This window comes from Nicotiana sylvestris, chromosome 3 (assembly GCF_000393655.2).
Source record: "Nicotiana sylvestris chromosome 3, ASM39365v2, whole genome shotgun sequence".
In the NCBI taxonomy this organism is placed as follows: Eukaryota; Viridiplantae; Streptophyta; class Magnoliopsida; order Solanales; family Solanaceae; genus Nicotiana; species Nicotiana sylvestris.
The window spans coordinates 17,058,141-17,130,229 of record NC_091059.1 but is presented as its reverse complement, the minus strand read 5'-3'; the positions used below and the strand labels follow the sequence as shown (position 1 = coordinate 17,130,229).

At 38.2% G+C, this 72,089-nt stretch overlaps 2 protein-coding genes and 1 long non-coding RNA gene across 4 annotated transcripts in view; 1 reads left to right on the top strand and 2 right to left on the bottom strand.

The window, feature by feature from the left end:
• Nucleotides 1-28,344: 28,344 nt before the first annotated feature.
• On the bottom strand, nucleotides 28,345-32,051 carry LOC104212286 (uncharacterized). Of its 2 annotated transcripts, none has more exons than XR_707320.2 (4): nucleotides 31,727-32,051; nucleotides 31,247-31,314; nucleotides 29,410-29,700; nucleotides 28,345-28,784 (listed from the first exon to the last, which is right to left on the bottom strand). It is a non-coding gene; the product is annotated as an uncharacterized lncRNA (long non-coding RNA). The 2 variants fall into 2 exon arrangements; XR_707319.2 differs by having other exon boundaries at nucleotides 28,345-28,575; nucleotides 31,727-32,047.
• Nucleotides 32,052-39,314: 7,263 nt separating this feature from the next.
• LOC138887092 (uncharacterized) lies at nucleotides 39,315-40,211 on the top strand. The gene is made up of 2 exons (XM_070168807.1): nucleotides 39,315-39,857; nucleotides 39,996-40,211. The coding sequence occupies exons 1-2, from the start codon at nucleotides 39,315-39,317 to the stop codon at nucleotides 40,209-40,211; spliced, it is 759 nt and encodes a 252-aa protein (XP_070024908.1).
• A 30,502-nt stretch (nucleotides 40,212-70,713) lies between these two features.
• LOC104212285 (carboxyl-terminal-processing peptidase 3, chloroplastic) overlaps nucleotides 70,714-72,089 on the bottom strand; it is a 9,381-nt gene continuing 8,005 nt past the window's right edge. Inside the window, exons 9-12 of the mRNA XM_070170678.1 lie at nucleotides 71,922-72,012; nucleotides 71,665-71,810; nucleotides 71,427-71,534; nucleotides 70,714-71,140 (exon numbers count right to left, since the gene is read on the bottom strand). Of these exons, the coding sequence (XP_070026779.1) occupies nucleotides 70,889-71,140; nucleotides 71,427-71,534; nucleotides 71,665-71,810; nucleotides 71,922-72,012 (597 nt within the window). The 3' untranslated portion in view covers nucleotides 70,714-70,888. The remainder of the gene's footprint in view (nucleotides 71,141-71,426; nucleotides 71,535-71,664; nucleotides 71,811-71,921; nucleotides 72,013-72,089) is intronic.

Genomic DNA, 72,089 nt, shown 5'->3' with positions numbered 1-72,089 from the left:
AGTCCCCGAGTCAGGCATCAACTCAAGCTTATTTGACCTTCGAGAGGCCGAAATTTAGGCTAGCAATAGTGGCTCTTACACTTTTGGTCTATGCGACCTTTTAGTGTGGGCTGGTGACAATGGCTCTTATGCCTTGGGCCGATGCAGTCTTTTAGTGTATGTGGGCTGGCAATAATGGATCTTACGCTTTTGCCCTTATGCATATTTGGTTAACTGTTTTGGCCCTGAGGCTCATTAGGCTGGCAACAATGGCTCTTATGCGTTCGGTCGGTGCGACCATTTATGTGGGTTTTATTTTTCCCTCGATAAGGACTTTTGAAATAGTGTTTGCCTAACTCTTCGACGAATTAATAAAAAACCTCGATTGTAAGTCGTTATATGGTGATGATCGAGTACCTCGGGAGGTTTTTGGCTCGGAGGATGAGTATCTCAAAGCCGATATTTAGGAGCTGACATGGTCGAAGCTCTTTTACCTGTATCGAGGGTATCCTGTTTAACCGGTTCTTTTCTAAGTAGATTCGAAGTAATTAAAGGCATGTGATTTGGTAGCGATGGTCGGGTGTCCCTGAGTCGCGTTATTCGGCTGGTACAGCCGTGTGACCGGAGTCACTTGTGTCCGGCCGGAGCCTTTGAGTCCTGAGTGAGATAGTTTCAGCGTCTATATCGAGGGTATGCCGTTTTAGGGGTCTTACAAGTTCGATATATAGCCAAAACTTTGATATCGGGTTTATGCCTTTAGCAAGGTCTTACAAGTTTTTCATGCCTTTGAGGTTTTACAGTTTTGGATACTTGGTACAAGTATTGTTCATGCCTTGCTTGAGGTCTTACAAATGTTGTCACTTGGTACAAGTGTGGTTCATGCCTTGCTTGAGGTCTTACAGATATAGTTGATGCCTTATGTAGGTCTTACGAGATCGAGTCTTCCCGGTCGGGGTCTTACGGCCTCGGTTGTTTTAATGAATGGCGACTGCGACAGTCCCCGAGTCATCGAGGATACCTTGGCTCGAAAGTCATTACTTGTAAATTTCGTATTGTCTCATTGAGGGCTTACAATTTTGGAGATCCCGGCCTTGAGGTTGTGCATTTTTTGATATTTTGATGCCACTCCCGGAATGTTCGGAGCACTTTCAGTCTTGGAGATGTTTCGTGATTTTCATGTTGCCTCATTGAGGGCTTATGAGCTTGGAGTTCCGAATCGGAGGTCATTCATGTGTTAAGTTGTTGACGCCAGTCCTCGAGTATTCGGGACGTTTTTGGCAGAGAAGTCATTTTTGCGGAGGTGCCGAGCTTCTTTTGGAGTGTGAGATGCTTTGATAAAAGATATTCTTCAATTATTTGGTATAAGTGTACATGTTTTCGCTGTCAGGGGTCCGACGATACGGACACGGCTCGTTCGATCGTTTGGCCCGGTACTTCATTTTCCCATTGGGACCCCATTTGGCATTCCTTAGCTTTTCCGAATGTATGACCTTCGTGGGGATGCCCCGTAGTGCTCGGGGTCGATTGCAAAAGAAGCATTGAATACTTTTTGGATCTTTCTTAGGTAGCATATAAGTGTTGCCTCATTAAAAACCTTGCTAGTAAAACCCTTTTCGGGATAAAAACTCGATCGAAGGAAAAGAGTGCAACTAATGCTTTAAAACCTTAAGGTCTTCGAGCTGGGTTAGCGCTTTGACTGCTTCGGTCGAGCGTCTGCACAAGGGTTAGTATGAAATATGAAATGAAAAGGAGGATGGTTATACCTTAGTGTGGGATATGCGGCGATGTTTCAACGACCGATATGTCCTAGTTACTCGAGATAAGGACGCAGTACAGTCCTTCACTTTGTTTAATCGGGCTTAATCGAAGGTGTAGTTTGATTACCCTTCGGCTCTTTCGCGGGTGGAGGTATTGGTGTTGGTGCCATGATGTGCACCGCGAACATTTCCCTTACCGCATGTTGTTCCCAGTAGACGGTTTTAATCCCATCCTTTGTCGAGAATTTCATCATTTGGTGTAGAGTGGACGGTACTTCTCTCATGCAGTGTATCCATGGCCGTCCGAACAAGGCATTGTACCTCATGTCTCCTTCGATGACATGGAATTTGGCAATTTAGTTTGTGCCGACCATGGTGATTGAGAGGGTGATTTCTCCTTTCTTTGTTTCACTTGCCATATTGAATCCATTGAGGATTCGAGTGGCGGGAATGATTTGGTCAAGCAGTCTGAGTTGCTCTATCACCCTCGACCTGATAATGTTGGCCGAGCTACCTGGATCCACGAGTACACGTTTTATTTGAAAAGAATTTACAAGGAAAGAGATTACCAGTGCGCCATTGTGAGGTTGAGACAAGGTCTCGGTGTCCTCTTCGCTGAATGTGAGGGCATCCTCGGGTATATACCCCCGGGTTCGCTTTTTTCTGGTGATGGATATTTTTGTCCTTCTCATCACGGGTTCCTGAGGGGCATCGATGCCAACCAAGATCATGTGGATGACATGTTGTGGCTCATTTGTTTCGTTCTTCTTGCTCGCCTCTCATTCTTGGAACTGATTTTTGGCTCGGTCGCTGAGGAATTCCTGGAGGTGACCTTTGTTAAGCAGTCTGGCTACTTCCTCTTGGAGTTAGTGGCAATCCTCGATCCTGTGGTCATGCGTGTTGTGAAATTCACACACAAAGTTATGATTCCTTTGTGAAGGACCCGACTATATAGGCCTGGACCACCTGGCATCTCTGATTTTACCAATGGCGCACTCGATGTCTGACACATCGATGTTGAAGTTGTACTCTGATAAGCAAGGTGCCTCTATTGGTACCGCGTTCCTATCGAACCCATCTCTATTGATGAGTCCCCGAGGATTCTATCCTCAATCTATCCTTCGATCGTTGCGAGGTGGGTTGCGCTGATATCTTTCTTTGTTTGGCTTTGGCTCATTCGTTAAGAGCCTTCTTGGGTATACTAAGCTCGAGGGGGCTCCCAGCTGGTCATCATCGACCCTGATTTTTGTCTGATATCGGTTGTGGACGTCCGACCAGGTTACGATAGGATATTCGACCAGATTCTCTTTCAGCTATCTCGAAGCCACCGAGCTTCGCTCACTCAGACCTTGAGTGAAGGCCTGCACCGCCCAGTCGTCAGACACCAGTGGTAGTTCCATTCGGTCCATTTGAAAGTGAGATACGATTCTCGTAGCAACTTGTTCTCCCTTTAATTGATCTTGAAAGCGTCGGATTTCCTCGTTGCTACTTTGATAGCAGGGGCATGTGCTTTTATAAAGGATTCTGATAGAATGGCAAATGAGTCTATGGAGTTAGAATGGCAAATGAGTCTATGATAGAAGGGCATGTGCCACATCAAGGCCCCCTTCGAGGGTGTTTCCCCGAATTTCTTTAATAGGACGGACTTGATCTCGTCGTCCTTTATGTTGTTGCCATTTACTACGCAAGTGTAAGCAGTAACGTGCTCATTGGGGTCTGAGGTACCGTTGTACTTTGGGAGTTCTGGCATTATGACCTTCTTTGGAATGGGTTTCGGGGCTGCTTCCTTTGGGAACGACCTTTGTATGAACTTCTTTGAATCCACACCTCTCAGGACCGATAGTGCACCTAGAATTTGGTCGACCCTGGAGTTGTAGGTTTCAACCTTTTTGTCGTTGGCTTATATTATTTTCTCGCCCGATTTGATCCTTTTGGTGAGGTCCTCGAGCATTTTCACAATGACATGATCGGCCATCGACCCGTTATTGCTCGATCTCTCCGGTGTCTGTTCTGCTGGGGGAGAAGTCCCCGGTGCTAGGGTTTTCTGGTAACTTTGTAGCTGAGCAATAGCTAGTTGTTGTGCCTGTAACATTTCAAAAATAACATGAAGGCTAACCTCACCCTCTTCCCTGGTCAGGGTTTTCTGAGCTTCTTGTGGATCTCCCTGACGCACGCTCCTGTCGGTATGCGAGCTTATATCGACCCGTTGGGCGTCGCGTGAGACCGCGTCCATGGGGGTTGGTTCTGGTGCATTCCCAGGGTTTTGTGGTGGCACACCAATACCTGGAACATCCATACCATTTTCTCCATGGTCCTCAAGATTGTTGTTTTCACCTCCATTCACCAAGTTAGACATTTTGACTTGAAATCGAAAATCTTGGACAAGAAAAAGCGTGAAAGATAACTTGCATTGTGTAGCTAAACTAGCAAGAAAATAATCACTATTATTATCCCCATGGCAGGCGCCATACTGTTTACCGTAAAAATGGTAATAACAATTAAATTTGTTTATGGGACTCTAAAAATATGCGTGATCTATTTTATGCTAGTTGTTAGGCAGTTGATGTTGTGTATGTGAGACTTAGAATTTATCGTGACTAACAGTTATAATAAAATTAACGGACGCTCTTTATGGCCAATGATAAGCAATAAATGATGAACAAATATGAAGCTAATAAATGAAAGCAATAATATCAAGAGAATATGTTAGAGAGCAAGTAGAATGTTCTTGTATATTTCGTGTAGAGCAATTGAAGCAACAGGGTTCTACAAAATGATAAGGATCCCCTTTATATAGGAGGGGAATACTAACATAGTACAAAAGGCATTAATTACAAAGATACGGAGATGTGACAACTAGATTGCACCTTGATTCGGGTCTTAGAGTAGCCCACTAGGCTATGTCAGTCCTAGCCGTGCGCCTAGGGAGCTTCCCATTTCTACCATTACCGAGGTCGTTGCTATCCTGAGTCCGATTGTCGATGACCCTCGAGGGAAGGTACTCGGTCTGTTGTTTCGAGCCTTCGAGGTGATCTTCCGAGATGCCTTAACAACGAGAAATTGGCCTCTCCAATTTCACCGTATACAATGCTGATTGTTGGATAAGATAATAAGTTGATTGCTAAGTTGAAGGAATATTTATCCAAGTCATTTCAAATGAAAGACTTGGGTTCGTCAAGATAAATTTTAAAAATAGAGTTGTCCGAGATAGGACAAATAGAAGGTTATTTTTTTCATAAAAGAAGTACATTGAACGTGTGCTTGAATTATTCAACATTATGAATACTGAACCAGATACCACGCCTATTTCTGGTCATATGTATTTGTGCAAAATAATATGCCCTACAACAAAGGAAGATAAAGAAAGCATGTCTAAAATTCCATATTCATCTGCCTTCGGGTGTTCAATGTATGCAATGGTATATACCAAACCTAATATATAGAAATGGCGCAAGTTAACATTGTCAAAGCATTCGTGCTCGTTGTCATGGTCGCTGCCATTGCAGCCTCAGCACAGGAAGTTGGAATGCCATCGGCGCCATCGCCAATGTTGGAGCTAGTTTTTCTTTGCCTATTTCTGGTGCTTTGATCGGAACTTCTATGCTTTTCTCCCTCGGTGGTTTCTTCATGCAGTGATTATATTGGTAGCCCTTTTGTATTTTAAAATGAATCATCGTATAATGTACTGAATATGGTCTCTGGATATTGTACTTAAGTATTTGTTAATTTTGGTTATTATCAAATAAAGTTTCTCTTCATTCTATCATTCGTTAATTTGTCATTAAGTACCGTGTGGCTCGGTTCCAATTTAATGATTTACTGACCCATATGATGCTTCAAGGTGAAATTCATTTTGTACCTCAAAGTTTAGCTTAATTATTATTAAATTTTAATTTCAAATTTGAACAATTATGATTTTCTCATCTTTAAGTGTTGAGTATTGAAGTTTTGATGAATAATAAAGTATAACTAAATATTCAAAGAACCAGGTCCTCAACATAGTTGCTTAACTGTTCTAAAGAATCAGCTCCTTGGGAGAAAGAATCAGCTCTTCCTGAGTGATACTTGTACGTTTGTACAAGACATTAACTTTATCTCAAAGTTATCCCGGTACGAGTTTGGTGGAAGATGTCTACTATAAGTGATAAGGGTCGTTGCTCAAGAAGATATGGATAATTTAGTCAAACACTAAAGTCCAAAAGCGTGTGGAATCCTAATAGTAGGAGTCCTATCAAAGAGGAAGCTGACTATGAATTGGACTCTTAGAAGATACTACAAGAAATTAGAGTTATTACGGTGGTTATTTTAACATAGAATGGTCGTTTCCAACCGCCGTAATACACATTAAGGAGAACTTTTAAAAGCGCCACAATCCCATCTGCCAAAATTATATTATGGCGGTTCAAGGCGAAACACCGTAATTACGTTTGAAAAACATCGTATTTTATTTGTCATGGCCCAAAATTCAATATAGGTCATGATGGCGCCTAACGCCGCCGTCAGGCAAGCCAAGGATGATTTATCAGCTTAATTACTTATTTTATTTTTTTTGAAATCATAATTTTCATTAATTAAATAGTGTGAAATAGAATTTACAGGGTGAAATGATAATAATTATGTGAACTACCATACTAAATATCCAGTAGAAAACCCCAAAACTCAGTGTCACAAGTGCATGAGTATCAACTAGGAAATATAATAAAATACAATATCTGTGTGGAATACAAGTTAGACATGAGAATATAAATAACCTTGATGAAGACTCTGCATGTTGCGAATCGTAACACGGGATGTAGCTCACGGTGAATCCCCGCAATAAACGCGCCTCTGCGCCCAAAAGACCACCCAACATATATGTATCTGCACAATAAGTGCAGCAAGTACAACATGAATACATAAATCAATACACGCCCAGTAAGTATCTAGCCTAACCTCGGAGAAGTAGTGACGAGGGATCGATATCGACACATACTAGTAATCCAATAAATCTAATACAGTAGGAAGTAAACAGATGTGAGGCAGAGTAAATAAACGAAATAAACAAGTATAAATACATGGTACAATCCTCCTCTCAATAATAAACTCAAGCTCTCACTTAGCAGTTATGATAGCATATTCCTGAAGTCCAATGAATTTGTTTTGCAACTTTTTTAGCTTGAGATCTTGTTAAAGGCCATCTTTGAGATTCCAAAGCTTCATCCTTGTCCTTGAATAGATTTGAGCTTCCTAGGATGCTTTCAAGTTACCTCCTCAACCGGAGTAATTATATAAAGGACTTCACCAGACAGGTCGCCATAATTAAAATCAGGAAAAACTTACAAATACACTGGCTTCTTGTCAAATATTACGCACAATTTCCATAGAAGTATTTATAGAAATGCCAAGGCATACTACCCGATCCCATCATAATACGTGTGCACTGTCGAGGGTCGAATGGCATGAAGCATAGATATATCTATTTTACTATCGAGGCGAACAGCCCGATCACATCATAATGTGCGCACTGCCGAGGATCAAGAGTCACGAACCATAGATGTATCTATTATACTGTGATGACCCAAAAGGTCATCACTCATTTTGAAAGTAAATTCTGTATTCCAAGCCCTTAAAAACATCTTTTTGTCTCACCTCGATTTGTGTGCGCAGTCCGGGCGCGTTTCCAGAAAGCTTTTATGTGAAAACTAAGTAAAATAAGAAAATTGGTCTTTAAAATTAATTAAAGTTGACCTTGGTCAATATTCTTGGTGAACGGACCCGGACCCGTGATCCGACGGTCTCAGGGTTTGTTGTAAAATATAGGACTTGGGCGTATGCCCGGAATCTAATTCTGAGGTCCCAAGCCAGAGAAAAGAATTTTTAAAGAAAATTATTTTCTGGAAAATATAAAGGCATTTAGAAGTGAATTGATGTAATTTCATGATGGTATCGGGCCTGTATCTTGGTTCTGGAGCCTGGTACAAGTTTAAAATAATAATTTGGTTGAATCTGTGGAATTTGGTAAGAATCCGAGTTCATTTGGTATAAAATGAACCTATAGTTAAGAAAATAGAAATTTCAATGTTCTTGAGTGATTTCATGAATTTGAGGTTTAATTCATAGTTGTTGATGTTGTCTTGATAATTTGATCGCATGAGCAAGTCCGTATGATATTTTTAGACTTGCGTGCATAATTGGTTTGGAGCCTCCAAGGCTCGGGTGAGTTTTGGATAGCCGCAGAGTGTTTTGAACGGTAGTTCGCATTTGCGAAGAAAGCAGGGCAGGCCGACCTTCGCATTTGCGAAGCCTAGGCCGCATTTGCGAGTTTGTGTTTGCGAACCTGACATTTCAAATGTGATATCTACAATTGTGCAAATTATAACTTAGACGAAATTTCTTCATTTTTCAAACTCTCTCAAACACTAAGCTCTCTTGGGCGATTTTCCAAAAAACAATTCTTCTCCAAATCATTAGTAAGTCATTTCTAACTCATCTTCTTCAATCTATAACATCTTTTTACATGATTTGACGTCAAAATCAAGGGTTTTCATGGGGAAATTGGGTGTTTTTTGGTAGAACTTAGGATTTTTAAATTTTGGGGATTTCCAATTTTAAAATAAATTATATATTTGAGTTCGTGGGTGAATGGGTGATCGGGTTTTGGTTCGAACTTTAGGTTTTGACTAAGCGGGCCCGGGGTTGATTTTTGACTTTTTGGGGAAATCATTAGAAAACCTATTTTAATGCATTAGAATTGGTTTATTTAGCATTTATTAATGTTATTAAGTAAATTATGGCTAGATACAAGCGGTTTGGTGGTGGAATCAAGAGGTAAAGCGGTAGTTGAGGCTTGATTGTGTTCGTGGGATTGAGGTAAATGTTTGGTCTAACCTTAGCTTGAGAAAATAGGAGTTGTGGTATTATTTTCTATGTGTTAAGTGATTGAGTACGACGTATAGGAGTGGTGACGAGTATCTATACGTTGGTGTCAAGCATGCCCGTGAGTCTTATATTATGATTGATGTGACTCGGTTATGTATTGTCCATGCTTAATATGATGATTATCAATGTTGAACAAGGCTTATGAAAGTATTCTTGGTAATTGACCATGGTTGAGCAATGGATCAAGTTGAGATTTATTTTGTGAAGCGATTGTGGAATCGAGATGAGAGATATTGTTGATTCCCTTGCCGGTATGTTATTATTTATGATATTGTTTCCCTTGCCGGGATGTTATTGCTTATGATATTGTTTCCCTTGTCGGGATATTATTTTTATACTATAATTCCCTTGTCGGGATTCTATTGTGATTTTATGATTCCCTTTCCCGAATTGCTTTGTGATTGTTGCTTGGGTACGGAAGAGTGGAAAGCACGAAGGGTGATGTCGTGCATGATATTTGTGAGTGAGTATTAATGCACAAAGGGTGATGTCGTGCCGATATTGTGAATATAAAAGCACGAAGGGTGGTGCCATGCCATGATATGAGCGATAATGCACGAAGGATAATATCGTGCCATGATTATGTGAGGTAAAAGCATGAAGGGTGATGTTGTACCGAATCTATTGATTCTTATCGTGAGGATGAGAGTAAAAGCACGAAGGGTGATGCCGTTTACTTGTTATTGATTTCCTTATTCTTGCTGATGTGAAATTTTGGTGTTCCTTATGCTTCTCTACTGAGATTCTGTTTGTACTTGCTATTCCTCGCAGCATGTTCCCCCTTCCCATCTTTAACTTCTAGTTTTTGTTACTATTATTTGTTGTACATGATTATATTGCACAGGTCTTACTTAGCAGTCTTGTCCTAGCCTCGTCACTACTTCACCGAGGTTAGGCTCGACACTTACCAGCACATGGGGTCGGTTGTGTTGATACTACACTTTGCACTGTGTGCAGGTCCCGGTGCTGGAGCATTTGGACCACAGTGAGGTTGCTGCCTCAGTCCAGCGGAGACCCGAGGTAGTCCTGCAGACGTCCATAAGTCTTGGCGTCCCCTTCTATCTTTTCCATTCTGTTTTTATGTATTTCAGAGACAGACTTGTATTTTCCATTCAGACCACTGTTTGTAGTATTCGTAGATGGTCTGTGACATTGTGACACCAATTCTGGGTAGAGTTGTATGATGGATTTTGTACTAGTATTTAGCTAAATTATCAGATTTCGTCTTCCGCATTTCTTTTATTATTATGGTTATTCCGTTGTTGATCACATGTAAATTTGGAATTGTTAAATGGTTAAGGAAGAAGGGTAATAAAATCTGTAACACTCAGCTTGCCTAGCTTTCACGAGTAGGCGCCATCACGACTCCCGAGGGTGGGAAAACTGGGTCATGACATATACTGCATAGGCGAACGGCCCGATCCCATTAGAATAAGAAGCTATAATGGGTCCTTGACGCCACTCACGAATAAACGTGTGAGTTATGAACTTTAAGGAAACTTTTTGATAAAAATGTACAATGCGGGAGGAATTGTTAAGGGAAGTAAAGTTATTCCATGGCTAAGTAAAGTAGCACATCAAATCTCTGCAATAGCAAGTCTATCACTCTATGCAAGTCTAGTCTCAACTCATCACGTAAAATAAAAAATTTATAAGGCAATGAACAACTCAAATAGTACAGTTATAGCATGGCGGGAACCTAATCTACCGGGACGTAACATGAATCTAGCTACGTACGGACTCTCGTCACCTCGTGCATACGTAGCCTCTGCATCAAATAGCACATATCAAATAAATCACCTAGGGGTAGTTTTCTCCCTCACAAGGTTAGACAGGAGACTTGCCTCGCTCTGAAGTTCCATAACCGGCTCTAACGCCACTTTAACACCTCAAATCGACGCCCGTCACTCCAAAACTAGTCAAACAAGGTGCAAACCAATAAAAATTTACTCTAATACTCATAATAAATCAATTCATAACAATTCCCAACTCCACTCAAAAAGTCAATCCTCGAGACCACTTGCACGGATTCTGAACATTTTTGAAGATAAACTTTACCTATACATTGCAAACTCAAGTATATGACTTATTCCTAATTCCATGTCAAATTTCGTAGTCAAAATTCAAAAATATCAAATTCTAGATCTTCTACCAATATCTCAAATTTTTACTAATTTTCATGTTTAAATTCATATATAAACCATTTAACTCACAAAATGCGGAAATTACTTACCTTGACATAGATGATGAAAATCTTCCGTTCAAGAGCTCCAAAAATCGCCCAACCAAATGAAAAATGAGAGAGAAACAGGCTAAGTCCCACATTTAATCCATTCTGCCCAGGCCTGCTCCTATTCGCGATCGCATAAGCCCACTCGCGATCACGAAGTCCTAATTACTGCCTCCAAAAATCCCTCTACGCGTTCGTGGTCACTCAGCCTCGTTCGCGAAGTCCAAACACTTCTAGGCCCCCAACTCCCTTCCTTCTTCGCATTAGTGGCCACTGTGTCGCGTTCGCGCAGGCATGCTCAAGTCCTCTTCCACGTTCGCGACCCCTGTGTCGTGTTCATGTAGAACAAAAATCCTCAGCCCAAAGATTCTTCTTCGCGAACGCATGAGACCCTTCGCGTTCGCGAAGATCAAGACCAGACACCAGCAGTTGCATAACAGGGAAAAATGGTCTGAAACCACTCCGAATCACACCCGAAGCCCCCAGGACCCTTTCCAATCATACCAACCAGTCCTAAAACATGAAACAAACTTGCTCGAAGCCTGAAATTACACCAAACAACCCCAAAACTGTGAATCAGCGATCAAAATCCTTCTTTGAACTTTCAAACTTCCAAACTTCGACGAGCGCATCCGAATCATATCAAAACAGTCCAGAATCACGCCAAACTTTGCGTACAAGTAACAAATCACGATATGAACCTATTCCAAGGCTCAGAACCCCAAACAAACATCGATAACACCAAAGTCCTTTTCAAACCAAACTTATGAAATTCTATAACTTCCAAAGTTATCCAACTTTCCACAATAAGCGCTAAAATGCTCCCGGGCGACCCGATGCTCAACTCGAACATACTCCCAAGTCAAAAATCATCATACAAACCTATTGGGACCTTCAAATCTCGATTCTGAAGATATTCACTCAAAAGTCAAATCTTAGTTAACTCTTCCAACTTAAAGCTTCCAAATTTAGAATTTTTCATCCAAATCAACTACGAACTTCCCGAAATTCAATTCCGATCATACGTACAAGTCATAATACCTTAAGCGAAGCTACTCAAGGCCTCAAACCACTAAACAACACACTAGAGCACAAAGCGACCATTCAGGTTGTTACAATATCCCTCACTTAAACATACTTTCATCCTCAAACGTGCTAAGTACTACTCCGTAGTTGTCCAAAATCGATGTTCAACACCTTGTGCACCTACCTGTGACACCACCACCCAGTTTAGCACATCAAACCGAGCCAAACTGATCATTCTCCCTTCTATTTAGTCAATAAGCCTTAGAAACAAATTCCAATCTCTGAATATCTATACCATACGAATATCATATTGATCTCCACACACTGAACTCATACCTGATCATGCACTTTTGCCGAAATCACATCATGCACCGTATAATTCGCATGCCCATAATAACATCCTCCGACCACAATGTTACAATTTTACAAATCTGATGCCTGCAATACGCCTCATAACACATGTGAGACCTGTTCCAACTCTCGCAATACTGCCACAACAAAAAAGATGTATATAAACTCATAACCACCTGCCAAAATAATAAATTATTGGGTTTTCCACCTGACGAGAACCATTATCTCATTTTTGAACTGAATGATATTTCTCTTTAATATACCCCACATAGCTCCGATCGTACCAATTTCAGGTCCAATAATACCGTCTCACCCAGTACAAGCTACTCGGCAATAAGTCAACTCAAACACTGACCAAAATCTCATATGATGCCATCAATGCACCAACAAGATACAACTTGATTATGACACATAAGGGAGAACGAACTCTGGAAAAAGAACTACTCGGCCCGCGTAACGAATAAAATGATCAAACAGATGCCATGAACCTTTCTGCAAGAATGAGAAACAAATACACTAGAATAGATATAGGGAACCGTACCTAATATCTCACTATTGCAGCGTGCAACCTGATCCACACATGTTACCATTGCAGCATGCAACCCAATCCAAACATGATACTATTACGGCGTGCAACCCGATCCAAACAACATACCCGTGGCAGTGTGCCACCCGATCCATATATAACAGTGAATAAGGGAACACCCATCAAGCCGAAATGCTTATACTTACGAAATATCGATTATCAATCACAAGCATGCCAAGTGCAAAAATACAGCCTTAGGGAGACGGATAGCGCCATACGCTATGAAACCCAAGAACAACTAAGGTGCGATAAATAACCTGCATCTCGAAAGCCATCCTGCTCATATAATACCACAAGCTACACGGGACCTCAACACATGTGCGAATAATCAAGCCATATCACAACCCACATGGAATAATGGAGTATTATATGGAATAGTTGAAGACGGGAATAACATCCTGCCCGAAGACTTCTCCATAAGAAATGTTATGCTGAATGAACACATCTGATCTGATGTAAATCTACTAACGGACCTCAAGCTGACTCCGGTTATCCCATACTGGGCTAATAACCTTTCGAGGATCCACAATAACCCTATTCATGACACATCAGATTAGTCATCAAATCTAGAACAAACTCTCACAGTCCACAATAAAGGAATAGAGCGCCTCGAAGTCATAACCTCTCCCACTTGCGCTAGTGCCAAAATTTCCATACATGTTTCAAATCTCCAACCATAGGATGACTAACACGTCATAATTATACGAATTCCCCCATGGGACACGCTCCGACGACCTTCCTCACCAGGTAGCAAAGTATGCACATCCATACCACCAACCATGCTAATTTTGTAAAGCAAATCATCAATCCGTATATTAAAGCACAATGCCTTTTCCACAGAATGCCACTCTCAGGCTACACTAAAGAAAATGTCATCTTACTCTAAACATCTTAATTCTTCCCAGCTCATCCGAGCTTATGACATTCTTATCAACACTGACCTTGATTCTCAACTTCCAATTCCCATGCCGCTCACTGCACCTATCGTGTCGCTACACAAGGATACAAGAATTCATCATAACCCCTGAACTACTAGTAGAATAAACACTTCATTAGCTAGATTCATTTCACTTAATTCATTCAGAAGAACCATTGCAACACATAACCAAATTCCCATAACTAAAGAAAATACAAACCTCAAGTTGTGGCCTAAACCGCCGTAACTCTTCCGGAATCCATTTACATGATGAGGCCATTTGAATCAAATATGTTATACCCCATGTTTTTGTACATGAAAGTACGCCATAAGTAAATTGATATAAGCTCAAAAATGAGACGATGTTAAAGTTACGTCGTAAGTTAATTTACGTAAGTTCGGGAATGAGATTATTTTTGGATTATAAGTATTATGCTATTTCAAACAAGCGATAAGTAAATTCGTGAAGGTGATAGGGTAAGCAAATCGAAGAAAATGAGTTTCATCGAAGTTTGACAATTTAAGATAAAATACGGTCCAAGCTATAATACCCCATCTTTATGGGCTAGTGCTATACCAGGTACCACATGACCATAGTTGTAAGATGTATAAAATGTATTAAAAGTGAGTAGTATTTTAAGTAATTTGAGATAATTCATAATTATGTGAATAATTGGGTAATTATTGATTTTAGTAGGTGATTAGCAAATTAATTAACTAGTTGGTGGATAAGATTAAGGGGGAACATCACCCCTTAACGTGGCAACCCACAAGTCCTGATCGTATCACAAAATATGAGTCTTATTTCATAACTCAAGATTACATATTAAGAGAGATTGGTGGCTTAGTCATCAAATATGTGGGGACCACACCAATTAAGATTTAAAAGCCTCTCTAAATCACTTAAGGAGGCGTTTATATCTGTATAATATGAGGAAAGGAGTCTTCAACAATTCGTACAAGCATTTGAATGGTAGTAATGTGATTTCTCTTGAAACAAAATTCATACAAGACTTCTTAGCATAATAGCAACGGGATTTTGTGATTCTAAGGAAGTACGATAAAATGTTTCTCAAGAATATTATACGAATTTTTCTTATTTCGATCTGCCGTTATGTGTTGTCATAATTGACATGTGTTAGAAGGATTGTCAAGAGAATCGACTCAGGTATGGTAATGCTATCCCTTCTTTCCTTTCAGCATGATTTATACGACACAAATGAAACGAGCAAATGCACAACTTCCATAAATGACTCTATTCATAGAAGTATTAGAGGTGCATATGTTCTTGAATCCTCATCTGTCTTATTATTATATCATTTGTTCATGGGTCTCAGAAAATATGTAAGTTGAAAAAAAGGTTTACTTCATGATATTACTCAAAGGCATAATGGTCTTATGACATTCCGAAAGATTTTATTGACATACTTCTCATGCATTGCATACATTTATACATGTACATCGACCCATAACCAGATGGTGTTATATATATATATATATATATATATATATATGTATATTATATGTATATGGAATATTGTAAAAGGTTACGACGTTATATACGTACCGCCACCTGATCAGCTCGTATACGTTGATGATTTTGCCCACAGTGACCGAAATGATATGATAGGATGCCCTCAAAGGCTTGATGATATTATGAACACATGTACCTATGCACGACATGACATTCATATGCATATATTTGACACTATAAATATTTCACAATTTACAGAGTTATCCAAACTTACATATTGAGTCTTTTACTCCATGTTTCTCTCATGTCTATTATTTACTGATTTTTATTCCTTACATACTCGGTACATTTTTTTTATTGACGTTCCTTTTGCATGGGGACGCTGCATTTCATGCCTGCAGGTTTTGATAGACAAGTTATGAGTCCTCTAAGTAGGCTATCAGCTCAGCGAAAGATGTTGGTGCGCTCCATTTGCTCCGGAGTTGCTTATTTGATCAGTATAATTAGGACATGTATTAATTGGTATGGAGGGGCCTAGCCCTGACCTTTCTGATACTTATATACTCTTAGAGTCTTGTAGACAGATGTCATGTATACGGATACTCATATGGCCTTGTCGGCCTATATTTTGAGTTTACAAATGATCATATTGGCCTTATATGCCCTTATGTCACGTATGTAAGTTTTTATATCAGGTTGTGTCGTTCTATGTCAAGTATTTTATCATGTTTATTATACTTATCTCATAATAGCCTCTCCGGCTTATTTACCTATAATAGTATGATACGATAAATGCGTTACGTTGATACTCGGTTGAGTAAGGTACCGGGTGCCCGTCGCGGCCCATCGGTTTGGGTCGTGACAGATGTGGTATCATAGTAGTTCTGTCCTAGGGAGTCTACAAGTCGTGTCTAGTAGAGTCTTGTTTATGGGTGTGTCGTGCACCACACTTATAAGTAGGAGGCTACATGGCATTTTGGACTATCACTCTTTCTTCTTACTCTAGATCGTGTGGTAGTGCTCACTTGTAAGAATTCAAATTCCTAAATTCTATTATATTTATAATACAACGATACCTACATTCAAAAGACAGTTGGTAAGAGATTGAATGTGGCTGTGGAAGAGTTGAATCAGAGGAACTCGATTTTGCATCATTCTTATGATGGATAAATGTGAAGTTTTCAGCAAAACATGTATGTACTAAGACGTGTAAGCTTCTTGATAAGAAGCCTTATGGCAAGAATATCTATCCACCCTTATGGTAAAAAACAACGAGGGAATCAGAAGGTAAATACAAGTTTCAACAACTAAAAGAAGCAAGGTGAAGATGGATACGAGGCACCCAGTTAATGAAGATTATCAGCATTTACAAATCAGGCCGAGAAATATAAGCATTTTGAGTTACCCTCAACAATAACAGAGGTGTGTACAATTGGCCACACCCATCTCGGGTATGCCCTATTGGGGCTAACAGATATAGTTTAAGAGAAGGACGAGTTATGAGGATCCGACGGGGGTTAGAGTAACCCAAAATGGTGGATGGATTGTTTATGTTAGTTGACATTTCAAAAGGATATTGAAAATATGCTAATAAATCTCCTTATGACACACCCAGAGGTGCACTCTAGAAACTTACATCTTAAATGTGAATACTAGCATTTTCATAAAATTCAGAAGATAGGTACTGAAAAGCCTGGAAGGGATAAATATTACCTTAGTGTTGCTCCCATCCCTAGTAGAGAGAGAATGTTAGGAAACCTGAAGAGCCAGTGGATGGAGCAAATGGGAGTTAAAAGCAAAAGAATGTCTTGTTGAAGTTTTCAAAATAAGGTGATAGATAGAAATATTAGTAGGGAGATAAGAAGAGAGATAATTAAGCATGATGAGTAAGATGTGATACATGGATGACAATGGTAGATAAAAATGGCAGTATTATAGAGTCTATAGTCAAGTGAAGGAAAGTATGAGAGGTGACAGACCTTGAGACAACAAAAAGAGTATTGCCCATAAAGTCATCCTCATTTCGAGAAATAAGTTTGTGACTCTAACGTGATTACCAGAAGGAAAAGTTAGACCCCAAAGTATTAGAAATCAGTATGGATGGGTGGACAAGATAAACTAAACATGAATTTGGGACTGAATGATTTGATAATAGTCGGCATCATGAGAATTTCAGAAATTGTGGTTCGGCGATAATAGAATAGATAAAAGAAGAACAACCTTTTAACGGTCATTCAGGAAGACGCTTCCCTAAGAGCAACCGATGTGAGCAAAGTTAAGTTTAAGGAACTATGTCTGCCAGTTATACTAGGTGTCACCCTCGTGAGTAATGAATTTTGTTATCCTTGGTATAGAAGGATTATCGTAAGGCGAGTAAGGGTCATCGATGATGTGAAAAGACTCCATAGATGAAGAGGTAAAACATCTATAAGTAGATCATTATAGCACTAAACCTTAGTACTTCCCTAAAGAGTGGAATATGGAGCGATGTGGCATTAATTCAGAATTAAGTGGTTCTAGTAGCTATGAAATGGTAAAGGAAGAATGCGATAATAAATGAGAAAGGGATGAGATTGCTCTCATTCAAATCCTACGGATATGCTATGATTCCAGAACATTATGTAAACACAACGTTAAGGAGAGGAAGTAAGGGTCCCTGCCCGAGATGTTATTGATGGATAAGAAGCCAGTGCGAGACGTAAGTTAAGACAAAGAAAATAACCCAAGAAATATTACGTGGAATATTGATATGAGAATGGGCCAACAAGTAGTTAGTAGTTGATTTAGGAAGAGCCTGGTCATGGCTAGACAAGAGATTACAGACAAATCAGCAGATCATGCAAGATAAACATAGTGAAACCCAACATGAAGAATTCAATCTCGCAGATATGACATCGGAACCCTTGAGAAATATTCAGATAGGAGTAGGGGTATTTAAAGGTATCATATGAGTATTATAGAAATAAAAGAGAATGTCACTTGGAAGAGAGTCAAAACTTTAGTTCAAAATCAACCGCACGAGCACAAGTACACAGAGGTATGTAACTACGGATATTTATAGGTGAGTAAGAATATCGAAATCTTCTTCGGGTATATAATATAACAAGCTTGCAACTTTAAAAGAGTCAGAGAATCCTCCCTAAGAACTACAACAAAAGACTAGCTTAGGAAATAAGAAAGACGGCTTCAACCTAAACACAGTGACCTACAGAGGAAAGGTTTTGTAACAACAGTCTCACAACAACATTGTATGCACCCCATAAGAAAGTGGCACATACCGCGGCTAATGAATAGGGAGTAAAAACTGAAAGTAATATTCGAGACCATTTGAGTTGCAGAAACATTCTGGCATGCGTGGGAACTAAGATAAGCTAAGTATGCACGCAACAATGGGGCAGCAAGACTAGGAAAAGTAATTGCCTGCGTTTAAAGAAAGCTGAGATGGAACGAAAGGAATTATTCGATCGATGATCCAGAGTTAGTTATGTTACGAACGCACTTAATTATTCGATGAATGTATATATATATGCTGCAAGGATAATACTCCGAAACCTAAAGTAATAATTAATACTCCGAAACCTAATATATATGCTGCATGTATATATATATGCTCCTAGTATTAATTATTACTTAAGGTTTCGGAGTATTATCCTTGCAGCATATATATATACATTCATACAGTCGTAGAAGACTTCGGTATAAGTTAGAAGAAAGAATTGAACCCAGGGCATAGACAAAGATTGAATTATTAAAAGATTGTATCATGGATATTCTATAGCGTCCATGAAACGCTAAAGTAATAATTAATACTAGGAGCCGCAGATCGGAGGATAACTTAAACCTACATAAAGGCTGATCAGAGGTAAGAGGAAACTAAAGAGTTACATCAACTAAGTAAATCAGGAGTTTGATTATTAGACCTAGAGAATTATAGAAATCTTGATTGAGAACACTGTGGAATCACTCTTAACATCATAGGTATAAGAGAGATAGTACAACAACCCTATTCTATAATGGCTCTAAAATAAAGCCAGTTAGAAGAGTACCTGACTTATAAAAAGTCAGTATGAAGCTCCCACTGGATTGTGTATGCACCAGAGGTGCAAGTATTATAATAGAGCTTCAAGTTGTAGATGTGAATTATACCTATGTGGAAGGGAGATCATGAAAGAGATAGAAGATGTGATGCGAGATGTTAAGTCATGTAAGGTAAAGAGAACGTTATGAATATTCCATACTTTGAATAGAAGGCTAGAAGTGCTGGGATTTAATATTGATAGCGGCGTCGTCAGTGGCATATCTTCCAGCCTATGATTTCTAGGTACCGAGAGATCTAGTCAAGAGAATAAAGAAGAGTTAGAGACGATGTGATGTCTCGCTTGGAACATAAGGAAATCTATGGTGCAAGCAAGTTGGAGGAAGGTTGTGAGCAGTATAAATAGATATGTATATGTTGCAAACTAAAGTATAGTAAAGCGACAAGGTTTTAGGAAGACATGAGTAAGGATAAGGAAAGGCAAGTGAGAAGATGACGAGAATGGATAAGTCCTCGAGATTAAGCCCATGAAAATAAGAGAGCTAATGGTTTCTATAAGTTATAGAAAGTTCAGTATAACTTGAATAAACTCAAAGGATTCTAAAACTAATAGCATTTAGAAAAGATGGAATGATAAGGGGTAATTGTAATAGATAAAGGATGAAGTTTGGGCCTTTGATTGAGTAACGATTTAAAAAAAAAAAGAGATTTCACGGACGGCACAAGATTAAAATACCCACGTAAGGTGAATCACATTGGGATGCTATGAAATACAGTTATGGAAGTATGGTATTGCCCCCATATGGATCAGGAAAATCACTTCAAATGTGCCTAGATGCAATATGGGCCCTAGTGATTACCTAAGAATTTTCAAGTTATCAGTGTTAAATTGTAGATCAATATTGAGGTGAATCAATAATGGATGGACAAAAGTCATAAAATATAAGATGAGATTAGGTCGTCATTCTTAAGATGAACAGTAATGAGGAAGCATTAAAGGACTTAGATTTATACATATAGGATAAGTAACAAGAATAACCTGGAGTTTGGTAGCGCACCTCAGTAAGTACAGTATGACCTACCTAGATGTAGTAAAGTCATACGGATGGATAACCGGGTCCATGAAGTAAGATATAGCAATATTCGTAAGTTCAACAAAGTACCAAACGAAGAACTTCATTATACCTATAGATGCCCAGAGGGACATCTTGTCAAGATCTGTGTATGTTTACAAGGTGAGGCCTAGAGATTGGCTAAAACTGTAGGAAAAAGAAGAGAGAAGAGTAACATAGGCACAATTATACGAATTCCCCCCTGGGATACGCTCCGACGACCTTCCGCGCCAGGTAGTAAAGTCTGCACATCTATACCACCAACCATACTAATTTTGTAAAGCAAATCATGAATCCGTAAATTAATACACAATGCCTTTTCCACAGAACACCACTCTCAGGCTACACTAAAGAATGTCAGCTTACTCTGAACATCTGAATTCTTCTCAGCTCATCCGAGCTCATGACATTCTTATCAACACCGACCTTGATTCTCAACTTCCAATTCCCATGCTGCTCACTTCACCTATCGTGCCGCTATACAAGGGTACAAGAATTCATCATAACCCATGAACTACTAGTAGAATAAACACTTCATTAGCTAGATTCCTTTAACTTAATTCATTCAGAAGAACCATTGCAACACGTAACCAAATTCCCATAACCACATAAAATACAAGCCTCAAGTTGTGGTCTAAACTGTCGTAACTCTTCCGGAATCCATTTACACGATGAGGCCATTTGAATCAAATATGTTACACCCCATGTTTTATTACATGAAAGTATGCTATAAGTAAATTAATATAAGCTCGGAAATGAGATGTTACATTCTAAATTTTTGTACGTTAAAGTTACATCGTAAGTTAATCGACGTAAGTTCAGGAATGAGATTATTTTGGGATTATAAGTATTATGCTATTTCAAACAAGTGAAAAGTATATTTGTGAAGATGAGAGGGTAAGCAAATCGAAAAAAATGAGTTTCATCGAAGTTTGATATTATGAGATAAAATATGGTCCAAGCTATAATACCTCATATTTATGGACTAGTATCATACAATGTACCACATGACCATGATAGCAAGATATATAAAATGTGTTAAAAGTGAGTAGTATTTTAAGTAATTTGAGATAAATCATAATTATGTGAATAATTAGATAATTATTGATTTTAGTGGGAGATTAACAAATTAATTAACTATTTGGTGGATAAGATTAAAAGGGGACATCACCCCTTAACGTGGCAGCCCACAAGTCTTTATTAAATTACAAAATATGAGTCTTATTTCATAAGTCAAGATGGCACATTAAGAGAGATTGGTGGCTTAGTCATCACACATATGGGGCCCAAACCAATTAAGATTTAAAAGCCTCTCTAAATCACTTAAGGAGGTGTTTATATCTCTACAATATGAGGAAGGGAGTCTTCAACAATTCATACAAGCATTTGAATGGTAGTAATGTGATTTCTCTTGAAACAAAATTCATACGAGACTTCTTAGCATAATAGCAACAGGATTTTATGATTCTAAGGGAGTACGATGCAATTTTTCTCAAGAATATCATACGGATTTTTCCCTACTTCGATCCGTCGTTACGTGTTGCCATAATTGACGAGCAAATGCACAACTTCCATAAATGACTCTATTCATAGAAGTATTAGATGTGCCTATGTTCTTGAATTCCCATGTGTCTTATTATTATATCATCTATTCATGGGTCTCAGAAAATACGTAAGTTGAAAAAAAAAAGTTTACTTCATGATATTACTCAAAGGCATAATGGTCTTATGATGGGATGCCCTCAGAGACATTATATAAATTTATACATGTACATTGACCCATGACCAGATGGCATTATATACACGTATATATGTATATTATATGTATATGGAATATGGAAAAAGGTTACAGTATTATATAGGCACCACCACCTGATCAACTGGTATACGTTGATGATTTTGCCCATAATGGCCGAGATGATATGATGGGATGCCCTCAGAGGCTTGATGATGTTATGGACACATGTACCTATGCACGATATGACATTCATATACATATGTATGACACTATAAGTATTTCACGATTTCCAGAGTTATCCAGACTTACATGTTGAGTCTTTTACTCCATGTTTCTCTTATGTATATTGTTTACTGATTTTTATTCCTTACATACCCGATACATTATTTGTACTGACGTCCTCTTTGCATGGGGACGTTGTATTTCATGTTTGCAGGTTCCGATAGACAGGTTAAGAGTCCTCTAAGTAGGCTATCAGCTCAGCGGAAGATGTTGTTGCGCTCCATTTGCTCCGGAGTTGCTTATTTGGTCAGTATAACTAGGACATGTATTGATTGGTATGGCAAGGCCCAGCCCCGACCTTTCTGATACTTATGCACCCTTAGAGGCTTGTAGACAGATGTCATTTATACTAATACTCGTATGGAATTGTCGCCCTATATTTTGAGTTTACAAATGATCATGTTGGCCTTATAGGCCCGAATGTCACGTATGTAAGTTTTCATATTAGGTTGTGTTGTTCAATGTCAAGTATTATGTCATGTTTATTATGCTTATCTCACGATAGCCTCTCCGGCTTATTTACCTATAATAGTAAGATACGAGAGATACGTTACGTTGGTACTCGGCTGAGTAAGGTATCGGGTGCCCGTCGCGGCCCATTGGTTTGGGTCGTGACAAAGTACCTCCCAAGTTTGTCAAGTTATGGTGGCTGCCAAGACCGCATGTACAACCACCAACCATATAAATAACTTTGCACACCGAAGGAACTGATCGTTGCCACAATCATGTTGATTCAACCATCACTAACGGGACCAACTTCTTCCAATCTACTCTTGACTTGTTTTAGAAATAATAAAAGCTCCATTCAAAACATAACGAACTCAATCTGCACTCATCTCGAGTGACCCGAATCACGATACCACATCATCTCAATACCCATTAACAATCTCATACCCTCCTCAAGCGCACAATAGCATCTCTAACTGGTACACCCATTCTGCAAGGCCTTCTACAGATCTGAAACTGCTTTCTTCCTTTTCTCCAACACTGCACCACATATCCGATGACAACATAGAACACTCCAAGTCCCTTTTCATAATAAATTGCAAGAACTCGATCCTTAACCACACAACGGACCCAAAATCCTTAAGCACTACACTTTAATTCTTGAACCCACTAGGACCGTTGTTGAGGGTCACCTGCTTTAAACTGGTCCCGAATATAACAAAACTCCAACACTCTACTAGTACATGATCACCCCCTCATAGAAGCAATCAGATGAAGTCTTTTCCTTGTATGTCACATCCAACAGAAGAATAAACTCTGACCCTTCCCAAAACCTGCACCTGAATGGTTAGGCGAAACATATCACACATTCATCAAGTTCTTTGCTCGAATTATCCCTAATGTTTTCTTTTTCTTAGTCATAAATAATCCACCAATGCACTGATAACCCGAAACCGTACAAGCAGACAACTACGCAATCCAATCATAGATGAGGGGGGGTTACCCCACTTAGCTTTAAGCTACCATCACATAATGTAGAACCCACAAGGATTCCTCCTTCTCTATCACCATGATCTCGCTCCGTCAGCCGCCAAATTTCCCAAAATCTTTTGTTAAACTCTACATAAAACATCCCAAATTATCAGCCATAATTGCCTACTCGAATTCTCGTTAGGTAGTAAGTAGAACTCCTCGTAGAAGCTTCATCAGAAATTATGCAATCGCTGACCTACTTACAAGAGAAAGCCCCCTATGGAAATTTCCATACAGACATCTACCAACGACGCCGCATTGGGTACAACCATCACAAAATCAGTAAACCCTTTTGAGCCCATGATCACCCACCATCTGTACCAGTTTGTTCCTTCCCCATTGACATCAACTGAAAATCCGACGATACATTCCAAACTCGAAGTCATGTGCATCCAAAATCGACAATCATTTTTCACACCCCTCTTCACTTCAAGTAACTCCTCTTTGTCATATTCAATCTTCCTCGGTAGAGTAGCCACCATCCCAGTTGAAATGCATAGGCTTAGTCATTATCCATCATGTCCTTCCTCATCATTTGCTACCCAATTGCTACCTCAAATCAACACCCATCTCTGTAGCACCATAACGAATAAATTGCTTCTAGTTCTAAGCCTCATCGAAGATCATCTTTCTCGAGCCATCGACATTTAGAAACACCGATTTGATTCCAAAATCACTACACGCCGCCATCTCTGACAACTGTTTCTCAAGCACTATTTCACCACACCTTTCCCCCGGGGCAATTCAAAGAAGACCATAACACCGACGAACCTTAATGCGTTCAAATAAGGACAATGACACCACATCACAAAGAGAATTCCATCACACTCGAAAACATCAAGTCTCGTTACTCCATTAACTAAAACCTGAACATCTATAGTCCGATTGCCTTCCCTCCGCTGGAATTAAATGTCGAACCTCTAAATCATGCACAGAGAAATCCTTCTTTCAAGTTATTCACTGCCTCGACACATAAATAAGAACCCTACTATAACACTAACATTGTGCGACAACAACGCTTGAACATCACAACAATCTGTGCATAGCCTCAAAACCATAGGAAGTACATATATTGAGCTGGAATGACAGAACATCCTTTCACAAGGCGATGATGATAGCCTGCCTGAATACGCAGGGAAAAACATCCTGCACCACGTATGCAGTACAACTACAACTCTTCGACGCTCAATTGACAGTAAGCACTCCATATCATATAAGAATGAATAGAGAGGAAATGAAGGCGTAAGCCTCAACATAATCAAATTGCACGACGAGGAATCAAAAAGGAAAATGCTCCTAACAGCCCTGTAGCCTCTCGAAAATAAGTACAAACATCTTCGTACCGATCCGCAAGACTCTACAAGACTTGCTCATGACTCCTGAGACCTAAGTGAACCTAACCATCTGATACCAAGCTGTCACGACCCAAAATCCACTATAGGTTGTGATGGAACCTAACGCCACCGTCAGGCAAGCCAACTGTGATTTATCAGCTTAATTACTCATTTTATTACTTTTGAAATCATAATTAACATTAATTAAATAGAGTGAAATAGAATTTACATAGTGAAATGATAATAATTATGTGAACTACCATACTAAATATCTAGTAGAAACCCCCTCCCCCCCCAAAACCAGGTGTCACAAGTGCATGAGCATCAACTAGTAAATATAATAAAATACAACATCTGTCTAGGATACAAGTTAGATAGGAAAATATGATTAATTCTGATGGAGACTCTAGATGTTGCGGATCGTAACACGGGACCCAACATATATGTACCTGCACAATAAGTGTAGCATGAGTACGTAAATCAACACGTACCTAATAAGTATCTAGCCTAACCCTAAAAAAGAAGTGACGAGGGGTCAACATCGACACTTACTAGTGGTCTAATAAATCAAATACAGTAGAAAGTAAACAGATGTGAGGTAGAGTAAATAAATGAAATAAAAAAATATAAATATGTGGTACAGTCCTCCTCTCAACAATAAACTCAAGCTCTCAATTAGCAGTTACCTCCTCAACCGGAGTAATTATATAAAGGACCTCCCCAGATAGGTCTCCATAATTCAAATCAAGAAAAAACTTACAGATTCGCTGTCTTCTTGTCAAATATTACGCACGATTTCCATAGAAGTATTTATAGAAATGTCGAGGCGTACGACTCGATCCCATCATAATATGTGTGCACCATCGAGGGTAGAATTTCACGAACCGTAGATACATCTATTTTACTGTCGAGGCGAACGGCTCGCTCCCATGAGAGTGGTACATAATCCTGTCGTGGTGAATGACCCGATCCTATCATAATGTGCGCACTGTCGAGGGTCGAACAACATGAATCCTAGATGTATCTATTATACTGCAGAGGCAAACGGCCCGATCCTATTAGAATAAAAAGCTTTAACGGGTCCTTGACCCTTCCCACGAATAAACATGTGAGTTATGAACTTTAAGGAAGCTTTTCGATGAAAACATGCTACCCCGGAGGAATTCGTAAGGGAGGCACATTTATGGCAAAATCAAGTAGCACATCAAATCACTACAATAGCAAGTCTATCACTCTACGCAAGTCTAGCCTCAAGTCATCACGTAAAATAAAGGATTTAGGAAACTCAAATAGTAGAGTTATAGCATGGCGGGAACCTACGTCTACCCGGACATAACATGAATCTAGCTACGTACAGGGACTCTCATCTTCTCGTGCGTACATAACCCCCGCATCAAGTAGCACATATAAAATAAATCACCTAGGGGTAGTTTTCCCCCTCATAGGGTTAGACAGGAGACTTACCTCGTCCGAAGTTCCATAACCGGCTCTAATGCCACTCTATCACCTCAAACAGACGCTCATCACTCCAAAACTAGTCAAACAAGGTGCAAACCAATAAAATTGTACTCTAATACTCATAATTAATCAATTCATAACAATTTCCAACTCCACTCGAAAAGTCAATAAAGTCAACCCTCAGGCCCATGTGCCCGAATTCCGAAAGTTTCTGAAGATAAACTTTACCCATAATATTGGGAACTCAAGTATATGATTTATTGCTAATTCCATGTCCAATCTCGTGGTCAAAATTCTGAAATTCCAAATTATAAGTCTTTTACCAAAATCCCAAATTTCTACTAATTTCCATGTTCAAATCCATATATAAACCTTGTATTTAACTCACAATATGAGAAAATTACATACCTTGACATAGATGATAAAAATCTTCCCTCCAAAAGCTCCAAAAATCGCCCAACCAAATGAAAAATGAGAGAGAAATGGACTAAGACCCGCATTTAATCCATTCTGCCCAGGCCTGCTTCTCTTCGCGATCGCATAATCCCACTCGCGATTGCGAAGGCCAAAATTACTGCCCTCAAAAATCCCTCTTTGTGTTCACGGTCACTCAGCCCCGTTCATGAAGGCCAAACACTCCTAGGCCCCCAACTCCCTTCCTTCTTCACGTTCGCGGCCACTGTGTTGCGTTCGTATAGGCATGCTTCAGTCCTCTTCCACGTTTGCGACCCCTGTGTCATGTTCGCATAGAACAAAAATCCTCAGCCCAAAGATTCTTCTTCGCGAACGCGTGAGACTTTTCACGTTCACGAAGAACAACACCAAACACCTGCACCAGCAGTTGCAAAATAGGGAAAATGGTCTGAAACCACTCTGAATCACACCTGAGGCCCACGGCCCTCGTCCAATCATATCAAACAGTCCCAAAACACAAAACGAACCTGCTCAAAGCCTTAAATCACACCAACAACACCAAAATTAAGAATCGACGATCAAAATCCTTCTTTAAACTTTTAAACTTCCAAACTTCGCCGAACGCTTCCGAATCATATCAAAATATTCCAAAATGACGCCAAAATATACATACAAGTCACAAATCACAATACGAACTCAAACATATCAAAATATCCAAAATGACGGCAAACTTTACGTACAAGTCCAAAATTTCAACTTTTCACAATAAGCGCTGAAATGCTCCCAAGCGACCCGATACTCAGCCCGAACATACGTCCAAGTCCGAAATCATCATACGAACCTATTGGAACCTTCAAATTCCGATTCCGAGGTTGTTTACTCAAAAGTCAAACCTTAGTCAACTCTTCCAACTTAATGCTTCTGTATTTAGTATTTTTCATCCAAATCAACTCCGAACTTCCCGAAATTTAATTCTAAAAATACGTACATGTCATAATACATGAAATGAATCTATTCAAGGCCTCAAACAACTGAACGGCGTGCTAGAGCTCAAAACAACCAGTCGGATCGTTACATTATTGTGGTTAATGCGCCTTTTTGTTTTTCTTATTGTGGCGGCTTTAAGCCGCCATGGTTGCATTAGAAAACTGCTATAGTAACCCCAGTATCCATCCATAATTTATTTGTTTTACATATACAATCCTATTTATTGAATGCAATGCGTTGAAACTTCTATAACACTTCATAATCAACTTAAACCAATATAGAAGATTAAATAAGAAAAATATTCATTATATAAAACACAAGTATACCAAAATTAAATCATCAAACTATTAATTGTATTTCAACAGTAATATCCAAAAGATTAATAGTGGATCCTACAAAAAATCAATAATTCACACTTGGACGATCATCATTGCTAGTTTTATCTAAAGATCTTCTTGGTTCAATCGTTGATGATGCACCACTTTCTAAATCTGGTGCCTGAAAAAAATACAGTCAATAAGCAAATAACTAAAATTATAATTGGTGTGCTGAAGTAGTGAGAACTTCTAAGTGTTGAAAGAGTTATGCAGCTATACATGTGGAAAAAGACTTTGGACTTAAAATTCTTCCAGTCTTGCATTTCGTATTACACTCAATATGCTTATCAGAGCAATTGCAATCTTCCCAAGTGGACCCTATTGAGGATTCTGCAGAATAATCTCTTGTTGAAAGACACAGAGGATTATGAAGAACAAGGTACAGAAATGCTGGAGAGCTCAAGCAGCAGCACTCTAACCAACAAACAGTACATTAATGCGATTTGATGTTATTCTTCACAAACTGATCAATATTCACAAACTCCTTCCATACACAAGCCTTCACTGTTTTCAATTAGTTGACATAAAGCAAGAACTCTCTCTACACATGCTTACAGAAAGGCAATTTAACAAGTAGTTGTTGAATCAATCTTCACTTATAACTGGCAAGACCAATAGTTACCAACTTGCTAGAGCAATTTGCACATAATAAAAATATTAAAAAATAGCAGCTGAATGAAAATATCGGATGTATTATAACTCATCAAAGACCGAATCCACAGAACAAAACAAGTTACTAATAGTCTCAAGGGAAAGACATAGACCTTCCCATGGACCATAGGACCTATATACTGCTATATAAGTTTTTGAATGAATCAAATGCTCAAAACAATTAGAACATAACATTATTTTCTCGATTCTTCAAATAAAACCAAGAGAGAAACCACTTTATATCAAAAAAGAACCATAAGAAAAGCAAATAACTAAAATTTTAATGTAGAAAGGGAACTTATACCTGTGGAGGAGTGAAAAATAAGTGAGCAAACTCCTCAGGGATATTTCCTATGTTCCTTTCATATAAGCTAATTAGTGCATTTAATTTTGATTTCACATCTGTCATCTCTTGCTTCTACTCTGGAGTTGGAGCGGTAGTACTAGATGAACCCACATAACAATGATGGTTTCTCGCAGATGTCTATTTGAATGATAGAGTTGAAAATACACCCAAGCCTATGCCAAGTGCATCATTTGGTTAAGGTTCATCAAGACTTTTTGCTCTTTGCCTTCGAATTTCTTCAATTCTTTCCTATAAAATTTGACGAACATAAATTAAGCAATATATCAAATGTCATTTAGCTTTCTCATTATTATCATCACTATAAGGCAGTGACAAAGTAGTTTCTGCAGCATAAACTGCTGAGTTAAAGGGTTCTTGAAACAATTGTGGATCATTGTTAATTGGTAAGTCTTCTGTGGTGACATCTACATCATTTCTGTTGTTAACTGATCTTCGCCAGTAGTTGAATATGGAGATGGGATTTGCTGCCACTCATTGAAGCTTTCTGAAACATCCTCATCTTCCATACTTTTTATTTGTGGAAAATTGAATAAGTAATCAAAATTGTGAAAGTTTAGCTAGCTATACTACAATATGGGGTCTTTTCTGTTTTGATTTGTCTCATAAAAATCTGATCATGGATATTGGTTGGATTGGGGTAGGGATATTTTGCTGAGAAATATCTAAGTGGGCTGGGCAACTTGCTTTCAATGTCTTATAACTTACTGATTACTATTATTTGTGTTATTTCACTTGAGGGATCAAAGCAAAAAAAAGAAAAAAGAACAGATGTCCTACAATTCACGGCTATGGAGTGTATTCAGAAAGCAATATAACAAAGGACACATAGCACTGGCCAAATCTAAAAAAGCTATATAACTAACTTTTTGCAACTCCCTTAGCTTTAGCAGATTGATCGTCAGATATACCAAATACAAACAAAAGGATCAAGTAAAACCAAATAAAGAGAGTAAAAACTTAAAACAAAAGGTTTAACTTCGATTCTACTGGTTAACAAAAGTGACCTGTTGCCACTCCCCATCAACTGCTTTTTTTTATATGCTATAAAATGAATGAGCATATTCCAAATTAAGCAGTAAAACATCAGCAAAAAAAACTTTCTTATTTTTGAGATGTCCTTATGAATCCAAAAAGACTTGACATCAAATAATTCTTCTCTATTTATATGATTAGAAGACACGCCATGCTCATTGCTATTATTCCTGGTGAACCCAAACGTATCAGTAATCATAATTTTCATTGGATCTTGGGGCTGTAAAGTATCTTCTATGACATGGGTGCTCTGAGTCTGTTGCACTGCTGCATTTGATTCTTCACCATACCAATACCAAAATTTATAGTTTTTCGGAAAAGGTTTAAGAATCAGGTGCCCTTCAACTACATCTCTTCTTTGCCACTTGTTAAAATCACATTTTGGACAAGGGCACTTAATTACGCGCCCATCAACTGACCCGTGCTCAAAAGCAAAATCGAAAAATTGTCTTAGACCATCTACATATTCAGGTGTGTTTCATGGTTTGCTAATCCAAGATTTATCAATTGACATGGCTAGAAAGGAAAACATAAGATAACATCACAATATCAAAACAGAAAAGTTAGTTCAAAAGCTTATATGTGAAAAATATAACCTGTGAAATAACATCATTTCATAAGATAACAAAAATTAATTTTGGTCTGTGACTAATTTACACTGATAAGAGGTAACTCAACACTAAGAAATAGTCAATCTACCTTCAAAAAAAAAAGTACAAAATTAAACTAAAACAAGCTATACCTATCAAATATTTTACTATCGACGTTGATCCCAATAGCTTCACCAGCAGTTTTTGATCCCTCGGCTTCCTATCAAGCCCATATATAATATTGAGGTTACTATTAGCAAGAACAACAACTTAAAATATCAAAATTAAGTGCATGCCATCGAAATATAAAATAAAGTAGCAAAATCTTTGAAGAAACACCAAACAAATTGAACAGAAAATAACAAAAAAATGAACTAAAAATAAAAGAAAGAAGTACTGAAACCATTAGAACAATAATGTTTTCTAATAATAGTAATTTTCGTTCTGTTGCCCATTTTTCTAGTAATAGATTACTATTTTGATTTTATATATTCAATTAACTGAATAAATCATAGATTATCGGACTGAACAAAAAAAATTAGAACAGAATTGGGGAAAATCGCTACACTTCCAAACATGCATGAACCCTAATAAAGAGAAAAGAACTTTTGTTACTAAATATGCATCATTACCTGAAGATTATTGAAGTTGCTACACGAATTTTATGTACTTTTTGTGTTTTGGATCTCGATTCTTCTAGCCGGAGAAATTAATTGGGAGAAATAGAAGAATCTGAAGTTGAAAAATTAGGAGTTCGTTGCCTCTTGAGGAAAACAGAAGGAATAGGGGGAAATAGAACGGATGGGGGAGGAATTGGGGGGAAAAGATACGAGAGACTTGGAATATTCTGGAGAGGGTCTCAAATTGTAAGGGGGGAAATACTAAAACCTGTTAAGGGAATAATTAAAATGTTGTGATTAAAACATTTTGGTGGTTCTAACCGGCGCAATATGAAATAATCGCCGTTATAAAAAACTTCTAATCCAGCGACTGCTAAAACGCCATTTTATTAGATTTTGTGGCGATTATTTGCAACAATCGTAATATAACCGCCACAATAATTTCCAATTTTTGTGATGAGATCTCAAGTTGTGTTTTAAATAGGATCGACTCTGAATTTCTGAATTATCCTTTTACACATAATAGAAGAGTCATAAGTTGTTCGCTTATGTTGAGTACTGGTCTTGTATTCTTTCTGAGTCAGTGAATGTGTTTTAGGTAATTGAGTTGTAATCAAGTATCATAAACAATTAGTGAGTTGGAGTGAGTATTTTACTTTACAAGTTAGAGTAGCTTGTGAATCAAATAGGAGTGGTAGGAGTACTGAAGAGTATTTAATTACATTCCTATAATTAATATATTTTGGGTCAGTGTTCTAGTGGAGTTGGAGCTGAAAATCCTACGTGGTAGGTTGTGGTTTTGCACCTTTTGAGCCAGGTGATTTTCTACGTAAAAATCGTTGTGTTCATTTTATTAATTATTTACTTTACGCTTAATGAACACGGTAAGGAACCCAGTTCTTTAGTAATTCATACGGGCACTCAAACTAACAATTGGTATCAAAGCAGGTTCTCTCATTTACATGGCTAACATCTAAAGAGATCAAGGAAGTAAGATGAGTGTTCCACTCGGAATTAATAAAGGACAATCAACTACCAAGCCACCCCTATTCACTAGAAAATATTACGGTTGGTGGAAAGCAAGAATGAAAAACTTCCTGACAGCTGAAGACTATGAGCTATGGACCATAGTGAACCAAGGTACTTTGATTCCTACAAAAAAAATGTAAAAAATGAAACAGTTCATAAGGACCCTTCCGAATTTGTTGCAGCAGATTTCAGAATGATGGAGAAGAATACAAATGCTAAGAAAATCATTATCTATGGACTTGGTCCTGATGAGTACAATAGAATTTTTGTGTGCTCTAATGCGAAGCAAATATGGGATGCACTCCAAACTGTTCATGAAGAAACAAACCAATTAAAGAGATCAAGGATTGAGAAACTATGAGTTTTTCTCCATGAAAGAGTCTGAGCCCATCCAGGATATGATGACTAGGTTCACTATAATAACTAATGAACTGAAATCACTTGGAAGGGTGTTTAACTCAGAAGAGTTGGTTAGAAAAATTCTAAGAATCTTTCCAGCTTCATGGGAATCAAAAGTCACTACAATTCAGGAAGCCAAGGATTGGTCAAAATCTCACTTGATGAATTGGTTGGAAACTTAAAACTCTTGAAATGAGAAAGATAAAAATGCGCAAGAAAGAACCAAAGAAGGATAAGGCCTTGGTTCATAAAGTCTCTGAGGATGATGAATCTGACTATGATGATCCTGATCTAGCAATGTTTACCAAGTTCAAGAGGTTCATGAAGAATTCAAAAAATGCATCTAAGAGACAGACCATTAATAAGCCCAAGTAGATCGACAAAGCTAACTATGATGGGTGCTACAAGTGTTGCAAGCTAGATCACATGGCCAAGGTCTGCCAAAGTAGAAAATTGAGCAGAGGAAAGAACGAGCTAAAAAAAAGAAACGGGAGAAGATAAGAGAAAAGGGTTCCAACAAAGGAAAAATCCTAGGCAAAGGATTTACTGAAGCAATGAAGTAGATATTCTTGGCAGCATACGAGGACAGTTGAAGTGATCAAGAGGAAGAAAATGAGGATGAGGCAATAAGTCTCTATGATGTGACTGATGAATACCAAGCTGTGAAGACAAAACCCCTAGTACATCTTGAAATGCACATTGAAAAACCCCCTTTGTTTGATGAACACCACTATGATGAATGGAAGCTACGTATGGAAACATTTCTTCAGGCTACTAAATTTGACATATGGGTGTCATGTACCAATTCTCCCAAACAAATAGGACAGTGAAGGAAACAGGTGTAACAAAAGAGAAGAGGAATACGATGAGGAAGATCGTCAGCTAGTTCAGAAAATGTTGAAGGAAAGGACTTTCTCTACAGGAGCCTATCTAGAAACACTCTCCTCAGAGTGTCCTCTTGCATCTCTGTTCATGATATATGGAGGACTTTAGAAACTGACTTTGGAAATGAAAAAATTGAAGTAGCATTGATAGTGATTGAAGAATCCAAAACAGAGGAAGAAGTGATAGGAATGATGGTCATGAGTGATTCAAAAGCTGAAGATGAAGAAAACCAGGTAAGTCTATCTAACTTGAATGAAAATATTCATGCTATGTCAAAGAAAATTGATGGCCATAGTTGTGACCTTAATGAATGAAATGGATAAAATGAGTACTGAAAATGATCAGCTAATAAACAACCTTTCTTGTGTCAAACTTAATATCAAAGAACATGAGTCTGACAAAGCTAGTTTAGAGAAACATGTCAAAGACCTTAAGAACCAGGTTCTTGCTCTTACTTCTGAGAATGAGAAGTCTCTTGATATACATGGCAAAGGAAAATGAGTGATCTACAGGATAAACTTGAAAAAGAATTAAAAATTGCAAATGATAATCTTTATGATGCTGAATGTAAAAATAAAGTCCTGCATGAAAACCTAGAAAAGACCAATTATGAACTCTCTAGACTAAGCAAATGGCATAAATCTTCTGATGCCTTGAATTGGCTGAATGAAAATTGTAGCTCTAACAAATTTGGAATCGGCTACAGAGAATCTATCCCTGATTTTGACCCAAAGTATGTAGGAACTTCTGATAATAACATGTGCACCCATTGTGAAGGAGTAGGACACTTTAGAGACATTTGTCCTGCATTAATTATGCTCAATTTAGAAAAATCTTTGGTATTGCCAAAAAGGTGAAGAAGGAAGAGGAGCCAAAGGTTAATCCTCCTGTCCATACTAAGTGGATCAAGGTTAACAAGAAAATAGTTTCTAATCCTCACGCCTTCTGAGCAAGAAGGGGTCTGATTCATCCTTTCTCAAACAAAAAAGGACCCAAGCTTGTCTGGGTTCCCAAAACTAACTTATGAATTTTGGTGCAGGATAAGGTGAGAGGAACAATCAGGACTGGTATCTAGACAGTGGATGCTCAAGACATATGATTGGAGAAAAGAAACACTTCCTCTCACTGACAGCTTTCCAAGAAGGGAGTATGTCATTTGGAAATGGGAAAATGGGCTAGATAACAGGTATTGGCAAGGTTGGCAAGTCACTCTATCATGCTATAAAATATGTGTATTATGTGTTAGGTCTTAAAAACAATCTTCTTAGCATCTCTAAAATGTGCGACAAAGGAAATGAGGTAAAATTTAATTCAAAAATTTTGCACTGTCACAAAGCTTGATACTGATGAAATTGTGTTAAAGGGTAAGATACATAAAAATGTCTACAGGATATCGATTTTGTCACTTCCCTAGAGTGAGCACACATGCTTGAGTGTAGTAGAAGATAATCTACTGCTATGGAATAGCAGACCAGGACATGCCGGTCTCTCTTAAATCAACAAGTTAGCAGCAGAGGACTTGGTCCTTGGGCTACCTAAAGTTGAGTTCACTTCTGACAAGGTATGTGATGCTTGTGTTAGAGGAAAATATGTTAGGTCATCCTTTAAATCTAAAAAATTAGTAAGTATCTCTAAACCTCTGCAACTCCTTCATATGGACCTATGTGGACCAATGAGAATAAGGAGCATATGAGGTAAGAGGTATGTGTTTGTGATTGTTGATGACTTCTCTAGGTATACCTAGACTTTGTTTTTGGGATCCAAAGATGAAACCTTGATGTTTTCTGTGTATTTGTTAGAATGATTCAACAAAATCTAGGATGTAACGTTTTAAGTATAAGAACTGACCATGGAACTAAATTTGAAAATTCAAAAATCCTTGAGTTTTGTTACTCACATGGAATTGACCATAATTTCTCTGCACCTAGAACTCAACAACTAAATGGAGTTGTACAAAGAAAGAATAGATCCTTAGAAGACATGGGAAGGACCATGTTGATTGTCATTGGACTGCCTAAGAATTTCTGGGTTGAGGCAATCAATACTGTTTGCTACCTGCTAAATAGATAGTATGGTCAAACCCATTGTTGAAAAAACTCTCTATGAGTTACTTCAAGGAAGAAAACCCAACATCACTCAATTGAGAGCCTTTGGGTGCAAATATTTTGTGTATAATAATGGAAAAGAAGATCTAGGTAAGTTATGACAGAAATGATGAGGGAATTTTCTTGGGTTACTCTCCACATAGTAAGGCCTATAAGGTTTTTAATAAAAGAACTCTATGCGTGGAAGAATATATTAATGTTATTTTTGATAATTCTAAAAACTTTGTTTAGAAAAGTCTGCATGATGAAGATTATGACATAGGGTTCACTCGTGATGGAGATACAAAGGAATCTGATGAAGATAGATCTGAAAACTACAAGGAAACTGACAGTGATCATAAGGAACAAGAAGAAGAATGAACTACTCTAACTACTCACCAGACTAATGAAGCCACACCTACTGAATCTGCTCCATTGGGTCACTCCTCGGGTGAATCTTATTTGGGTATACGGATCAGACCATGGAAGCATCAAAGCTCACATCCTCTTGAGAATATCATCTCTAATCCAAATGCAGGGGTGCAAACCAGGTCTTCTCCAAGAAATCTATATGCACTCACAACATTCCTCTCACAGGTTGAACCTAAGACCATCAAAGAAGCTCTAAATGATCTAACCTGGATCATAGCCATACAAGAGGAGATAAATTAGTTTGAGGGAAGAAAGGTCTGGCACATAGTATAGAAACCCAAAAACAGAACTATCATAGCTACCATATGTGTGTTTAGAAACAAGTTGGATGAACAAGAAAATATCACAAGGAATAAGGCTAGACTGGTGGTTCAGGGATACGATCAAGAGCAGGGCATTGACTATGATGAGACATTTGCACATGTAGCTAGAATGGAGGTTATAAGAATGCTGATAGCCTTTGCTGCCACATGGAGTTCACTTTATATCAGATGGATGTAAAGAGTGCCTTTTTGAATGATTACCCAGAAAGTGTTTGTCAAACAACCACCTGGATTTGAAAGTGAAAAATTTCCTGAATATGTGTTCAAACTGGATAAAGCTCTTTATGGACTGAAACAGGCTCCAAGAGTTTGGTATGAAAAGCTCTCAAAATTCTTCTTTGCCAACAACTTTGTAAGAGGAAAGGTGGAAAACACTCTATTTCTAGGAGCAGAGGGAAGAATATTATGTTGTGCAAGTATATGTGGATGGAATTATTTTGGGGCTACCAATGAAGCAATGTGCAAGGAATTTGTTGAGATGATAGGAAATGAGTTCAAAATGAGCATGATAGGTGAATTGAACTTCTTTTTGAGGCTGCAAATCAAGCAAACACCTACTGAACCATGATACATCAATAGAAATATATCAAAGAACTGCTGAAGAAGTTCAACATGGATTCCTCTAAGTCTATTGACACACTCATTGAACTTAGAAGGGAAAAGTGTGGAAGAGAAACTATATAGAAGAATGATTGGGTCACTATTGTACCTCATATCAAGCAGGCCTGATATAATGTTTAGTGTGAGATTATGTGCAAGATTTCAGGAAAATCCCAAGGAATCTCACCTGAAGCCTATCAAAAGGATACTAAGATATCTCAAGGGTACTCCTGACCTATGTCTATGGTATCTCAGAGGGTACAACTTTGATCTAGTTGGTTATGCTGATGCAGACTATGCAGGTTTTCAAGTTGACAGGAAAAGTACTTCAGGAATAACTCATGTTCCAGGTACTTGTCTGGTGTCTTGGGGAACCAAGAAGCAAAATTCAGTGGCCTTATCTACAGTTGAGGCTTAATATGTGGCAGCAACAGCCTGTTGTGCTCAGTTACTATGGATAAGACAATATCTAAGGGACTATGGTATATTTATTGATTGTGTTCCTATTTTCAGTGATAACACCAATGCGATAGACATTGCTAAAAATCTATGTCAGCACAAGAGAACCAAGCGCATTGACATTAGACATCACTTTCTCAGAGACAATGTTGAAAAGGGAAATATCTCAATTAACTTTTGTAAAACAGAAGATCAAATTGCTAATAATTTTACTGAAGCTCTGAGTAGGGATCACTTTAAAAGGAAGAGACAAGAACTGGGTCTAGTCAACTCCTCCCACTAAGTTGAATCCCAATGATTGGCTAGAAAAGGCATAATAAGATGTATATAATTAAGTAAAATGTGTTTGATTTAGCTTTGTGCTTGTATTAAGCTCACACTTGCTTAGAAAATCTGGCTGATAACTATGTTGCATGATACTAATATGAAGTGCTAAAGCTTTATTGCAGAAATGAATGAGGAATTACTAAAGAGTTGGTTCTTTGACTCGGGTACGTGCCATACTATCTTAAGTCACTAGGACCGTATATTGCTACACTCAAACTTTTAATTCCATTTTCATCACTTCTAATCATCTTCTACTCAAAGCGTAAGGGGGAATCCTTGTGCAATTAGAGATCAATTACTTCGAAAATCTTAAAAGTCAAAGTAATCGTTGTAAAAGTCCCGTTAGAACTCAAATTCGGTCACTTTCTCTCTTCTAATCAAATCGGGGGTAATGCCTTTAAAAGGCTCTTATGACCAGCTTCTCTAACCTCATTATTTCTCTTACATCCTAAGCAAGAATCGAAAGTAATTATAAAGCACTAACCCTCTCCTTCTCTTCTTCGAGTCTCCCATCTAATCATCATGCCTAAAGCCAGTCAAACACCCTCTAAAGCTAAATCATCAACCAAGGCTAAAGCAAAACCCAAAATCTTGAAGCCCAAATCGAAGAAAGAGGCCAATCCTTCAAGAGAACCCATAATGACACTTGTTCCTTATCCTTCAATATCCTCCACTATATCATCCTTTGTTCCTACTGTTCATGTTTTTCTATCATTCCCACCTCCACAATAATCCCTCCTTTAAAAACAACTACCTATGCACTTGAGATTCCTGCGAAGAATAACTCTAAAACAAAGGTCAAAGTGACTCCAAGAAAATCCATCAAGAAAGTGTCTGATGCTGCTACGTAGGGTGACACTATAGCTAAGGAATCTGTGGTTCAAGGGAATCAGTGCCAGTCACTACTGATAAGGTGCAACATCCTACTTCAAAATTAGATGTTTTGGAGTCTGCTATAGATGTTGCACCCCTAGATATTCTTCCACCCACGAGTGAGAAGCCACTCATAGAGAAATTTACTTTAGAAAAGGGTGCAGGGATCTGGGAAATAAGGTAGATCCAATGGCTGTGGAGCCTGTGGTTGAGGGGGGAAAACGTAAAGAACCGGTGCAAAAGGAGGCTTATGATGGCATTGATTTTATTTGTACTAAGGACAAGAAAGATGATGAAGGTGAAAAAGAAGAAGGAGTTGTGAACAGTCATGAGGAACATGATGCTCAAAACATAGCCAATGAAGAAGAAAAGAGTGAGAATGAGGAAGCATCTGGAGATGACAAGGAGAGTGACATAGAGGATAAGACAGGTAAACAGGCTAATGATTCTGAAAAAGAAGAAAATCAGAGTAAAGAAGAGGAGGTTTCTGATAGTGGGGGCGGGGATCAAGAAAAAGTGAGAAAGGGTGAAGGAGGTGATGACGAGGGTGAGGAAGAAGAGGGGAATATGAGCGAGGAATCTGAAGGTTCTATGACAATTGGAAACACTGTCATAGCCCCTTCAAAAGAAATTAGTGAAGAGATAAGGGCTCAAGACCCTAGGTCTTTGTTAACTCCTTTCACTGAAGATGAAGAAGTTAGTAGTGATGAAGATGATATGCCACTATCTGAGGTATGAAAGAAGTCCAGGAAAACCACTCTAAAAGCTACAAAGTCGGTAGTCTCAACAAGGAAAGAAGTGGTTCTTCCTGCTAGAAATCCTCTCACAAGGAGTAAAAGAAAGATTGATGATGCATAAATCATTAAGAAGTCCAGAAGTGTAAAGAAGCCAAAAAAGAAGGTTTTAATTGTTGAACCTATTGTTGAGGTGGATAAAGAAGATGAATCTGACTTTGCCTTGCTAGCAAAGTCTACTACATCAAAGAAAAGGGGTGCCAAAGTTACCAAACCTGCTACCTCTTCTGCAAGGGCCGTTAGGGGTAAGACAAGACAGAATGTGCCAGTTGTAGTTGATCGACTCACATAATTCAGGAATAGAAAAGTGCATGGGAAGAATCTTGTGAACAGTGATGATAATGGGATGGCTCAATAGGTTGAAAAACTTGAGCTACAGGGGTGTAAGCACATGTTTGTCAAATATTCCCCCCCCCCCTCCGGTATGTGTTCCTATTGTGGTGGAGTTCTATGCAAATTTCACATTTGATTGGAAGGTAGTCAAGAGTAAGGTAGGGGCTTTGACATGAAGTGTGATGCTGAGGAGCTGGGGATGCTTCTGAATAACCATTCTTTGGGATTTGACAATTACTTGAAAAAGAAGTGGCCAGCCATAGACAATGATATTGACACTGGCATTGTGGTCACCAGGACGTTCTCCCAAAAGTTCGAACTAGATGCTCCCAGAAAGTGTACAAGATTGATATGACTCCCTTCCACAAGTTATTATTTCATTTTGTCAACTCCTGCATTCTTCAGAGGTCTAAGAGAAGGCATGAAGCTACTCTACTGGACATGGCTGTGATGGAGATGCTTGACATTGTTAGATCTATTAATCTTCCTAGCCCGATGATTTAGCATATGGGAAGAGCTGCAGATACTTCCAAACTCAAACATGCTTTGTCATATGGTTTCATGGAGACTGAATTGTTTGACAAGCTTAACATTTCCTTACCCGAGCTTAAGTTTGGAACCTACAATGACGTTTTGGTTGTTGTTACCCTCAAGCAGTGTGACTATGAGGAGGTCAAGGCTAGAGGACCCACATGATCTGCTATTCTTCCTAGAGCAGTAGGGTTGCAGAACTCAATAAGAGGTTGGAGTTCGTTGTTGAAGAAAATGCCAAGCTTCGTGATGACAGTAATGAGCTGAGAAAGAAAACAAAGCAACTCAGGGAAGAGCTCAGGAGAGATAGGGAGGCCCATTTTCAACAGATTGTCATCTTTGAGAAAGCTTTGACCTCTCCCGCTTCTCATCCTTGAACCTGTTCCTTCCAAGTGTCCTTAGTTCTTTTTCTATTCTAGTGTTGTCTTATCTTTTGTTCCATTTGCCTTAGCTTGAGTAGTTTGCAGTATGCTTAGTTTATTTTGTTCTAATGATGAAGACAAGGCCTTGGGATTCTTTTGGCACTACTTAATGACTCATATTGCTCTGCTTTATTGCTTTGTACTATATTGGTTCATCAGCCTAGTTCATTTGCCCTTTCTTAAGCTTGTGTTGTCGCTTGTTTGGCCTTGAATCTTATACTATATGTGCTTAATGTCTAACATTTTTTGATATGTTTTTGATGATGACAAAATCGGTAAAAATAAGGTTGGAAGATGTACATATCTGTCAATAGTGCTTGTTGTGATTATCTGGTTCTTTGATGATAAGGTTGGAAGATGTTGTGAACATACATGTTTGTCAATAATTCTTGTTGTGATTATCGGATTCTTTGACGTGATTATCTGGTTCTGTTGTGTACAAAGTTTGTCATCATCAAAAAAGGGGAATTTTTTGAGTATTGAAGTTTTGATGATTAACAAAGTATGACTAAATGTTCAAAGAACCAAGTCCTCAATGTAGTTGCTTAACTGTTCTAAAGAACCAGTTCCTCGAAAGAAGAATCAGCTTCTCCTGAGTGATACTTGTACGTCTTTAATATATAGTAACTTTATCTCAAAGTTAACCCGGTCCGAGTTTGGTGGAAGATGGCTACTATAAGTGATAAGGGTCGTTTCTCAAGAAGATATAGATACTTCAGTTAGAGACTAAAGTCCAAAATCGTGAATCCTTTGAATAGCAGGAGTCCTATCAAAGAGGAAGCTGACTATGAATAAGACTCCTAAAAGATCTCAAGTTGTGCTTTAAATAGGATTGACTTTGGATTTCTAACTATCCTTTTACACATCAACTAAGAAGTCATAAGTTGTTCACTTGTGCTGAGTACTAGTCTTGTATTCTTCCTGAGTCAGTCGAGTAAATGTGTTGTAGGTAACTGAGTTGTAATCAAGTGTCATAAATAATCAGTGAGTTGGAGTAAGTATTTTGCTTTACAAGTTATAGTAACTTCTGAATCAAAAAGGAGTGGTAGTAATACTGGAGAGTATTTAATTATAGTCTTGTAATTGATACATTTTGGCTCAGTGTTCTAGTGGAGTTGGACCTGAAAATCCTACGTGGTAGGTCGTGGTTTTTGCACCTTTTAAGACGGGTGATTTTTCCCGTAAAAATTATTGTGTTCATTTTATTCCTTGTTTACTTTACACTTAAGGAATACGGTAAAGAACCTAGTTCTTTAGTAATACATACGGGCAGTCAAACTAACATTAAGAATTTTCAACAATTGATAGCAATTAAACTTCGATCAACACTATGTGGCCCTTAATTTGCAGTTAGTTTGCTCTTACTGCCATCTCTTCCCACATCTCCTATTTTAAATTTAAATATCAAAGTGCCCTCAAAACGCTTAATATTACAAAAGAGTATCCATCGGGGTATGTATTTAGCAGTTTATGGACGTCCTTGCATTTGCCAATTCTCGTAATAAGGTCGTGACTTTGGTTGAATTTGGTGTATATCTTTGTTTTGATAGGCTATGCGATTGAATTTATATTTTAAGCCATAAACAATTGAATTATCTAGAGCAGCCAAAAGGTGTTGAAGTAAAGTTGAAGAAACATATGATGTGCAAATTGAAAAAGAGTCTTTACAGGTTGAAACAAGTGCCAAGATAGTGGTACAAGAAGTTTGACTCATTCATGAAAAATCAAACATATACAAAGACTTTTTCAGATCCATGTGTATACTATAAGAACTTTTCTAACAATAACTTTATCATCTTGTTGTTATATGTAGATGACATGCTGATTGTAGAATAAGATAATATGTCGATTGCTAAGTTGAATGAATATTTATCCAAGTCATTTGAAATGAAAGACTTGGATTCGGCACGATAAATTTTAAAAATAGATTTGTCCGAGATAGGACAAATAAAAGGTTGTTGTCATAAAAGAGGTACATTTAACGTGTGCTTAAATGCTCCAACATGATGAATACCAAACTAAATATCACACCTATTCTTGGTCATATGAATTTAAGCAAAATAATATGTTCTAAACCAAAGGAAGATAAAGAAAGCATGGCTAAAGCTCCATATTCCTCTGCCTTCGGGTATTTGATGTATGCAATGGTTTGTACCAGACCTAATATTACTTATAATATCGATATTATAGCGGGTTTCTTGATAATCCTGAGAAAGAACATTGAGAAGTTGTAAAGTCGATATATATTGAGGTATCTAAAAGAAACTCGGACGAATGCTTGTGTTTTAGGACATCAGATCCAGTCTTGAAAGGCTATATAGTTCCTGATATGGTTGGTGATCCTAATAATAGAAAACCTACTATTAGATATCTAATTAAGTTTTTAGGGGGAGCTATATCATAGTAGTCTAAATTGTATAAATGTGTTGCACTTTCAACACTGAAACAAAGTATATTACTGATACAGAATCTAGCAAGCAAACCATATGGTTCAAGCGGTTTCTTCAAGAACTTGAAATGCATCAAAAGGAGTTGTTATCTATTGTGCAGTCAAAGTGCAATAGACTTGAGCAAGAACTTAATGTATCATGCAGGAACAAAATATATGGATGTCACGAGTGAAAATTATGCATATATGTTGACCAAGGTAATACTGAGAGACAAGCTTGAGCTATGCAAACTACAAAGAACTTTTCGACATGAGCTCTAACAACAATAACAACAAACCCAGTATAATCCCACTTGTGGGGTCTGGAGAGTAATTGTAACGACCCGACCGGCCGTTTTGAACATTTGCACTTCGCTCGATATTTTGGGGGTACGAGTAGCTCCGTATGATGTATTAGGACTTGTGTGCAAAATTTGGGTTCATTCCGAGTTGATTTGATATGTTTCGTCGTGCGTTTTTGGAAGTCGAAAGTTCGAAAGTTCATTAAGGTTGATTTGAGGTGAATTTCGTCGTTTTGATATTGTTATGTGCGTTTTGAGGCCTCAAGTAGGTCCATATTATGATATGGAACTTTTTGGTATGTTTATATGTGATCTCGAGGGGCTCAAGTGAGCTTCGGATAGGTTTTGGTGGTGTTGCGTTAGTTTTTCTTATGTTTCGACATTATTTCTTCAACCATAAATGGTACCATATTGAACAAATGAACTTCGATTTCTATTTTTATTAAAGCATTAGATCCGTATCGTAATTACAGAGCCATAGCAAAAAGAATCGTCAAATTTGGACATCGTATGAGAATTTTATGGTCATTTTACTAAGAATTGGGTTGCCAGATTTTTAAGATTAACTACGAAATTACCACTGCTGCGTATTTAAAAATCTAAACTATTTCCAAATATCGAAACCAACATATCTCCTTCAATATAAGGTCAAATGGAGTGATTCAAGAGACTAACTTGACTAGAATTTCACAAGGAATCTATTGGAGGTATCAAAGTGAGTTTTGAGATCTTTTGGCACAAGAAACAAGGCAGAACAGTGTTAAAACGAGGGTTTTGTACATTTAACATATTTTGAGTTGGGAGCTCGGAATTGGACAATTTTTCGGGGCGATGTTTAGCATATGAATTGGGGTAAGTGTTATGTACTTGGTTTTGGTTATATTTCATGAATCTATCTTCGATTTTAGCTTTTGGTTGATGAATTTTAAAGAAGAAAGTGGGGGTTTTGGCCTAAAGTTTCATAATATGAATTTTTGAGTTTTGAACACCGATTCGGAGTCGGATTTAAGTGAAACTAGTATGGTTGAATTTGAATTGAGTGGAGGATTTTGTGAGTTTTGTCGGGTTCTGAGATGCGAGCCTGGGTTGGGCTATTTGGCCGATTTTGGGCTTTTGATTAAAGATTTGACCTTTTTTGATTGGGATTGGTTCCTTTAGCATTGTTTGTTGTATTTGAGTTATTTTTGATTAGTTTCGAGCCATTCGGAGGTCGGAACGCGCGTAATTTGATTTTTGGAGCATTGCTTGGCTTGCTCGGTGTTGGAATTGGCTTGTTTAAGATAAGTAACTCTTCTAAACTTAGTGCTAAGGGTATAAAACCCCGAATTATGTGGTATGTGATTGGTGTTGAGGTGACGCACATGCTAGGTGAATGGCGTGTGGGCGTGCACCTTGTGAGTTGTGACTCTGTTGTTTTCAGGGCTCTAAATAGCGACCCTATTTTATTGATATCTGTGTTTTCACCATGTGATAAGATAAATGAGCTGTACATCATGCTAGATATCATATTTATGCTTTATGCTGATAATGTTGGGACACATAGTGGCCGTTTCTTGCTGTCATCTCATTGAATTCGTTGATATTTCGTACCACATTCATGCATTCATATCATATCTCAATCTCAGTTATTACTTATTGATACATCATATCATTGTTCCAGGTCAGTTTTTATGACATTGTGAGCCCGTGGGTGAGACTATAGAGATTGATGACTGAGTGAGGCCGAGAGCCTAATTATGAGTGACAATTATGGGATCGGGCTGCATGCCGCAGCAAATTATCGATTATGCCTTGGTTGACTTGTTATAGTGCTTGGGCTGAAGGATCCCCTTCAGAGTCTACACACCCCCAGTGACCGCGGATGATATTATTGAGGGATGGAAATTCCTGAACATGGATTTGTCCGAAGTATTGATATATGGAGATGGAATTCTCCATAGGGATGGATTTCCCTTTTTCCTCGGTATCATGTGACGTCTAGTCATTGTTGAGTATGTTCCATGATGAATTTCCCTGGGTCGCATGGGCCATATACGGTACCAGGTGGTTGAGAATTTATATATTATTGAGAGATGGATTTCCTTAGGCATGGATTTTTCCGAAGTACTTGATACCTAGAGATGGATTTATCTATAGGGTTGAATTACCCTTTATCCTCGGTACTGGGCAACTTATAGTTAGTTTTGTATCTATTCCGGGATGGATTTCCCGGGGCCATATACAGTACCGAGTAGTTTAGTGGGATGTAGTAAGGGTGAGTACTTTGAGAGTGTGAGTACATGATTCATCTCTGAGATACATGGCATTAGCATGCATATGCCCTGCATAGAGATGCATTTTTCCTCATGTTGTACGGTATCACGTCATTCATGACTTTTTACATACATCGATATGTGGTTATAGAGAGGTATTTCACACTTGTTATTTGAAAAAAAAGGGAATAAAACATGTTTACCTATTGTGGAAAGAATTTTCAGGAAAAAGTTACAGTTTTCAACACTTACTCATATCTTTAACGATTGTCGTAGAAGATTTGGGGCTTTCATTGGTATACTTGTAAAGTGGAACTGTTTTCGGAAAACTATGAAAAGACTGAGCACTTTATTTCTGAGCTATTTCTTTGTTTATCTGCGGTACACTGTATGAACTATTGTTGGTTATTTGTGCTCGACCCGACCTATATACTAGCTTGCTACTGCTTTCAACCTGAGGTTAGGTTTGTTACTTTTTGAGTACATGGGGTCGGTTGTGCTCATACTGCACTTCCTACACAGTGTGTTCAGATCCCGGTTGTTGATGTTGCTACGTTCGATGGTTGCTGGATTAGGAGGCATACCCGTGTTCCTGCTGTAGCTGCTTATTCATGGTAGCCTTAGACTATTAAACTTTGTTTATGTACTTTTCAAATAGAAGATGTGTTTTCTTTATATCAGCTTTGTAAACTCTAATCTTAGAAGCTCGTGATTTGCACTACCAGTCCTTGGGAAATGTAATAGATCCAGATAATTTATTTATGTTTAATTGACTTATTAACATTATTGAGGTTGGATAGTGATTAGTTGGCTTACCTAGAGGGTTGGGTTAGGTGTCATCACGACTAGTGGATTTTGGGTCGTGATAGATTGGTATTAGAGTTCTAGGTTCATAAGTTCTACAAGTCATGAGCAAGTGTCTAGTAGAGTCTTACGGATCCATATGATGGCGTCCATATCTATCTTCGAGAGGCTACAGGACATTTAGGATATACTTCCCATCTTTCTTTCCTTAACATTCGGCATTGATTCAGCTTGAAGCGTAACTCTTTGAATTCTTTTCACGCATTCATATGTGCATATGATCGCTCGGTATCAGTTGTACATCGACGACATGTGATTCCATAGAAGAGGTGCGAGATGTAATTTTGGTATGCTGATGATGGGCCAATCTGGAGGACTTGAGGCCGGGTTTTAACTGTGGTTTGAGCATAGAGGTGTTGATTGTGTGAGCACGTACTTTTGGATTTATATGTCCGACAGTGTCCCTATTCGTAGAATTTATGGCTAGATGGCTATGTGATGAGTATGATGTGACTGCAAGATGTGTTCATATTGTTGAATGTGACGAGAAGGGTCTGCCTGGAGTGTAGAAAGAACTATTTGTTGTTTGATTTCCATCTTGATTTAATGTATAGTCCCGAGTTATGGGTGTGTTGAAGGGTCTTTTCATGTTGATTAGTTGAGGAATGAACTAGATTTCATGTTGTGATATGAGTTCAAACTTAGGAAGATTAAGTGATTGCGTAATGTTTATGACCGTGGAAGGGTATAGAGAGAGGTCGGTTTGAGGCAAAGCATGTGGGCTATATCCTGCCGGGTATACTGAGGTTTGTGTGATCCCTATGATTGTTTGTTGGGAGTTCTCTTTTACCAGTGAAATATGTGTTGCAATTTGTGTTTGGATCGCATATGAGAGTGGGCTTGACTGTTACGAGGATAAATACGAGATTTGCAAATGATTTGAGGTATTATATGGTTTGTGTTGCATGAACTTATGAAGGATTTAGTTGAATCTCACAACGATATTTTGGGTGTAATAAAGTATGGGCATTGGGAGTTATGGTGTGTTTTGATCTATGGTTTTGAGCCAAGTGGAGGAGTCCGCTATTGATAAGTTGATTTCACTGTTATGTGTTGCATTGGTTTCGGTTTGAGGTATACTTGTAAATGAGTTATGTTTTGCAGAGGGTGAGATTGAGGATGACTTGAGTGAAGGAAATTCTAGGTAAACTTTATGAGTATATAAGAATCACGGAATGATTTGAGTTGTTATTGGTAAAGGATGTAATGTGTATGGAGTAGGAATTTATTTGGTTGGATTAAGGTGGAATTACTTTCTTGGGTGTTGGAGTGCTAATGGGGCATCGGTCGTTCGGTCTGTTTGGTCAGTCTAATTGAGATTTGAGTATAGTGGAAGACTCTCAAGAATGGTTCAAATGAATCCAAGATTTTAGCGTGGCAATTGGGAGTTTTTAAGATGTGTATTTGGCTAGAAACTGATATTTTTAATGGAGGATGTCAGGACTTGTGGCATTTTTATATCATTATTGATTCTATATATTAGTATCAGGAAGGAGAAGGTAATGGCTTTAGATTCGCAGACGGTCACTTCAGAGTAGGTATCTCGGTTATGGTACTTTTATGGTGATTAAGAGAGCATTCAACGGCTTTTGAGCCTTAGGGTGGTGTGGTTTATGCTAGAGTCTCATGTGGTGAGTCTTGGTTGAGGATTGTGGTATTATGGCAAGGAGAAGTATCAATTTGAAGGTAATTCCGAAGGAACTAGGATAAATAGGACAACTTGGTAGTAGGTTAGACCGGCATGGTAATGGATGCGATTGGCTCTTTTGGTCCTTATGAGGTAGTGAGTTTCTACAGGTGTTTTGTGGCGGTACTCTTGTGTTTTGGTGGCCTGCGTGGCTTGGTTGAGTTAGATATATTCAGTTCTGATCGTTTGGTTATGCGCAAATGGGTTTCAGAGAGTTCTCGATGGTTTCTACCATGGTTTAAGATGTATATTTTCTACTGGCGTGAGGAGCATATTATGTATAGTGATTTTCTCCGGATGAAATCAAATGGAATGTTCTTAGCTAATTGAGTGAGTAGTTTCTTGTGACTCGGAGTGGATTACGAAGTTCTCGTATTTTTTGTATGATGGCATAATATAATCAATGTGTTGTGTAGGATTGAGATTTTCATGTGTAAGATCACGGTTCAGTTTTGAAGGGGAGGTCATGAGTCCTTAGGCAACATAGACAGTTTCAGATAACTAGGTAAATAACATTACTATTTGGTATGGCTTGATGAAAGTATACATTTCAGAAGAGGGGATGTGTTTTGATTTATGGATACTTCATTGGTATTGCGGCACTCTCCTAGTTGATCGACTGTTGGTGTTCAAATTTTGCTTTGTGGCACCGAAGAATTATAGAAGTATTCCTCGCGGGATGATCGTGTATGAGAGATGTGTTAGACATTCAGGCGGTGGAGTTAGGATCAGATATGGTGATTCATGTGTTTTATGGATTTGGAGACTGGGAGCTCTCAAGAGCAGATTATTGCATGGTTGTGGACTGTGAAGTATGGCTAAAGCTAGCCAAGTGATAGTATGTGTTATAATTCAGTCATTGTGGACTTTCGAAGGATTATTTATCTATTTGTGGGTGACCAGAGTTGATTTGGAGGTCCATTGGTAGGCCCAATTAGGATGTGCATTCTACACCGAGTCGGATTAGTTGGCTCCATACTGCTATTGCTGAGGGGTGTGCCATTTGGTTGTTGTTGAGCTTATTCGTATTCTGAAAATCTATGAGTTACTCTTCTATGCCACGAGGAGTTGTGATTCGTTGGTTATATGCACATATGGTGCGGTTCTATTTGAGCTTTATAGTGGAATTTGAGCGAGATGAGTATTTGGGTATTGCATGATTGATTGCGCGTTGGCTATGTTCTTTCCTGATTGTGGTATTGTGCTATTTGCTCTCCGTGGTTATGGTAATGCACCTTGGGTGCTTGATGTCAAATTTTGTGCGATTATTGATTTTGGCAGGGTGGCTCAAGGTACATAATATGGACCAACGTTTGGATAGGTCACGCATTGTGGCGAAGTTATGTTGAGACATGATCCTTTGTGTTAGATTCGTATGTTTTGGTTATACAGTGTATGATAGGTTCTTAGCGTTGCTTTGTGGCGGTACCTGTTGAGCTTGCGAGATAGTTCCTTCATCTGAGTCATTTTCCATGATTGAGTACATTTGGAATGTTGCTTATTGGTGAACGGATTGCATGAGTTGCGGCTATAGACTGTATTAATGTGTCATGTCACTATAGTGATTATGTTAGATGGGACGAGGTCATCGTACATAGAGTGGGCGCTATCGGATCAGAATGCGGCATATTTGGAAGGATATTGATGTTGATCGGCTTAGAAATTTGCTATAGTTCCTATCAAAGGATAAAGAGTTCCACAACTTGTTGGTCTGACGAATGGTTATGAGTTTATGCGTGTTTCTTTCATCATTGTCAGTATATGAAGGTGTTAGAACGAGGCTTTGTTTGATAAGAGGTTTATTACCAGTATTGTGTTGTTTTGAGTAGCAATTGTGATTAGGAGTTATCCTATGAGTGTTTGAGTTATATAATATATCATGTGATTTCATCTTGAGTTATAGCTATGGCTTGATACAGCTTGTTCAGACTTATACAGTGTGTAGATGCGAGATTCTGATCTTATAGAAAATTTTGGATATGAAAATTGGATTCGAAGGCTTATGGGCTAGGTTGGATTAAGAAATTTCAGTCAAGTTGTGTTATCAGATCTATATGGGATAGGGTGACGTAGGATCACCCCCGAGTATGTGCATAGTAAGGCTGCACAGTGATTTGATGGCTTTTGAAACAACTCTGGGCACGTTCGAGGACGAACATATGTTTAAGTGGGGGAGAATGTAACGACCCGACCGTTCGTTTTGAGCATTTGCACTTTGCTCGGTAGTTTGGGGGCACGAGTAGCTCTGTATGATGTATTAGGACTTGTGTGCAAAATTTGGGTTCATTCCGAGTTGATTTGATATGTTTCGGCGTGAGTTTTTGGAAGTCGAAAGTTCATTAAGTTTGATTTGAGGTGCATTTCGTCGTTTCGATACTGTTATATGTGTTTGAGGCCTCGAGTAGGTCCGTATTATGATATGGAATTTATTGGTATGTTTAGACGGGGTCCCTAGGGGATTAGATGAGTTTTGGATAGGTTTGGGTTGTGTTGCGCTCGTTTTTCTTATGTTTCGACGTCGTTTCTTCAACCATAAATGGTACCACATTGAACAAATGAGCTTAAATTTCTATTTTTATTGAAGCATTAGATCCGTATTGTAATTACGGAGCCATAGCAAAAAGAATCGTCAACTTTGGACATCATATAAGGATTTTATGGTCATTTTACTAAGAATTGGGTTGCCAGATTTTTCAGATTAATTACGAAATTGTCACTGCTGCGTATTTAAAAATCTGCACTATTTCCAAATATTGAAACCAACATATCTCCTTCAATATAAGGTCAAATGGAGTGATTCAAGAGCCTAACTTGACTAATATTTCACAAGGAATTCATTGGAGGTATCAAAAGTAAGTTTTGAGATCTTTTAGCATAGAAAACGAGGCAGAACAGTGTTAAAACGAGAATTTTGTACATTTAACATATTTTGAGTTGGGGAGCTCGGAATTGGACAATTTTTGAGGTGCTTTTCAGCATATGAAATGGGGTAAGTATTCTATACTCGGTTTTTATTATATTTCATGAATCTATCTTCGATTTTAGCTTTTGGTTGATAAATTTTAAAGAAGAAATTGGGTGTTTTGGCCTAAGTTTTATAATATGATTTTTTGAGTTTTGAACACCGATTCAGAGTCGGATTTGAGTGAAACGAGTATGGTTGAACTCGTAATTGAATTGGTTTACGAATTTTGTGAGTTTTGTCGGGTTCCGAGGTGCGGGCTCGGATTGGGCTTTTTGGCCGATTTTGGGCTTTTGATTAAAGATTCGACCTTTTTCGATTGGGATTGGTTCCTTTAGCATTGTTTGATGTACTTGATTTGTTTTTGATTAGTTTAGAGCTATTCAGAGGATGGAACGCGCGTGATGGGAATTTTGGAGCATCGTTTGGCTTGCTCGGTGTCGGTACTCGCTTGTTTAAGATAAGTAACTCTTCTAAACTTAGTGCTGAGGGTATAAAACCCCGAATTATGTGGTATGTGATTGGTGTTGAGGTGATACACATGCTAGGTGACGGGTGTGTGAGCGTGCACCCTGTGAGTTGTGACTCTGTTGTTTCCATGGCTCTGAATAGTGGCCCTATTTTTATTGATATCTGTATTTTCACCATGTGATAAGATAAATGAGTTTACATTATGCTAGATATTGTGTTTATGCTTTATGCTGATAATGTTGGGACCTAAAGTGGTCGTTTCTTGTTGTCATCTTATTGAATTCATTGATATTTCGTACTCAGTCACATTCATGCATTCATATCATATCTCAGACTCAGTTGTTTCTTATTGATACATCATATCATTGTTCCGAGTTAGTTTTTATGACATTGTGAGCCCGTGGGTGTGACTGGAGAGATTGATGACTAGGTGAGGCCGAAAGCCTGATTAGTAGTGACAGTTATGGGATCGGGCTGCACGCCGCAGTAGATTATTGATTATGCCTTGGTTGGCTTGTTATAACGCTTGGGCTAAAGGAGCCCCTCCGGAGTCTACACACCACGAGTGACCGCAGATGATATTATTGAGGGATGGATTTCCCTGGACATGGATTTGTCCGAAGTATTGATATATGGAGATGGTTTCTCCACAGGGACGGATTACCATTTTTCCTCGGTATCGAGTGACATTTAGTCATTGTTGAGTATGTTCCGGGATGGATTTCCTTGGGCCGCATGGGCCATTACGGTACTGAGTGGTTGAGAATTTATATATTATTGAGGGATGGATTTCCCTGGGCATGGATTTATCCGAAGTACTTGATACCTTGAGATGGATTTATCCATAGGGTTGAATTACCCTTTATCCTCGGTACTGGACGACTTATAGTCAGTGTTGTATATGTTCCAGGATAGATTTTCCTAGGCCGTATGGGCCATATACAGTACCGAGTGGTTGAGTGGGATGTGGTGAGGGTGAGTACTCTGAAAGTGTGAGTACATGATTCATCTTTGAGGTACATATATGGTACACATGCATAGAGATGCATTTTTCCTCATGTTGTACGGTATTACATCATTCATGACTTTTTACATACATCGATATGTGGTTATAGAGAAGTATTTCACACTTGTTATTTGAAAAAAAAAAGTGAATGAAACATGTTTAGCTATTGTGGAAAAAATTTTCAGGAAAAAGTTACAGTTTTCAAAACTTACTCAAATCTTTAACGATTGTCGTAGAGGATTTGGAACTTTCATTGGTATACTTGCAAAGTGAAACTGTTTTCAGAAAACTATGAAAAGACTTAGCACTTTATTTCTGAGCTATTTCTTTGTTTATCTGTGGTACACTATATGAACTACTGTTGGTTATTTGTGTTGGACCCGACCTATGTACCAGCTCGTCACTGCTTTCAACCTGAGGTTAAGTTTGTTACTTTTTGAGTACATTGGGTCGGTTGTACTCATACTGCACTTCCTACACAGTGCGTGCAGATCCCAATTGCCGATGTTGCTACGTTCGATGGTTGCTGGATTTAAAGGCGTACCCGCGTTCCTGCTGTAGCTGCCTCTTATTCACGATAACCTTAGACTATAAAATTATGTTTATGTAGTTTTCAAACAGAAGATATATTTTCTTCATATCAGTTTTGTAAACTCTAATCTTAGAAACTCATGATTTGTACTACCAGTCCTTCGGAAATGTAATAGATCCAGATAATTTATTTATGTTTAATTGACTTATTAACGTTATTGAGGTTGGATAGAGATTAGTTGGCTTATCTAGTGGGTTGAGTTGGGTTAGGTGCTATCACGACTAGTGTATTTTGGGTCGTGACAGTAATATGTACGCAGACCTTGCCCCTACTTAGAGAGATAAAAAGGTTGTTTTTAATTGACCCTCGACTCAAGAAATTAAAGATACATCCTTCAGGAACATGAGAGTGGAGGGAAAGGTTTGTCGATCCAACCCATGCCCATATGAAAGGAAGACAACTTCCTTTGATTTTGAAATGTCAAGCCAAATAAGTGAATAGTAAATCAGATTTGTACGGCAAATCATTTTTTGGTTCCATAATGTGGTATTTGACTTTTACCATTAAATGTCTTTATTGAAATCAATGAAGCAATTTTAGCACTATAAATAGGTGCATGTCCTCTCAGTTATAATACACACCAAATACAAAGAGTAAGAGAACAATTTACAAAGTAAAAAGAAAAATATTCAACGAAATAAACTAGAGAGTTTGAGCAGTACTGTAATGCGGTGGTAATTTTTTTTTGAGTGTGTAGTAGGTATCAAAAAGTGTAAAATTCTTGATATAGTGAAATCAATTATTTCTTTTAGGCCATGATTTTTTTTTTATTCATAAGGGTTTTCACGTAAAAATCTTGGCGTCCTTCATACTCTTTTTAATCTCACTGTTGATTATTGTATCTTGGTGTTTCGCATTTATTATAATTATATACCGTGAATATTATTTATGTGAGTTTATTTTTCCAACAGCCGCCGGCTCTATCTGGTACACTAGGGGTGTACATAGGTCGGGTTAGTTCTGATTTTACAATTACCAAACCAAATCAATTGTGTCGGGTTATTAAATTTAAAGACCAAACCAAACTAATAAAACTCGGGTTTTTCGCTCTTGGTTTCTCGGGTTTTCGGGTTATTCAGATTTTTTTGAATTTTTTTTCCGGTAAAATCTTCATAGAACAAAACATATAAATTGTGCTCAAAATATTTCTTTAATCCTAGTAAGATACAACTATATAAAGTATTTTACAAGAAAATAATACAAAATATGAGATGTCTCATGGCATTATCCTAGAATATTCAATAATAAAGATAATAAAATTGTGTAACATAAATATTGCTAATTAAAAAGCCATAATAAAAATAAACATAATCTAAAAATACTAAGTCATGCTAAAATAAGTAGACTAATAAGGGAGTATTAATTACATGACTAAACGCTAAAGAAAAAATAAAAATAGGTTATGCATTTTTATCTAAATTATTGTAAAACAAAATAGATATTTAATACATTCCCGTTCGTATTATTGAATTGAATGTTTTTTGTTAGCATTAATATTGATTTGGTTTTGGTTTGGGCTTTTGCTAGCATTATTTAATATACTAATGTTAATGACTATAAAACTTATTGGAATATTCAAAAGTTCTAAGTCCAACCTTGAAATAATACCTTAAAAGATAAAATTATGAAAGTTTTTAAGAAATATTTATAAATTACATCACAATAAGTATATTTATATATTAAATATATCTAAAATTTCTATATATATAATGTCGAGTTGGTTTGGTTTCAGTTTGACTTTCTTTAGTTAAAACCAAACCAAACCAATTATGGTCGGTTTTTTTCTTCCAACACCAAACCAAATCAAACCAAACTACAGTCAATTTTTTTTTCTCGGTTTGACTCAGATTATCGGATTGGTGCAATTTGTTGGTTTCCTTTATACACCCCTATGGTACACAACTGCATGGCTCTCGATTCTCACGTAAGTTGGATACACTATAAGGGGTCGTTTGGTTGGAATACGGCTTATGCCGATATAAGTTATGCCGGGATAAGTTATGCTAGGATTGTTGTTTATTCATTGTTTGGTATATTTTATTAAGAATGACAATTGCATAATTTCTAAGAAGAAGATATAAGTTATATCAATGCTAATTACCCACCCTCTATAAGGTATAAATTATCCTGGTGTTAAAATTAACACCGGGATAACTTATACTTGATTTGCTAACCAAACAAAATATTAAGTTGGTATTAAATTTTTATACTACCCTATACCTTCTTATACCTCATACCAAACGACCCCTAATAAAATAGCAAGTAACTTTATATAGGAAAGTACAAATGACAAACAGTTTAGTGGTGGAAATTATATGCAATTTTTATTGAGACACTATAGCCAAATTCTTTCTACATTGAGAGTTATAAAGTTAGGTCTTATTTCACTTTAGACATTTTCCCCTTTACTCTTTCCATACCACCTTTCCAACATATCAAATGCATTATTCTCAATAATAAACATGTAATACAAGTGAATTAGCATGCAATTAAACATAGGGCAAGCTCGCATATGGGCAAGATTTTGCGAGGCGATACATAAATATTGGCCATAATCAAAGGCTCACACACTAGCTCAATTTCAAAATCTAGATTAAATTTCAAGTGCATGAATTAAAATACATTCAAACTCAAGATAGGCGATCAAGCCCTTAAGCCATAGCCATGTTATAGACCTAAATAAATAAATAACTAAATAAATAAATAAAAGCAGACTTCTAATGATGAAGCAACTTGTAATGAATGAAGTGTTATTTTCAAATCAAATTACAATAAGTGAATTGTTTACCGTAAAAATGGTAATAACAATTAAATTTGATTTAGTGGTTCTAAAAATACGTGATCTATTTTTATGCTAGTTGTTAGGCAGTTAATACTACGTGAAAGACTTAGAAACGAAATAAGAGCTTAAAATCGAGATGTTAATCAAACCGAAATGCTGTCGATCAGAGCCTCGAGCTTGCCTATTCGGGGACCTCGGGGTCGAGTCTGAGGCTCTGCTGGGAGCTATCAAGGGTAGTTGACAGGGAATAACAATTATAAATAAATCAAAGACATCTCTTTATGGCCAATAATAAGCAATAAATGATGAACAATGAATAGAACACAATAAATACGAGCAATGAATGAAGTAACAAAATCAAGAGAATATGTTAGAAAGCAGAGAGAATGTTCTTGAACCTTTAGTATTGGGCAACAGATATTTACAAAATGATAAGGATCCCCTTTATATAAGAGGGAGAATCCCAACATAGTACAAATGCATTAATTACAAAGATTTGGGGCTGGTACAGCCATTAAATTCCTTGATTCGTTGGACTAGTCTGCTAGACTTGACCGGTCATATGCACGTGCCTTGGGAACTCCACCCTGATCTGACGAGATCTGTAATCCGCAATGTCTCGGGACCAGTCATTAATTATACTGCCTCGAAGTCGAACTGTCTCGAAGTCGACCATGAAGAATTCTCGGAGTCAGTCACTGGAAACCCTCGAAATGCCTTGATGCCCGTGAAATCGAACCGTCGATTTCCACCGTATACATAAATAAAAGTGTCCACTCTAGCACTTTTATGCGGACGATTCGTACAATTCAATATATTTGTAAAACATTATTATTTTAAAGATTTATGATTGACTTCCTCAACAGTCAACCCCTCTAATACTTCGTTTTTTTTAAATAAAAAAAAGATCATCTAATTTTCCTCCTCAACTAACCACATGTTCCATCCGTGTAACCAACAACCAAAGACTAAAATGTTCTGTACAATAGACTAAAGAAGAAAAGGAAGAAAATTATACAGTGCTTACTCTCAAATTAGAAGTCTTTGGTCCATGGCTTAAATCTTATTCAAAATTTGATTGTTGTGCCATTACTGACTGTAACATGGATAGGCCAACTACCACTTCAGCATCTCACCATGTGGCGGACTCATAGCTGCCGCCTATGACCTGTTCCAATTATTAACACCTTCACTCCCCAACAATGGTCCTTTTTGTCACCATAATTTAACAAAGTAAAAATTTACTTACACCGTGTGTACACCACTGAGTCCGAAACTGAAATATTGTCTTTTTAGGCATAAAATACGTTTATACAATTAAAAAAAGTTACATTTCTACATAAAATGTAGTATAATACTGCATTTTATATTGTAACGAAAAGTTAGCCGTTAAAGTAAAACGTAGTATTATAGTGCGTTTTATTAAAAAATTGTTTTTTTAAGGGAAACACAATATAATACTGCGTTTAAGAAAAACGCAATATTATACTGTGTTTCCCTATAAAATTGGGCCCACCAATAATAAGAGTTCTGCAGGACTGCAGAGAATATTTGTTTTTAGTGTAAAACGTAGTATTATACTACGTTTTACACTGAAATATAGTATTATATTGCGTTTTACACTGATTTTTGGACCCACCAATAAGTGCTCTGCGAATAACTGACATAACAATAATTCAAATACATAAAACGTGGTATTATACTGCATTTTACATAAAAAAAAGTTCTACACCCCAAGCTCGGACTTGCCTTATTTAAAGGCGTTTGATTTTTATGAAAATCCATTCAAAACTTTCTTTCAAAGTTCCGTTCATACTTCTCTCTTCTTCTTATCAAGCATTTTTTTATAATGTCTGAAGAGCCAAAAATAAGAGTTTCATTATATTGGGGGGGGGGGGGTGAGGTTGTAATGGAGAATAACTCTGTGAGGTATAGCTCACCTCCTCAGTGTCATGTTAAATTGCCGCTTACAATGGAGTACGATAAATTGGTATCGTTGTTACGTAAAAAAATGAGTGTGAGGCAACGCTCGATGAACATTAAAGTAACCGGTAGATTTCCGTATTCAGTGACTCCGTAGGGGTTTGCTTATTATACTGAGTTTAACATCGAAGATGATGAAACTCTTAGAGATTTTTTGAGGATTCTGGATGAATACAAGGAATTTATTGTAATAAAATTGTTGGAAATGTACGTCAAGGTTGAAGACGTTCCCAACAATGAGGGTGTGCATAGTAGGGATAACCCCCAGTCATTGGATGGTTATTCTGGAGCAGTTTTTGCCGGACAGATTGCTGATAAAAGAGCTTGCCTTAATTTAAACTTGTCACCACCGGCGAATGAGCAGCCACAAAATAATTTTTTGACTTTATATAATCCACAAGACGACTGGTAAACTTCAATTTTTCTACGCTTTAGCGATGTTTATTTTATGTTTTAATTGGATTTGTATTAACGCTCTTATTTTTCATAGGGGGTACCGTCCAGATATGAATTTTACAAGTTATGACCCCGCCTCTAGTTGGAATATGCGTAGTTCTGGCGTATTGGACCATGGTGGTCCATCCGGGAGTCATCACCAACAAGAAAATATCCATCATGGAACGTCAACATAGTACAACTTGTAAGTAAAGTGATATAGCTATATGTAAAGTATTTATCTGGTTGGGTAGCTTATCATTTTGTTCTTTTTGTGTAGTAAAAACGAGCAACTTGATTTTCCTGACCTCACACAGTTGTCCTAAGACGACGTACTGACTCGTGATTTGGCAGATGCGCAGAGTCATGAAGATGATAGTGATTATGACAACAATGCCGATGAGTCTGGAGATGACACACCCTTGCATGATGAGGATGATGACGAGGAGGAAGTGGATGTCGAACCTGAGTTGACGAGGGAGCATGCTCCTCCACCTCATGTTAGACCAAGAGTATACGAGTCTCACGTACCATTTCATGAACGGAATATTCCCTATCTTGATAATTTGCCAAGTATGCCGGACGTGGATGCCCTCACAAGGGATGATGATGAATTTCGATCAGTGATGTGGTATGAGTCTAGACTAGCGGTGCTTGCAAAGGGCATGTATTTCCCTGATAAAGCTCGCCTAATCAGGGCTGTAAAAATCTACAACGTAAGAGAGTGCCGTGAGATGATGGTAAGGGAGTCAACTACGGAGGTATACAAGACTGTATGTCGTAGAGACTTTATGGGTTGTCACTGGATGTTGCGTGCCAGCAAGAAGAAATCAGGTTTGTGGAAAATGGGTAAATTTATTAGCACCCACAGATGTGAAATAAACACATTCAATGAGAATCACTACAATCTGGATGTAGACTTGATTTCTCTTGTCTTGATTCCATATTTGGAAGTGTCCATTAGGTTCAAGATTAAAGAGTGTATTACAGCCGTCTACCAGGAGTATGGTTGTACTATAACCAAAAGAAAGGCGTATCTCGGTCGCAAACGTGCCTTTGAACTTATTTATGGCAACTGGGATAAGTCTTTTTCATCTCTACCCAGGTACATGGTCGCACTACAACACTTTAATCCCGAGACTGTTGTTGAATGGAGGCGTGAGCGGAGTCTGAATAGACCCGAATATATTTTCAACTATGTGTTCTGGTCATTTAAACCAGCAATTGATGGTTTTGTGCATTGTCGTCCTGTAATTTCCATAGACAGTACTCATGTCTATGGAAAGTATGATATTAAGCATTTGATTGCAGTTGCAGTAGATGCCAATGGACAAATATTTCCACTAACTTTTACCATTTGTGCCACGAAAGTGAAGAGACGTGGACGCTATTTTTGAACCACTTGAAGCAGCACATTGTCAAACAGCGTTCAGGTATTTGTCTAATATCTAATCGACATGATGGTATTTTAAGTTCTGTACGACACTTGCCTGAATGGCAGGAACCCTATGCAACCACCTTACTGTGTGAGGCACCTGAAGGCCAATTTCCAGAAGAAATATCCTGACAAGTCCTTGCATGATTTAATGTGGATGGTTGCAACTGAGCACCAGCAGTGCAAATTCATGAGGCGCATGGAAGCGATCTGGCAGTTAGATCTATGAGCCTATACTTGGCTGATGGGACATGAGCTTCACATGTGGACATTGCATGTTGATGGCGGTAGACGATGGGGAGCCCTAACTACAAATGTGTCGGAGTCATTCAACGGCTTGTTGAAATCTGCCCGTGGATTTCCTGTCACTGCCATGGTCCGCATGAAATTCAAACAGAGTGCGGAGAGGTTTGTTGAAAGGCATGGAGATGCATCGGAATTGATGGACAGGGGTGTTCAATTTATGTCAATACCGATGAGAAGATTTGAAAGGTACATGAGGCGAGCACATTGACATTTATTTTTACAGTACGATCACGACCAGGGTGTTTTTGAACTTAAGACCGCTATCCGCGGACACCGGGGGAATAATCTATAAACGGTGAATGAAGCCAACAGGTTGTGTTCATGTGGGAAATGGACCATCTACACATGTCATGCGCACATGCCTTGAAGTGCTTTCAACAAGTTGGTTTAGGGGCAACCAACTATATTGATAGGCAATATAGTGTTGCTGCATACGTAGACACGTATAATGGGCAGTTGCAGCCATTTGGTGCTGAGCATTATTGGTTGCCGGAACCTTTTAAGATGGTGTGTAACAAGGACTATTTGCGCAAGCTGCATGTGCAAAAGAGAACGCGTATACGAAACCAAATGAATGTTGGTGACACCGTTTATGCGCGTAAATGTGGCATATGCTCGCAAACAGGACACGACCGTCGTAAATGTCCTTCAGGTGGTGTATGTGGCGGTGGTAATCCAGCTCCTGGTGCAAGTTCATCAAATGTACCCAACTATCAAGGAAACACCTAGTCTTTTGTTTTCGTATTGTTTTTTGTAATATGTGTCTGTACTTGTGTATGTTGCAATATCTATCAAATAAAATTATGTTCCACAATCTTGTTACATCTTATTTTTTAACACGACCTTTTGAATTGGGATGTTGATATAGTTGTTCAAATACTAAACTTATTGGTGTTAGTAAAGAAGACCAATCTAAAAATAATAAAAAAACTATAAAATCAAGACATCCTTTATTATCCTTCTTAAAATTAAATATGTAAAGCGTGGTATAATACTACATTTTGTGAGTTGTCTTGTCGTTCTGAAAAAGCTGAAAACCATGTGAAAAAACTGTTTTGTTCCAGAAAAATTAAATATGTAAAGCGTGGTATAATACTACATTTGTGAGTTGTCTTGTCGTTCTGAAAAAAGCTGAAACGACTGCGAAAAAGCTGTTTCGTTTCAAAAAAATTAAATATGTAAAGCGTAGTATAATACTATATTTTTGTATATGTAAAGCGTGATATAATACTACGTTTTATGCAAAATCTTGCCTATAAATAACGGGCGCATTCTAGTTATTTTCTATGCTTAACAATAACCAATAGCAAATATTTCCATAAAAACAAAGTTTCTCTTTAAGAAATGTCTCAACAACCCCTTTATGTCCCAAGGTGCGAGTGCGGAAAAAAATGCATGATGTACGATTGTTGGGAAGAAGCTGGACACCGCTACTGGGCATGTATGAACAAGTTTTATAGGCAACCCGACGAGCCTACATGCAATTTTGAGGTATGGATTGATGAACCCTGTCAGCAGGAATACTACAAAGGCTAGTTGTATTTTCTTCATAATTTGTGTACAAGGTACCGGGAAAGAGAATGTCAATCCAAGCAAGAAGTTGAGGAGTTCAAGGCGAAACTCAAGGAGGTGGAAGAAGAAAAAAAAGTTGGAAGACCAACTCAAGTGGTTGGAGAAGAGAATACTAGGCGGTCGCGACTAAATAATGGCATGTACGTGTTGAGCGTCGTAGTGTATCTTTATGTTTCCCTTGTCAAGTATTTTCATTAGTTGTACTGTTTGTGTTGTGTTAGGTTTTCTATGTTTGTATTTATGTTGTACTGTTAAAATAAAATTGTTGTTCAAATGCAATTAAAATAAAATTGTTGTTAAAATAGAATTGTTGCCATTATTTACATAATGTAGTATTTACACAAAATACAAACAAAAGTAAATCAATGAGTCCCGCATCCTGTGTGCTTCAGTGCTGATGCTGGCCTGAGTCGCATTCCCTGTCGCCCGGGTACACTATCAGGATCATCATCATCAATTCACCTCTTTATGTGAGGATGTGCAGCAGCATCGACAGTACAGCTGGCAGGATCGGTAGAAGGGGCCATCGGGCCGTCAGCAAGCTACAAAACAATTACTAACCATAACATGTGAAAATGTATATTAGTATTGTACGTGTTAAGTCAAAAACATTTTCTTACCATGGTCTCGTCGGCCTTCTGAGTATACGCATCTGTGGTGTCCTCATCATCGCATATAGTGGCCTCCGTGATGGGCTGCGACGAAGCCTTAATAAGAAAATTAAAAATTAATTTATGGCAAATCATTAAGGAAAAGAAAACCAATTGAAATTTTACTGTAATACAAACATACCTGTGCCTGTGGTAGATCCACATCAATCGCCGGGGATGAGGCATAACTCAACCTGCGCCCGCCATCCACGTCTCGGGTCGGCCGATCCTCAGCTGTGGTCGATGGGCCTGAAAAGAACTGGTCAACATCTCCGTCGAATGTACCCCTGATCAACAATGTATCTGACAGGGTGACCTGTGATGCTAGCAGAGACAGCTGAAGGCTGTACGACGACATGCTGCTGGAAGGCTCATCTAGCTGAGGGAAATAACCCAGCTGATCATCTCCAAGATCCTCATCATATGCCTCAACAGGTGGGTCGACAGGTGCCTCAACGCCCCCTTGTTGGGGACCACCTCCTCACCGTCCCCTACGACCCCGTGGTGCACCCCTGCCTCGTGGGACAGCCTTGCCTCGTGGGGCAGCCCTGGCTCGTGCCCTACCCCTACCTCGTGGGACAGGCCTACCCCGATGGTACTCCTCTGGCGCCGCAAACTCAGCCTTGTGATCCAACCTCGCGCCATCTCTGGCTCGCTGTAGGGTATGGAGAGCTAGCTCTTCCACCCGCGGGCCATACTCAACGACTGCAGCATTGTCGCCATGCTGCTGCATCTCCTGTCCCAACTGGTAGAACATGTGATGCCCAATAGCCTGCGCAACATTTATAATATTGATTAAAGAACGCTATATCACAATTATAAGATATTAATAAGCTACAAAAACATAGCAGTGCCTCGTGCCTCCCGACGTATGGTCTGTACCGATCGCCAAATACATGAATGGGGTTCCCAATCATCAGTCGGGTGTGACGGAAGTACCATGACATATATAGCTCAATAGTCGCCTCGTGGATCTGTGAAGATGGTGGCGGAATCAAGTCCTCTCTCTAGTCCCAAATATGGTCATGTGCCTCTAGCCATCCTACAAAGTAATCGTCCACCCTGGTACGATCATCCCGCTGATAATGTGTAGGCACCCATGCAGGCTCCCCCGGTATCCCCTGGAGATGGTGAAACTGGCAAAGTACACGCTCTGTGGCATGATGCTCCACCATATCGGAGTACATCATCGGAACGGAAGTGCTCCAAAGTAGTCGGTCAACTGAGCAATAATCGGGCAGATGAGCTAGCAACTCGTCGTTGTATGGCGTCCAGATGAACTATGAAATAATAACATAAAAGTGAGTATGCGCAACACAAGTGAATTTATAACAAGTAAGTTTAGGTACATATTTACCTGTCCAGCCACAGCATATTTAACACATCCCTGACAAGGGGGCGATTATGATGAGCATGAGTCCCTCGGTAGTTCCCACGCCGAAGAACCCACCTCGTAGCTAGAGGGAGAAACGGAAGTGCTACACCCGGCTCTAGTGGTGGTAGAGGTGGCTACAACGGCAGGATCCGCTGCCAGGCCCAAACCTAAGATAAAAGGTTAACGTAAAATTTAAGAGTCATTTTGACTATATAGAATTCAGAGTAATGAACAGAGTATTCGAAAATGCTGTCACTTGTAGAAGCGGCAGAAAACCACATATGTCCACCTGGGTGCCCATGCTCGCCCGACACATACTCCTGTATAGGTATGCTAGAACAGCAGCACCCCAGCTGTACTGGGGTAACTTATCTAGCTGCTGCAGATGATGTAGAAAGCGCATACTCACTAGATTTTTCGAAGTGTTCGGGAATAAGACACCCCCAAAAAGAAGGAACAACGCCAATCTCGCGTACCGGTCAATATGGATATCCTCTGTCTCGCCGGTAATATCGGGGTGCAATACCTCCATATGCTCTATGATAACTATCATAGAAATGCGACTGCCCCTCTAAGTGCAGCCTCACCCTGTGGTCTGAAACCAGTGTACTACCCCAGCAAATCTAAATACTAGGGATGCGTCATAACTCTCATATTCTGGGGCAGTGCAACAACCAGTCCATCTACACGCAGCCCATATAAAACCTGAACATCCTGAAGCGTGATGGTGGCCTCTCTAGTGGGCAGGTGAAAAGTGTGCGTCTCCGGTCGCCACCGCTCTATCAATGCCGTGATGAGAGATAAGTCGAGCTGCATCCGCCCAATCTTAAAAATCCTAAGGAAGCCCGTAGCACGCAGGCAATGGACTACGCGGGCATGGAAAACTCTCCCCCTCAAAAAGTCCCACAAGTCGTCCGGTCTCCTAGCGCGGAGAGTCTGATCCAATAGATGTCCCTCCCATACATAGGAGGACCTATGCTCGCCCTATAACACTAATACCTGATCCGCGGCTGGTCCAAGATGCATAGTCGGCAAGTCTATGTCGTCTACTATAATTCAAACAATATTAATTGTGTGTTTGTGTTATAATAAATTAAATTATTAATTTTATAATTGGACAGAGCAATTATCTATGGGTTCCAGGCTCGATATTTGAGGCTCATTAGCACCAAGCTATCCTTAATTATTATGTGTGTCAATTTCAAGATTTTTAGAATTTTGTGTGTTATAATAAATTAAATAATTAATTTTATAATTGGACAGAGTAATTATCTATGGGTTCCAGGCTCGATATTTGAGGCTCATTAGCACCAAACTATCCTTAATTATTATGTGTGTCAATTTCAATAAGTTTAAAATTTTGTTAGTTTAATAAATTAAATAGTTAATTTTATAATTGGACAGAGTAATTATTTATGGGTTCCAGGCTCGATATTTGAGGCCCATTAGCACCAAGATATCCTTAATTATTATGTGTGTCAATTTCAACATTTTTAGAATTTTGTGTGTTATAATAAATTAAATAATTCATTTTATAATTGGACAGAGTAATTATCTATGGGTTCCAGGCTCGATATTTGAGGCCCAGTAGCACCAAGCTATCCTTAATTATTATGTGTGTCAATTTCAATAAGTTTAAAATTTTGTTAGTTTAATAAATTAAATATTAATTTTATAATTGGACAGAGTAATTATCTATGGATTCCAGGCTCGATATTTGAAGCCTAGTAGCACCAAGCTATCCTTAATTATTATGTGTGTCCGTTTCAATAAGTTTAAAATTTTGTTAGTTTAATAAATTAAATAATTAATTATTTAATTGGACAGTGTAATTATCTATGGGTCCAGGCTCGATATTTGAGTTAATTTGACAACATATATTAATTTGTTAGTTTTGTAAGTTTATTTTATAAATTAAATAATTAATTTTTTAAAGTGTAATTGGATAGAGTTTTAGTTTGTACATACTTAAACTGCAGACACTCTACGCTAAAAGGCTCTATATTTTACTACGCTAAAAGGTTCTATATTTTACGCTAAAAGGCTCTATATTTTAATACGCTAAAAGGCTCTATATTTTACTACGCTATAAGGCTCTATATTTTAATACGCTAAAAGGCTCTATATTTTAATACGCTAAAAGGCTCTATATTTTACTACGCTATAAGGCTCTATATTTTACTACGCTAAAAAGCTCTATATTTTACTACGCTAAAAGGCCACTATTCTTTAAGCAAATAAATAATCTAAACTAAATAAAAACAACAAACATATGAACATAACATTCACAAAATTACATATAAAACAGTAAAAGATATTTGTGAACAATTTCATTAACAATAAAAATTATTTATCAAGTTTTAACTATTTTTGTCTCAAGGCTAATAATTCAATCCGGAAAAAATAACATACAAATTTAATCGCAAACATAACACAAATCAACGTGGAAACACATTCAACAAAACAAATATGCATATGCTTTATGAGTTTCGACATAAACTAAATCGAAATACCCCGATTTACGGTTTTTGAACTATCGAAAATTCGAAATTTCGACCCCGAAAGAAGGAATCCAAAGCTTGGGTTGTATGCGGGACCTATGCTCTTCACTTTTTGTATGACGAGTGGGGCCAAGATTTTTTTTTTAATCACGGGGAGGGAGGAGGGGAAAACCAGTAGTGATGGGGTGCATTTTTTAAAAAAATGGAAGGAGACAGTTCGTGGGGAAGAAGAAGGAGGGGTTATATTTAATTACAGGAAACGCAGTATAATACTGTATTTTCCCTTAAAACAATATTTTTTTAATAAAATGCAGTATAATACTGCGTTTTACTTCAATGGCTAACTTTCCTAAAACGCAATATTATACTACGTTTTATGTAGAAATATAACTTTTTTTTAACTGTATAAACGTATTTTAAGTACAAAAATACTTCATTTCAGTTTCGGACTTTGTACACCACATTATAAGAATTTATCATGATTAAGTGGCAATTAGGATGAAAATATGTACTCCCTCTGTTCTAATTTATGTGAATCTATTTGACTGGGCACGGAGTTTAAGAAAAAATGAAGACTTTTGGAATTTGTGGTCCTAAACAAGTTAAAAAGGAGCTCAGAGTATTTGTGTGGTTATAAAAGCTTCTCATTAAGGGTAGAATTATAAGTTTAAGCTAAATTGTTTTCAAATCTAGAAATGAGTCATTCTTTTTGGAACGGACCAAAAAGAAAATAGGTTCACATAAACTGGAACGGATGGAGTATTAATTAATTATATTTTAATAATTATCATGTTTGTAAAGACATGCAGTATGCTATTATATTTGTGTAAACACCTGATATCGATAATATATATATTAGCTCTATGTGTCTTATAACAATGGCCCTCACCATAATATAATTAACATTGGCACCGGCGCCAACGCCGGATGCTGGAGCGGGGTTCTCTTTGCCAGTTTCTGGTGCGTTGCTTGAAACTTCTTTGCTTTTCACCCTTGTTTTTTTTGTCGGAAAGAAATACTTATATATTAAAAGATTAAAACATTACATTAGTACAGGGAGCAAGATGCCTGGCAGGCATGTTAGTATCTAAACTAGTACTATTATAATCTACTACAAGTGCCCCTACATGGGGTGCATTACTAGACATAACATCAGTATTACAAACAGAAAACAAAGCACATATCGGTTGTGGAATAGCGCTGTTGAGAATGTGGTTGTTCTTCTTAACGAGCTGCCTGTGCATTGTTCCCGCTAGATCATCCTCGTAGAGAGTCCTGACAAAAAGTGGAGGTGCGACAAAAGAGATGCAACTATTGGTAGCTATCTGCTTGGCTCCATATTTAGCTAGACTATCCGCAATACTAGTTGCTCCCTGTAGACATGTTGGAGAGAAGGCCTACCCAGCTGTTGAAGCAATAACATGCAGTCATATATAATGTTAGTGTGTTGCATATTAGGCGTATTTAACATACCAATGATGTCGTGGGCATCTGTTTCGATGATGATTGGTGTATATCGATGGCGCACAGCAATCTTCAATTCCCTGAGTAGTGACAATAAATCTGTGTGGATAGTGGTGGCTGGACATGATCCACCTGCGAATCCCATGACCCAGTGCCTCTAGGTTTTGCGAAAAACCCCACCTATTCCATAGCTGTTTTGAGCAGGTGAAGGCGCACCATTTATGTTGAGTTTGTAATGATTTGGTGGGGGAGGATGCCATTTGATGTAGAGAGGTATGGTTAGTTTTGTTGAGCTGTTGTGTTGTTTTAGAAAATAGTATTCAGCCGTTGTATTTAGAATCGTAGAAATATTAAGGTTCCAATTTTTACGATCAAGTGTGTTTTTATTACTGATATTCCATATATGCCAAATAGCAAAAGAGAGGAATATGGTGTTGGGGATCCTATAAGGAGTTGATTTTAAAGGCATATGGATGAGCCTATATAGCCATTGGGAATTATAATTAGGATTGGGGTTATAGTATTGAGATGTTCCAATATTAAGTATAGTGGGAGAAGGAGTAGGAGGGATTATGTTGAGATGTGCCCACAGCTGAGTTGCTCGTAGGTCGTCGAGGAAGATATGTGTGGTTGTTTCTGGAGCCATTGCCATTGCGTACATATGTTTGAAGGGATGATACCTAGTTTGGAGAGATAGGTAGCAGTTGGTAGTCTGTTATGTGAAAGTAGCCAGAGGAAAAATGATATTTTTGGCGAAATTTGGAGTTTCCAAATTCATTTATAGGAGTACTGATGACTTATATTTGTAGCGAGAGATTTGTAACTGGATTTAACAGAGAACATGCCATCTTTGGTCAGATCCTAGATAATCTAATCGTAATTGTGATGGAAAAGTGGCATGTATATACTCTGAATGTGTGTTTTTAGATCATTCGGTATTTCAAATGTCAAAATGCCATTTATTTTCATAGTAGGAGTCAGATACTAACTCGTGTTGTTCTTGGGAATGGAAAGGACCATAGATAGAGGAACGAAGTGTGAAATTATGTTTTATCCATGGATCAGTCCAAAATTTGACGTGGTTGTCGTTTGTAAGATTCCATTTATATCCCAAGAGGCAGTAAGACCATCCACGGATGATATTTTTCCACGTGAAGGTAGTAGAGCGTTGTCGCCTTATTATGGCGTATATATGTATTAAGTAGAACTTGTGCCCGCTTTTCACCCTTGTTGGTTTCTTCATGCAGTGACTTTAATTTTTTCTAAAAGAAAAGAATTCACTTCATTTTATGGAGGCCGTCTTAAGAAGCAAAATTGCTAATTTGTCACCATAGATTTTAGTCCAAATACAGTCACCTAAAGTTGTCACGTTTTTTCACTTAAATGCTTCAACTAACGTTGTGTCATATTGAACACGAATATTAGTAGGACAATAAACATTTCTTTTAACAGCCTATCTAGAATTTTCTTTAAGTTTATAGGGCCTTGCCACTCAGCCATGTGCAAATGCTACAATACGAAATAGATTAAACCCTTCCTCTCGGTATATCATATTGTTAAGTGTTTGTACAAATTTTCTTACCATAATTAGTTTTACTATCTCATGAAGGAAAAGACAATATATTTGCCATAATTTGATTTTTCCTTCTTGTAAAAAAAAATTATAATTCTCCTATATTTGACTTGTCCTTTTCTTGTAGGATCCGTCCTTCTCATTCAGTAGCATCCGCAATGTAGTCATATGGGGTTTGAGAGTCGTGTTTAGGGAGAGAACTTTACGGGACAAGTGTTAGTGTGTCACTTGTGTTTGCCTCTTCGTGAGGTTGTTCTCTCGATATTTTGTACTCTCTTTTTATATAGTGGATTGCTCATCTCCGCCGTGGAAGTAGGTCAGTTAACCGAATCACGTTATATGTTTGTGTCTTTTTTGGTATATTTCTCTTTTGTTGTCTGATTTATCGTCGTTGAAAGTTTGTTTTGTTAGCTTCCACATATACCTAATTATTTCGGTCCTAACACATGTAATGGTCGCAAAATGGTTAAAAAAACAGTTAACCACCCATATTATCCACTAAAAAATGGGTTGGATAATGAACTTTTTAAAAACGGGTCAAATATGGATAAGAACTATATTATCCATTTAGAAAATGGATAACCAATGTGTCTAACTTTTAGATTTATAAAGCCTCAAATTGGGGATTTCTCAAGTTAGGGAGACTAGGAATTCTCCTAGAAGTCATGGATAATATGGTTATCTATATTATCTGCGAGTTAGCCCGTTTTTTATCCATATTAAATATGGGCCCGGTCAGATAATTTATCCGTTTTTCATTACCCGTTTTCAACCCAAATCATATCCGACCCGACCCGCCCGTTTGTCACTCCTAATATCATATGTAATGAATGATCAAGGTTGTCTTCCTGAAAGAGATGAGAGCAAGTGGGGGCAAGCGAATTGAAAAAAGTTTATACAAATATCCCTTGTGGCAAACATTACCTTTACTTCTTCTATACAATGTAGTTTATATTCATAAACCATTCCTACTATTTTGAATCTCCTACTATACAATGATTAATATGCTACAAATGCAAGAGACTATTGGTATTCCTAACTAGTCAAGAAGCAGAGCCCTCGGATTTTTGAATATCCAATTCATGTTCTGCAACAATGATGCAAGAATCAGCCTCCAAAGACGATGACGAGGATGAGCTCTTGTTCTTGAAGGTGTCTTTGGGTGAATTAAGCATGTCAACTGTACACTGAACATCAGGTGTTATTCCCACTTGATCGATGTCGTGAAGTGCTGGAGATAAATACTTAGCCACCGTAACAAATAGAGCTGATCCGTCGTGCAACTGTGTAACACTCTGCACCCAAACACAATTGGAATAGTATAAAATAATTTAGTTTTTATAGAGTAGATGGGTTGAAGGGGTTGTGTAACTAGTAAAGTTGTTGCCATATGACCAGAAGGTCACGAGTTTGAGCCGTGGAAACAGACTCTTGCAGAAATGCAGGGTAAGACTGAATGCAATAGACCCTTGTGGTCTGGCCCTTCCCCGGACCCCGCACATAGTGGGAGCTTAGTGCACCAGGCTGCCCTTTGTTTTTTAGAGTAGAAGGGTTAGTATCCATCCAAAGTTCCAGCCGAACCTGTATCTTTCCTTTGCCAAAAGTCTTATGCCCAACAAGGATTGCACGGCCATTATCATGGAGTGCTCCGGCAAGAATCTCACTAGCACTTGCACTCCCCTCATTCACCTGTCAAAAAGGAAATCTAAGGCATAAATATTTCTGCACAATGACTAAACTCCTCGGCTCAAATGAAAGTCATAGTACTACGCTCAAGAATATTGTGTTATAGAATGAGAAGGATGTGTCTTAAACTTACAAGGACGACTAGTGGATCGTGTGTCACAGCATGTCCATCAACCATGCTAATTGGTAGCATATTTCCATCCCTATCTATAGTGTTCACAAGTGTCTCATCGCCATCTAGCCATATTTGGGCAACATCTAGTCCGGCAGTAACCAGACCTCCCTGCATAATATATTTAAGGATAAACAAAACAAACATGTCAGATGACAAAAAGGCGAATTGATTAACTTTGAGAGTATACAAATTGAAGAGGAGGAGGGTTAAGGAACTTGCAGGATTGTTCCGAAGATCTAATATATATGATTGTACACCCTGAGTTTCCATATCCTGAATTGTGTTTTCCATATCCATAGCAGCAGACTGTCACCATTAAAAACATGAAAGTCTTTACTCAAGATATGCAAACGAAAGCAAAAAGACTAAGACAAGTGAATAAT

Excerpts from the sequence above, each read along its gene's own strand:
- LOC138887092 (XM_070168807.1), top strand. The coding sequence starts at position 39,315 with ATGGCTGTGGAGCCTGTGGTTGAGGGGGGAAAACGTAAAGAACCGGTG. Across the intron at positions 39,858-39,995 it reads ATGATATGCCACTATCTGAG|TCCAGAAGTGTAAAGAAGCC; the intron begins GTATGAAAGAAG and ends ATCATTAAGAAG.